Here is a 72,089-nt window from a genome sequence, read left to right on the forward strand (position 1 = left end):
GCCTCTTTTGACTTTTCAGCCACCAAAACTAAACAGATAAAGCTGGGACAAAGTGCGTCAGCTGAGGTTTGATATGATACAGTTGTGAAAATCAGACTATTCTCAAATGTCAAAGCACAAAGCTGTTATCCCAAAGAGATTTCCAGTAACGTGATTTTGATTTGGACAGGAATTTCGCTCATGTTTTGTTCATTTCCAACACATCCCCCCAAGACAGTCTTTAGTGTGTTTCATAAAATTGCTTGTCATTAGGGCACGATAACAGAGACTCAGAGGGACAGGTCTTCCTGGAATCGAGTGGTTATGTGACCCACTTGGAAAATAAAAACTTATTAATGAGAACAGAATCCCCCAAACAGAATTCACGTGTTATTCCTTTCATGTTGGATAGTCAGCAGGTTTCAACAAAAGCAAAGCTCACATTTTTGATGTAGTATAGAGGATCAGTACATGGCCCACTTCTCTACAGGCTCTGTCAACTTAACATGCAGAAATACTGTATATTCTGTAGTTATATAACTGTCAACATCCTGGGTTTGAAGTGGTTTGGGACATTTACATTCATGCACTCTATGTGCTGGTGTTTGCCTGCATGTTGCACCATCTAATGAAAGCAAACGTGAAATAACAATAACTGTGTGTCTAGATTAGTTGCAGCACAGATTTTCCTTGGCCTACTTGTTTATATAATGTACATGTGTTTTGTCATCTTAGACACATAGACACACTAGAGGCACATCATTTGTTTGGAAAAACATACTTCCTTGTCAAGACTTGGATAAGAGGATCTATCTGGTGTCGGTCTGAGACACTGGAAATGGGAGGGAACAGCTACTGTGGTACTGTCCAAAGATACCAAAATCTGCCTAACAACACCTTTAAAGCTGCCCAATTAACACAGTGTATTACGTGTTTAATCTGGGGGGGAGGGGGGTGTAAAAAGTGGTGTCACATTTTGGTTTTATAAGAAGTTGTGTTGTCACCGTGAGGCTGAAAACTAACAGAGAACTAACAGAGGCCCTATATGGGTACATGGGGGAGGCAAAAAAGACAAGTGAAAAAAATAAATGGGTAGGGAAAAATTAAACAAGTAGGTGAAAAAATTCTCTGTGTGGCTGAAATAATCCTGCCTTGAAAAAGCTGTATAAAAGAGAAGTAACACTTAGCTAATTATACAGGCACAAATGTTAGCTAGCATGCCCAATAACATTAAACTCACAAAAGTTGCAAATACATAAACAAAGAAAAAGTTAATTTAAGTTTATTTTTAAAAGTAAAATGACCAAAGCTTTAATGTTAATGTATAGCGGAATTTACAATTAGATTATTTCTGTAACGTTTTAACATAATGAATGTCCCGGTTCTTCTCCTTTAGATTTTGGCCCAGATCAGATGTTTTTCCACTCAAAACATATCTCGGGAGAGGAACTAATTTAACTCTCAAATATCAAAAAGCCAAGAAAGCAATTAAATGAGTGTCTCAGTATATTCAACCTTTCTCATAACATTGTAAAAATCATATGAATGTGTGATTTAAAAAACAATTATGGTCAGGGGAACTAGAGAGAACTATGATAGATCCACAACGTGAAAAATATGTATTTTCTTTATATTTTCCCCAAGGGCCTCTTTACAATCCTAGACTATAATGATTTATAAATGGTTTATCATTAGGTTTTTAATTAGGTTGTAAACACACATACTTATAACTCTGTTTTCATACATCAGTGGGCTCACTATTTGGCAAGATCCAGTTACTGCTTACAACTAATTAATTTTGCTAATGACTAAATTCCACATATAATTGGCAAAAACAAAGCCTTATTGTAAAGTGGAGCACGGTGAAAATGTCAAAATAAACAACATCTCCAAAGCCTTAGTATTTGAATCTGTTATTTTGTTAATATGTTAATTTGATGTCAGATGAAACTATTTGATTATTCAGATATACTGATGATCATTAAATGCTCATTAACAAAAAACTGATTAAACTGACAGACATAAATGCTGCTGGTGGAGAACACAAAGTTAGTAATGAGGTCTGAGGCCTCACAGTACAGATAAATATGAACCCATCACTTGGCAAACAACAGGTCAGTGTTACCCATCCCTATCTGATGTGTTGCAACAGGTTATTAATGATTTATAAAGTCTTTAACAACCTAAATATCCTAATTATAGACTATTTATAAATTATTCCGAAAGGTAGTCTTATTGTAAGGTGGTGCCTTTTCCCAAAGTGTCCTGATTAGTGGTCAGTCTTGATGATTTCCACCTTTACACTGACTACACTGGAAACAGTGTTAAAACGTTTTAACACATCCATATATGTATATATTGTGGATATGTTACCTTTCATTTATCTTAACATAAGATATTTATGACAAGAAAAGTATATTTCTGTGTAATCTGTAAAAATGAATGATGAGCCTCTTAGTTGTAGTGTTACAACTAACCCGGTGTTACAACACTCTCTGGTCTCCCCTACCCTTTGTTTCCACTGCACTCAGTAAAACCTTATATAGTGACTGATTTAATGTGAGCATGTACCTCTGCCAAGGTGCCACATTATTCTGAATTTGTGAGAATTTTGAAATGCATATTCTTTATTTTCAATTTGAACTGTTGCCCCTCAAATGTCTATGAGACTCCTCACTTAATGTGTAGCCAGCTCATTCATTATCAGCGTGGACATAACCTACAGTGCTGTTATCTGTCAGGTAAAGTGTAACAACTGTTAAAACCATAACCTGTCAATTAGCAACAAGCACCATATAGTTAAACGTGCTCACAGAAACGTTTGCACTTTAACAGCTGATATGGATTTGGTTAAGTAGTTGAGCTGAGCAAAGTTTTGCATAATTTACAGACCACTTTCCTGTTCCCTCATGTGGTGTCTTCACCTGACGTGACCTAAAGAACTCTTTACGGAGCAGAAAAAACAGGAAGAATACAGTTGTAATAGTACACAGGGAGAAGGACATTTGTCTGCCTTACAGCATGTCAGTGCTTATTTTTAATCAAGATATCACATATTAATGAAGATCTCCTAGAAAACATGCACACAGCTCTATGAATGTGCATTTTGCAGAGTGCACACAACATGAATAGAAGAATAATAGAGAAATGTTGTGCCTTCATCAAAAAATTAAAATAAGAGATATTATAGCAGCTTCATCTTGATAATAGTTGTATAGATAATAATAGAGTTTATGCTTTTTCACTATCAAATCCATTGTTTTTTGTTTTTTTTAAGGCTTGACTTAAGGTCTTGTTTAAGGCCAAATAGAATTAGACCACTGTGGGGCTTTCCCTCCAAATAAAACATTCTTAAATGTTCTTAAATATGTGTGGGGGTTTCCACCAGCTCAGACAAAACTGCAAGGAGATTGATGCAAAAAAAAAAATTATGTTGAATTACTTTGTTTTACAGAACTGAAATACTAAAAGTCAAAGTCAATGTCATCCACGCAGGAAACACAAAAGAGGCTGTAACTATGGACAGGGGTACGACTATGTCAACTTTAAAGGAGAAATATGTAATATATTTACTGTACTAAATTATAAAATGACCATGATTTGTCAACACAGATTAAGGAAAGATGCTGATTTTGAAACAGATGCTTCTTGATAGGTTTATAGGTAATAACAGTTTATGCTCACTGAGATGATATTAATACTTGACTAAGTCTTGTTTAAGGCCAAATAGAACTAGACCCCTTTGGGACTTTTCCGCCAAATGATACAGTCTTAAATATTCTTAAATACAAAGACAATAAAACATGGGGGTTTCCACCAACTCAGACAGGATTGCAAGGAGATTATAGCATTTATACAATAAAATTCACGTTGAGTCACTTTGTTTTACAGAATTGAAATATTAAAACTTAAAGCAAACACTCGAAATATGTAATATATTTACTGTACTAAATTATAAAATGACCATGATTTGTCACCACAAATTAAGGAAACATGCTAAATTGAAATATTTTGACACCAATGCAACAGCCAGCATGTTCTCCTTTAAAATTGACATTCTTGTGTGGAACGTCTGTTTTGGTTGTGGCCGCACTGCTTGTTTCCTGTTAATTCACTTCACATGAAGCCAAAATTAATGCAGAATTTTCACAGAATGACTGTCAATGAATGTCTGTTTAAAAGTAAGAAATCATGTTTATAACTGAGCAATATGTTAATGGAGTCTCAAACTCCAGAGTGTGTATTTTCAGAGCAGTAAGCTTATATTTTCAGGATAACAGCTTTGCATCGACCTACAATCGACAGTTATAACCAGCTGATCAATTTACAGCGTAGGACTCGCTGATGCCTGCCATTGTCAAAGTGTAATGTTACACTTGCCTTGTGCTCTCGTAAGTTCAATATAACTGCAACCTGCAGGCAACCTGCCGGAGCTTTGAGTCTGAGGAGTAGGAGCAGAGGGAAACAACTCTTGCCTTTAACGTGAAGGCAAAGCACAATTGGCAGGGGTCAATGAAAGTGATGCAATCAATGGATTTTTTCATGGGGCAAAGTAAATCTGTGCAGATTTTTGAGTTTATTTCAGCTTCGGTGAACTTTGACATGTAAATTTGTGCTATTGACCAATAGCAAGTTGTCTTGTCAGTATTGACCGTTGAGGAGAACAGAGAACCACATATAGATTGTAGATTAGCTGTTGCATCAATACAATTTGATACAAGGGTGGGTGGTGATTAGCCGCAAGTAAAACACATGAGTGAAAAGGTCATTTTTTTAATGGAATGAGTACTGTTCACGTTCCTTTTTAAAAACTACTCTTTACTTTGGTATTTTTAAAGTTATGTTTTTTGGGGGCTTTTCTTGCCTTATTAACAGGACAGCTGAAGAGTAGACAGGAAAGGGGGGTGAAGAGAGAGAGGATGACACGCAGCAAAGGGCCACAGGCAGCAGCTGAGCCAGCAACCACTGCAGAGGACTGACAGCCTCCATACATGGGGCGGGCGCTCTACCAACTGAGCTGAACACTACTTTGGTATTTTTTAGAAAGTAATCTACTTTTTACTTCTCTACATTTGCCAACTTGTCTGGTCTAAATGTTAAGATTAAATGCTGCGGGAGAGCGTGTGAAGAGCAACTCTACAAGTTGCTGCTGCCTGGAAGAAATAAATCCCTGGCCACATCAGGCCACATGTTTTATACCAAAATCAAAAAACAAAAAACATCCATGATTAGGCTAGCTTAATTATTGGCTAATTTAAAACGTTAATCTTTACTGATATTGACTTCATGTTGAAGTCAGTGGTGTTTTGGGCTTTTAAACTGGCAATCAATGATAGTGTTACTTTCATAATTGCAGTATGCCCTAAAAAATTTTCCAATAGAAAGTAATTTTTAACCTAAACTTTATTTAACTCTGCTCAGTATTAACTTTTCCTCAAATGAGGCATGGTTTATAGTGTGAGAGAGACAGGAGTCAATGGTCCTAATTTTGAGTAAACTCAGCCTCTTCCCAGCTCATCAAATACCGATGTTTTGTCTCGCACCTTTGTGACTCATACAGCAGCACACGTTACTGGCTGAAAGGGACACACCTGGCTTTTAAGTAGACTTTAGTGTAAACTGATCTGCCACTGTATGAGAAGCCCTGGGCTGTTGACACAGTGCAAAGAGCAAGAAAGTCCAACCATGAAGGAGTTGGGGTGGATGGATGGTTCAAACAAACACAGGACTTTCAGCGAGGAGACTAGGGTTCATGTCCAGTGTGAAACCGAAATGTTTAGTTTACTGAGTCGCTTCAGTTACACGTGACATTCCTTATGTGACTTTTATCTTGTCATGTCTTTGTCTTGTTTCAGTGATGTGTAGGACTCATTATCGCTTGTCATTTTCAATTAAAATATTGCGCTCGTCTTGCTCTCCCGCAGTGTTTCTGCAGCCTGTCTGAGCTTCCCTGAATTTGGGGAGGAGAGGATGGGGGAAACAACTTGCTTCAATGATATGTTGTATATTAAATAGGATTTCAACATATTTAATATACAGTCTGCTCCAACTAGCTGCCTGGAATGCTGTGCACCCGATTCTTACATATTTCTCCTTTAAACCTAATCCTATCCAAGAAGGTTTTGGTTCCAAACCTACTCAAACTGCAACTCTTTTACACAGTTATCCACATGTTAAATAGGCTTTCTGGCAGTCTGGCAGTTTGATAGTGTGCGTTGGTATGAGATGCAGAGGGGCGGTAACAAATCATCGGCACATGATGAGTTGGGACGTGAATGGGCTGGTAAACTGTGTGAACTTATTGTCCTGTGATGAAGCCAACAAGCTAACATGCTTTCACTGACAGTCTATGAGCTATTCTTCCTCTCTTAGATAACCCTTTTATGAATGAGATGATGTACTATGAACAAAGCACCCGGGGGGAGGAAACGGCACAGAAAAAACACAAGGAAGCTGTTCCTGGTAGTGCATACAGTTAGCTCTCGAGCTACAGGTTCACCAACCAGCCCTGCCAGTTGTCAGTACTTCAGCCTATAGAACCATTTCACAAAGACAAACACATTAATTTCACTGAGTCAACGGTTTCTAACTGATTTATTCCCACAGCGTGCTTGATGCTCTAACTGGGTACTGAATGAGGGGAGAGTGGGGTAAGAGGAGCCAGTGGGTAAACTGTTTCCAGGCAACTGTTCACATTAGTTGTCATGTGATCATAGATTCAGGATGTACCCATCATTTATATTTATTTACACAAAAACTTGTTTTGCTTGTCAAAGTAAAATTTCTGCATGTCAGATATACTGACTGTTATGTCAAAGCAAGTTTATTCAGGCCTAAAATGTGTGTTATACATGCTGGTGATTTGCCAAAATATTAAACCATGTGACTCATTTAAAGATTAGCCTGAATTGCTGAGCTAGGTAATTTTTTTTTTTTCCAAAATGGTGGATATGGGGCAAAGCTCATGCTGTGGGGTAAATCGCTAAATTTAGTTCTACTTACCTTATCAACAGGCACTGTTAAGACAAGTCTCTGACGAATGAGATTGTATTTCAGTTCAGTATTACACAACTGGTTTGGTTATTTTGTCATTCTAGAAAAGCTATCATGTCAAGAACCTACAAGAGAACTTACTTTAAACTTTCTTTGGTCTGTCTTATGTTGTTTAAATTAGCTTTAACAAAATAGTTTAGACTATTTGTACAGGGGAAATGTATTATTAAATCAACTTTTTGAAAGAAGTAAATTATTTTATAAATCATGTTCAAGTTTGAACTTGAGAATTCAGATGGTCAATTTTCCCCAAGATGGCTCAACTTACCTGCTGACTCTGATCAGCTTATCTGGGGGCAAGTTAAACTGCAGGAGTCATATTTTCAGGGCCCTTTGTCAGATGCATTCTTGGAATTTCAATTGATAGGAGTCATTCTGAAATGAGGACAACCGTACTTCAGTCTCATTTTTCCTTCCCGAGAGGACAACATAAGTAAAAATTGTCTCATCTTACCCGACTATCCCCTACTATGCATTATGTACATGAAGACATAGTGATGTCAGTTGTGATTTAGTGGAACAAGTGCAGGCATACTGAGTCATTTGTCTGAACCGTTGATGGTAACACGATACCAGCACATGAAAGAGAAATGAAACAACAGTCTCCACGGGTGGTTAATATTTACACACATCCGCTGAATGATTGGCATGCTTCACATACTGGACACATACAGGCAGCCATACCTGACCTGCTGGTTACATTTTGCTCTGCATCATTAAAGTATATCCCACAAACCGAAGTCCATGCAATATGTGCATCATACATGTCGTTTTGGTTGAATTAAATTACTTATTTGTGTTTTTAGATTCATTTTAATTGTGTAAGGTATCTCTAAATTGTCCTCCCCAGCAAATATGTTGCATAAGCAGCTCTAAAGCATGGATAAAATGGAAGCTCCAAAAGTGACAAGACGAGCTCCTGATTTTCTGGCTTTGCTTTGAGTCACTGAGATTCTTGATCTACAGCTTAATGGTTCTGGAAAAGAATTGTTGAAGTTTATTGCTAATGGATAAAGTCATCAGAGTACCAGTTAAGTATGTTATATTTAATGTCAGTGGTCTGTCCTTTTAACTTTAAAGAAAACTGTTCGACAGTTTCGTTCCTATATTTAGCCTAAAAGCACACAATGATCAGACATTGATTCAAATGAACTGAGAGCCTCTTATTCACCCTCCCAGGTTGTGGACATATTATCATAGCATACTGTACATTCCAAGATTAAAAGGTTTTACATGTCATGTGCTTATACAATAGGCTATGTGCTGTAAAATGCAGGGTGGTTCAAGTTCAAGTTCAGCTTCATTTGTCCCTGAGGGGCAGCTGGGTTTGAAGTGCAACATAAGAACATTAATGAGAGTAACAGACTCAGCAGCACTGCATCAGTGAACAGCATAATAATCAGATGAGCAATAAGAAAAATACAATGTTGACTAACCTGTCATCCCTCCATACAAAGTATAACTGACATAATATCAGTCAACATATGTCAACATTATCGTCCAGTGACAAGAAAATAAGCAAATGTACATGGTATGACAAGTTTTCATACTGGGGTATACCATGATACTGTACTGCGGCGACCCGTCAGCTGTGCTCAAAAGGCTAGTGTGCAATAACTATCTTAAAATTAAGAAAGATTAATTTTAAATCGCTCTAAAGACAAGGCTATTTCAAATCCATATGTAACATTTCCACATGAAAATGTCTAAAAATGCTAGACACATTAGATAATTTGAGTTGCATGCTTACATTATCCCAAATGTTTCCAACAATCTTCAAATGCAGAGAAATCTGTCATTTATTCAAGATAATGACATGTTTCCTGCTAGCCGTTGCAAGCTAGTTGCTTTAACTTCCGGGAAAATACAGGATATGCCAGATACGTCAGAGAGTGAGGAAAGAAGTTGGCAAATGAGATTTTAACATAAGGAGAATAAAACTTTAATATTATTTCATCCATGAACGTGATTTTTGTCACATTTCATTATCTATGATTATTTAAAGTAGTTTAAAGTAGTTTTTGTTTAAAGTAAAGACAGCAACTTATACATGTTCCCACACTTTGTTAAGAAATACAAAGCATCCAGTAGCTGAGACAGCATCAACAGTTTATTTATTTATACAAATCTGAGTAAGCAAGCATTTACATATTGATTAAAATATTTAATTTCAATTTACATCACTAAACTTGGATTTATTAAACGGAGACTTGCAACAGTGCTCTGCTTAATTTAAAATCTGGATTTACTCATTTTAAACCTAGTTTCTCTAAAGATCAATTAGACCTAATCTTTGTTTGTTGTAATAATCTTTGTTAGTGCAGCCCTGTTTTAAAATATCTGCACAGATGTTGTCTTTGACACAAAGTTATGATTTATGTGATAATTTTTTTAACATCTAACCTTTCCTTTCAGCCTCTCTCCTTTTGTTGTGTTCATTTTCTGGTCTGTGGGAAATTGGATTTCACCACTGTTTTCTCTTTTTAAGGGCATGTTTTAGAAGTGATGAAGGTAACGCTTCCTGGGGTTTTTTTTCCTTTTGAAGTCAGAATTGATTTCTGCACTGCAAAAAAATCATATATATATTTAATTTCTTCAAACAGTCGTCTTTGCTTTATTTATTCATCAGTTTGCTCTCATTGTGCTTCAAGGAACATACTGTACCTACATTTGCACATACTGTGCTAAAGCAAAGAGAGGGTCGCTTAAGGTACCTAATTACGTAAAACAGTGACAGCCTCTCGTTTGGATTTCATCAGAAAATCTTTGCCTGAAATATGCATGCATTTCTTATGATCATCCTGTGTTTCTGACCCTCATGGGGGATCCCTGACAGGCTGCAGCATCTTTAGATGTTCGGTGCCTTTATGAGATGAGAGGAGGAGGGCTGAATGCTGAGCAGCTTCAGTTACCACAACATGGAGCCAGAGGGTGTTTATACTGCTGTTACTATGGAGATATGCCTCTCCACGCTCTGTTATGTAATAAAGTTTGAAAATTCATTTATCTGAGATTGAAAGCACAGTAAGCCTCAACCCCTCAGAGAGAGGGAGATTCAGAGAGTGTTAGCCAAAGTGTTCTTGTAGCCATCAAGGTTGTTTATGATCAAAATAACCTTGAGGATGCTTTCAAGCTCATCATCACCATATCGTCATTGAATTTCATTGACTGGAATTTATGAATTAATTTGTTTTTTTACTGTTCATTGATGTTTCCATGAATGGAGGAAATATACACAGCTGTTTGATGTCCTTGGGCCGAAAAAACTTGAAGCATATCACTGTGGAAATAATGTAAAATACGTATGATCAGAGCTGGTTGTTATGTATGAAAGCAAAAAATCTGCAGCTGCAAACTAATTAGGACCAACAACAGAGAAGTTGGACAAATACTCTCCTAAATATTTGTCTGTTGAATAATCAGTACCCACCAGTCCTGCAGGAAAATGCCTATAGGCGGTGAGTCGGGATATTAAGGGAGGTAAGAGGGAGGGAGGATGACATGCAACAAAAGTCTTGAGCAAGATTTAAAGCAGGGATGTTGCATTTATATGTGCTATGAGTCATCTCGCTTTGTTATTGCAGCACAGCAGCCTGAATCGTTCCCTATAGTATTACAGCTAATTAAGGTGGCGAACAAGTTAGTTTAGTGTAGAAATCATTTGCATGGTGTAGAAACTGTTGCATTGTTTTGTCTGTAGTTCATCTTAATGAAACTCTGCGGACCTTCTTGTAAAGGAACGCAGCTATGTTTTTTTAATAAGTTCTGTGTGTATCCTTTCTCATAAGACATTTGCAAAGAAATTTCTTTTAATTATTTTGCTGTTGATTTTGTGTTTTAAAACCTGCATTGTTTACTTATTCTTCTTTACTGCATTCTAGCACATTGCATCGTTTTTTGGACCTGCTACACTAATTGGGATGGGACCGTAATTAGTATCATTGTTAAAACAGGTGTTTACTCCACTGTTTCGTATAATTATGGCTGCCGTGAAAATGGTCTATTGTCGATCTGTGCATCTTTGCAATGCATTCACATCATAATGTAGTTCATGTCAGCCTACCAGTAATTCAGATCAGGGGCATTTCTGGATGTAGTCTTCTGTCATTTTAATTATGAGGTTAATTTACTTGAAATAATTCATAAATATAAAACTATTTTTCATGGCGGAGTGTGGAGAATGACTTTAACAGTCCCACAGCCTGAGGATAGAGTTACAATGGAATTTCAAATGGATTTCATTTTGAGGATTTAAAGAATAAAGTATGGAAGCTTTATATTATATTTTCATGGTACCACTCAGTTGTTTTGTGATTGGTAGGACTATTTATCTTAAAGAAATTAAACTGTTTTGTTTCGTCCTCCATGCAGCTCTTAATGCCCCACCAGGAGTGGTTCAGAGACAGAATGTTTTTTGCCTGTGTGATTTTGTTGACCTGCTCAGATTTTGTTGATTTTTTTTATTACGTTTTTATTTTGTTGTGCCTCTGTCATAAGTAAGCAGGCTACTTAGTTAACTAGTGTCTAATTTGTCTGTTTTCATGATTGCTGAGTCTGCATGGGTCTTTTATTTTGAAAACTGACCAGAATCTCAATGCATTTTCTGGGTCTGACTTCCTGCCTGCTTGATCTACTCTGTTCAGCTTGATGTGGCGTCTGTAAAAAATAGACGTTGCGCGTATTTTCTGTGTAACAGAACAGAGAGCCACTTCTCTGTTGCACTTCTGGGGAAATCATAAGCTTTGTCTAGAATGACTGTGACCAGCGCCGGTGGCCAAGACACAGCCACACTGGATGCAGCCATGCCCAGTGGAATCAAACAGTAGTAGGTTAAAACCTCAGGTTTCTATCTAATTATAGTACAAATTCTGACCACATTTCAAGAAAAATCTTTAACAGAAATCAAAGAAAAGGGCACCACCAGTCAATTCTCAAATGGTGGAAAAGGTGATAAAAAACATGATGGAAATGGAAATAAATTTGTGTTTTTTCATGTATTAATTTTAGGAAGTTATCCCAGCCATTTTTCATCTCTTCAGTGGACATTGCTTCCTGTACCTTATTATACATTCGCTAAGTATGCTTCCATTGCACATTGTTGCATTCTGCTTTGATCGATATATTAACTTTTCTATCTTTTTTGCAATATTTTAGTTTTTACATTTCTATTCAGGGTTTTTAAACAACCAGTATGTAAAATTTACTAGGATCACTGGCTTTAAAGAGCCTTTTATGTTTTGCAGGGAGAGGGTGGCTACTTGCAAGCTCACTGCTAGATGCCACTAAATCCAACACATTGGTCCTTTAATGTACAAATTATAAGTGCACATAAAAAATGTGGATGGAAACAGTCTTCATATCTCCCACTTGACTGATGCCACCACAGCCTCGATAATTCTCAACCAGGAAAGAGGCAGAAAAAACACATGGAGGAAAAAACTCTTGGAGAAAAAAGAAACAGACCCTAAATCACAGAGGTGCCAATTTGCATATAAATAATAAAAACAGAACCCGGTAAAATTCCATATAAAAGCATTATAAAAGAACAGAAATTTTGTGTAACTGTATGAAACAATACTGGACAATTGTTTTGACATGCTGATTGAAATTGTACTGCCAAAAATGATACCAAGATTTCTGCAGCGAGAGATGACACTGGTAGGGAATGAAGTTATGATGTGATGTGATTACATGTCTGCGTCTTGGCCTATGATAATGACGTTGGACTTGTTTATATTCAGTCAGAGTAAGGATTTGGCAGCCATTTTTTAAAATCATTTGGGCATGCACTGAGAGTGCTTAATTGATTGTTACTGGTTGAATCAAAAGAGAAACAAAGCTGTGCGTCGTCTGCGTAAAATGTGAACCACACATCATGTTTGTGGATAATATGAGCTAGTTTTAGCTTGTACTGTAATTGGTGAAAAGCAGGGGGCCAAGGACCGATGCCTGAGGTACTCCAGAAAACAAAGAGTCTGTGGCAGGTATATAATCACCAAGAGCAACACTAAAAGTCCTATGTTGTAGATAATGAATAAATGGGACTAATTACCACATGACGGACATGGCAGATTTGCACCAGATTAAGATCAAAGACTATCTCTGCAATTATTATAAATTACTTGGTTTCACAGGTAATACTAGCGCTGTGCATAGGGCTTTTCTTGTATTTTCATCATGTAGCGTAACTAGTCAAACTAATGCAACGTCACGGCTGCAGTCTGGCAGTCTGAATTACTAACTAATTGTCACACAGTGTGATACACATTGTCACATTTCAGACAGTGGCTGTTAAGGGGACGGTGTCGTTTTAAAACCACTGAGCAGCTGCTCCGCAAGGGAAAGGGTTAAAGACGGATTAGTCATCAGTGTTCTGGGGAATTAATGATTGATTCATGTTCCTTTCAGTGAAATGAACAACTGAAAGTGAGATGAAATGAGGACGTGGCAAAAAAAAAAAATCTTTCTTCCCAGTTTCTTCTTCTCCATCTTTGTTTCCATAACGCCATCACTCTGGGTTTAAGCCTTGCTGCACTGCACTGGGAAATGTGTCCAACAGAGGTGGAGTTACCAGGAGAGAGCCTTTTTTATCTACAGTAACAGCAGGCTCTCGCTCTGATATTCGGGAGAAACAGCAGGAGGGAAGAGGCATGGAAGTAGAAATTGCCTAGAATGACTGAGGTCACATGAGGCTGAGGTGTCTCAGAGGAACACCGAGTACAAGGCGCAGACTGGATGAGTGTCATGCAAAAAAAATGATAGGGATGTGGGGAGTAAGAGGTTAATGGAGGTGAGCGGGCATGACGACGTGAGTCAAAGTATAGGCACCAGCCTGCCAACAGGCACAAAGAGAGTCATAACTTACAACCCCTGATCTTATCTGAGGTAAAGGTCCACCCATGCCTGCCAGCTGCTGTGACGTTTTTCACAGGCCTCTAGAGTGTGTGAAGCTTGGGTGTGTGAGGACTGCACACACACAGAAACACACTCCCTACGCATAGCGGGAAGCAGCAGCACAGGAACGATGCTTGAGGAGTTGTGGTTATTTATGAGCATTGATAAAAACTAGACCCACAGGACATTTGTCAAAGCGCAGATTAATTTATTTTGGCGTATTGCATGGCATTACATAATGTTGGTGTTACATTATCTTAGAGCAATGAGAGAAGATGACTTGGGATTGAATTAGCTGGATGTACAAGGAACATGAAAGAGATAGGGATAAATGGAGCACAGATGCAGTCCTTGGGCAGGGCATTGTAAGCAGCAACACCAGATATATACTGGTAAATACAGAGAGATTAATAAAGAATCAGGGTTGTGAAAAGGGAGATACTGCAGTATCTCTTGCTAGTACTCTTCTGGGCAAGCCTGTATCTTACAAGGTTTGTTTACTCACTACTAAGAGGGAAGGGCTGTTCTTTTATTAGGAGTTTTCAATGTTGCACATACTAATAAACATACTTTAGTGAGCTATAAAATCCGTCTGATAGCCTAAGGAAAGTGGGTCAAAAACAACTTTACGATATTTTTTGTGTGTCTCAGCATTAGGCCTCATATAGACGGGGGAAATTATGGCTCATGCATGAGCATGAATTTCCCCCATCTATATGAGATCTTTGGAGCTGACAGCACACCATCCTACTTTTAATGTGTGTGTAATGTTTTATAATTTATTGTGGATGTGTGGCTTGGAATAATTTATTGCTGCTGATGCAGGTGTTTTATTCATTCAAGGTAATTGAACTTAAAAATTCTAGTATTGACTTTAAGAACTCTTCAGAATTTATATACATGAGTTTTTCAGTGATGTTCATTCAGGTTCATATATATATATATATCATTCAGTCCCTACCCCCTTACATTTAAAATGTAATAAATTCAGTGGGAGCAGTTTCACATGTTCATTGTACTTGTATTTGTTTTAACATAAAAAAGAGTGTCCAGGCTGCCTTAAGTTTGAAAGGGCAAGCTGAGGTAATTTTGAAATGGTTAGAAAAATAAATAAATAAAATATAATCCTCTAGTCAAATCAACTTAAACTTAATTCAGTTGTACTTTAGAAAACACGTTTGCAGTGTTTTGATGATTGTGAAAACAAATGACCATGACTTATTGAAGACACTCTTTAATGCACTCACTTAATTCTCAAACAATGCATGCTGGGAAGTCTGCTGATATGCTGATTAAGTTTTTTTTTTAGAAACCTAATTGAACTCTGTACAGTGCATTCACTCAACTCATTATTTCAAATAAAGACTTCAAGTTAGAAGAACTCATGTTTAGAAGTCTGACAGTAAATACTGAACATTTTAAGTTTAATTACCTTGAATGAATAAAAGTTGTATATTTATGTTAATTTAATGAGAAAAGTTCAGTTGATTCCATTAAATACTTTTTCACAATGTTTTCTGTGTCACTGTTGAAACAAAGCAGCTTCAGCAGGAGTTCTTTGTGTGAAACAAAGAAGTGACTTTAAACTGCGAAAATTTTAAAGGAATTAACATGTTTTCTCAAGTACAACTGGAGTAGAATTAAGAGCCATTTTACTAGAAATGTTTGTTTTCAATCATTACAAAATTACAGTCAATAAAATTTGAATGCAACCTGGACACTTTTTAAAAAAAAAATCAAAACAAATAGCTTTTATTTATAGTGTATAATAATTCCCAGTCAGCAGGCTCCTGTGTCTTTGCCATCTTTACATTAAGGACCTCAAGAGACATAAGCTGTTTTTACATTATGATCTTTACTCGACAGGAATATAGACGAGCCATGTGATGTTTTCTGACCACATTAGCAATAACAGATCTGTCCTTCTTGTGTCAGCAGTTACATTCATGAGCAGTTAATATGTAACTGTACCCAAGAAAAGAGCACACAAGTAGGACATGAGAGGACTATCTATACAAGAAAACAAATACTACTGGACAACAGGACCAGCATGCAAAGCTTTCCAGTCATAACAAAAGCAAGGCCAGGAATAATATCTCTATCAGTTTTTGTTTCTTGATACTAGAATGTAGCTAAATACGTACTGTACAATTTGAAACTAGGCCAATATAAATAGATATTAGGAGTGGGGTTGCCACTGATTTTAATTCTCAGAACACAATGCAAACTGTTCCATGAAGCTGAGCAAAAATTACACGACTCAGTGGGGAAACCAAGCAACCAAGCGCTCCTGAAGATCATCCAGCTGAATTCTTATCGTGTTAAATCCTTCCTCAGGTAACTTAAACAGATTGGATTAAGGCAAGTGAGGTAAAGATACCTTCAAGTTTAATATAAAACCGTCAGCAACCATAAGCCTGATCGAGGCAACAGAAATAGCTGAGACAATCCTGCCGTCCTGCCTGCTCCTAGTATAAATACGTAATGCTGCCAGGATTAGAGGTTGGTGACCTAAGTGTAAAGTAACAGGTCAAAAGGTCACATTTTTAACCACTTCTCCATCTACTTAAAAATGCCCCTATATGTGAGGGGACTGACCTACTGACATCAGCTAACCTAGATACATTAGGACAAACCACCTATGTAATCCTCGTCCTCACTAGTCACCATATTAATGGAAAGGATCTCAGAGAGGCCGTGAGGAGGAGAGATATTCTCTTCTCAGAAATATCCTCTTCTCAGAAGACTGAGGTTATATATGTAACCTTTTGTTCTCTATTGTATAAGACTATCTTCCCCTAGTTACATATTTCACATGGAGTCTAGTCTGCCAGACAGAAAGCTGACTGAAAACCTTAGGTGGCCTCTCTAATCTTCAGAATCAGTTTTTTTCCCCAAGTAGGTTTTCATGTGGTATAAATATGAAAAAAATATAAACAAAAAGCAAGCACTGCATGTCAAGAAGCATAAAAAGAGAATGTAAAATTGAAAATAACAGATGAGAAAATATTATAAAAACAATAAAAAACAATATGTATAATGACTATTCAAATCAAAGAGCTGTCCAGTCTTGAGCAGGAATGTGCACAATATTGACCAGGGAATGTGCATTTCATACAGTATTAAGTTTTAAAAGAACTGTTCTTGTTGCATTACGCTTTATTCTTGATGGACCACAGCCAGAGGGTAGTGTCTCAAAAAGTTGGCGTCCGGGGTTGGAGGGGTTGGCCACAAATTTACCTGCACACCTCATGGTCCTGGAGGAGTAGATGTCCTGGATGGATGGACAATTGCAGTTGATCCTCTTCTTGACAGTGTGAATGATATGCTACTCAATATGTCTTTGTTCTTGGCAGCGCCAACAATGTCCCAGATAGTGATGGAGGAGGTGAAGATGGACTCTATGAGAAGTGCATGGAAGTACACCATCATAATCTTTGGCAGGTTGAACTTCTTCACATGTTGCAGGATGTAGATCATTGGGTGGACTTTCTTGGTGTTGGAGCTGTTCAGCTCCCACTTGAGGTCCTGGGTGATGATGGTGCCCAGGAAACAGAAAGACATCACAGGCTGATGGAGATGGGTTGGGCTGGGTTCCTTCTGTAATCCACACCCATCTCCACTGTCTTTAGATCGCTGAGCTCCAGGTTGTTCTGCCTACAGGTCACCAGATGGTCAGTTTCCCACCTGTGGGAGAACTCGTCACCAGGGATGGGTCCACTGAGGGCAGTGGAGGTGCAGCTGTTAGCTCACAGGAAAAGAGCAAAGGGGACAGGATGCAGCCTCAAAGGTATCCAGGGCTAATGGACTGAGAGTCCTCCATAGCTTCTCCTGTGCTGTCTCCTGTCAGACAGGAAGTCTGTGATATACCTGCAGGAGATGATAGTAAAAGCAGAACTGAAGTCCAGAAATAAGATCCTGGCATAGGTTCCAGTTGTTGCAGGATGAAGTAGAGGAACATCTTTACTGTATCATTTACAGATCTGTTGGCTCTGTAGGCAAACCGCAGGGTGTCCAGAAATGGGTTGGTGATGGCTTTCTGGTGAGACAGCACAAGGTGCTCAAATGACCTTATTACAACAGAGATCAAGGCAACAAGTCTATAGTCATTAAGTCCTGTGGTGCGTGGCTTTTTGGGGATAGGGATGGTGGAGGTCCTGAAGCATGGTGGTATGTTGTATGTCTCTAGAGAGATGTTAAACTTGTCTGTTAACACCAGAGACAACTGATCAGCACAGTGCTTCAATGTGGATGGAGAGACAAGAGTCTGGCCTGGCTGCTTGGCAGGGGTTCTACCTCGTAAAAAGCCTTTTAACATCCCTCTCCAGGATGGGAAGAAATGTCACTGTTGTAAAGAGGCCAGGGCCCCTGCTGAGCTGGTGGACGGAGACATGGGGATAGTGTCAGAACTGTCCATCTGTGTTTCAAAGTGACAGTAGAACTCATTTAGTTAATTGGCCAAGTGCAAGTCATTAATGGAGTAGGGCTTTGGGTTTATAGTTTGTGATCTGTCTGACATGTCTGTCTTCATCCAGACAGAAGTGGAGTCTTTGGATTACAGTTGGAGTTTCTTGGAATACATCTGTTAAGGTTCTCCGTCTGCCTTGTTAAACCAGTCCCCACTTCCTCCTTGTGCAACCTCAACTGCCTGAGTTTGGCTGTCTGCCAGGCTTTGTCAGTGCCGTGTCAGCAGTCCTCACAAAAACTGATTAATAAACATCACAGCCTCTGTATACTCATCCAGACTGTTCATAGCAGTCCGGAAACCGTACCAGTCAGTACTGTCCAAGCATGCCAGAAGATCCTCCACAGCATCACTGTTCCACTGCTTTGATGTCCTCACAGGTTTAGTTTCTGCCTGTATGAATGAATCAGGTGAACCATGACATGGTCAGAGTGTCCCACTCAAGGCATGATAGGCACTGCTGATAGTATCTGGTTGGTGAGCATGCCGGTGTGCATGCACACGTTGGCTTGTAGTGGAATGTAAACAGGATCAGAATAATTGAAACAAACTCACAGGGAGAGTAGATAGGTTTACAGCTGATGGAGACAATGCTACAGGATTACTGTTACATCAGTACACCAGCCACTGTTAGTATGGAAACAGACACCTCCACCTTTTGTTTTGCCAGCAAGTTCTGTGTCGCGATTCACTCTGGAGAGTTGGAAGCCTTTCAGATACAGAGCAGAATCTTTCTCCATGAACCATAAAACAGATGATGAAGTCTCTGTTTTTCCCATCAGTTACAGAAGTTCATCCAGTTAGTTGAACACAATGACTGTATGTTGGAAAGAAATATCCCAGGGACTGGTGTGCAGAGTCTGGCTGGGAGAGATGCACATGTGCACGGGCATGTTTACCTTGTATTTTACTGCATGGGCAAAGGTGAGGGTATCTTTGAACAGAAAGTCCGATAATTCCACTGATAAAAAGAAAAAATTGAGAAATATTTCTGCTGGTGTTGTTTCCCCGATGTTCATGAGCTTTCTCTGGTGAAAGAGCTCCAGGTGCCACAGCATAAAATGGAATTTACCAACAAAACAATGTACACCAATACACAGAGGCAGTCATCCATGGCACCAACTTGGTAGCAATGACACTCTGGCTGGACTGTCAGATTGTCTTTGATAGTGGTAGGGCAAGGTGTTCCGGCCTGAGACAGACAAACCAGTTTGTCATCTGATACACTGGATAGATTTTTTGCTTAATATTAAAAGAAAAACACCCAGGCATTTCAAATAATGAGAAGAAATGCTTTGTACCAGGTCAGGGGTGTACATATAGACAGTGCATGCAGTGTAGCTTCCCTGCTCCCATGGAGTGGGACGGAACATAGACTTTTCACTAAATATGCCCTCGAAAAGGGCATCGCCATCATGGTTTTTTTTTCCCCATTTTTTGGGGTGAAATAGCCAGTAATCTATCAAAATCTAACAAAAGTATATGCTTGGTTCTGATAGCTTTCTGTTTGACCTCTGTGGTTCCACAATATAACAGCCAAAGTAACTTTGGCTGTAAAACCCTACCTTATCCCACTGTACTAGGCCTAGGTGACAGTCTCTGCACAGGTATGAACAAGCGATGGTTTAAATCTTGTCATGCATAACTGAGTTGGCACAACACAAAAGAAAATATCAACAAACCAGAGGGTGAAGAATCTACACTACAGGCTTGCTTACTGCTCTGCAAGGCCCTGATTAGGCACAGAGCGCTAAGCAGGTATAATGTTTATCATGGTTGACCGCTTTGATTAGCAGGTTAGCATAGTGACAGTGTAAAAAAACCCTTTGACTTACTGGTGTTGCTAATCCATAATTGTTTCAGTGATTCAGTCTGGTCCAGAGTTGTGGACCAACGTTGCCAAGCAGCCATATAATGCAAAACACTTTCACATTTTAATTACACTGGTGTGCTGCACAATTTATAGTTCATTCAGATTCATTCATATACTCATATAGGTGTCAGACAGAAAGAAATTAACACAATGTAGAAACAGATGAATGTAGAGTGAGATAATACCCAGTTCATCTGAGGTGAGTCTTTATATCAAGGGCATGATAAAAGCTGTATGCCCCACAGTGCCCTGGATTTCCCTTTTTGAAAGGCTGCCAACCTATCAGGCCTTAAAGTGTGTCATGATATGCTGCACAACCTGGACTGTGTGTGAGTGTGTGTGTGTGTGTGTGTGTGTGTGTGTACGCACACACCTTTTCTAACACAAATAGCTGTTGCAAGTGTTTTGATTCATCCCAGTGTGTGAATGGTCATGAGGTTTCCTTCAATATTTCACTTTCGAGATTAGTGTGTGTACGTGTGTCTTTGTTTTTGTACGTGTTTGTGCCTGTCCTGTTTGCCCATTCTGAACATCCCCCAAATGTTTCATCATCCACAGCAAGTACATTTTGTGTTTGTTGACAAATGTTAGGTAACCTTTATCACCCGGTGATTCAAAGTCATCTGAAGTAGCTCCTTTCACTATCTTCATATCATGTCAGATGAATCTGTGGTGTCGTCACAGTACTCAGTGTTCCAAAGGTTGACGGGAAATGCTGTCTGGCAGTAAGAACAAAACTTCTGTCAAGTTTCCCAACATTTGACTCATAAGCCGTATATGGTAAGTGAGACAATCTGAGAAAAATCTGAGGCAGATGAGGCATCGCTCATAAAAACATTTTGTTGGTTTCATCCTCTCCTTCATTTGTATCTCTTTTTGTCCAAATCTCCCCGAGCCTTGAGGAGCATTTAAAATTAAATTTTTCATTCTTCTTCTAAAAACTGTGTTGGATGGCTGCCTGTGATAAAGTCTGGTTCCACTCGAGGGTCCTGCTTGTTAAAAGGAAGTTTTTCCTCAACACAGTCACCCTAGCTCTTTGTGGAAACCATTGGGTCGCTGTAAATAATATTGTAGAATACAGTCGAGACCTGTTCTATATGAAAATTAGCCCTCAGATAACTCATGTTATGATTTGGTCCTATACAAATAAACCTGACTTGACTTAATATACTGAATATATGCACAGTAGAATGAAGTGTTAAACTAAATATCTGCTGAAAAATGTTCACAGTAGAGCTCTTACAGAGGCTGTAAACTTGCAAACTGCATAAAAACTAATATAAACTAGATAAACCTGTTCTTTTTTTTAAAATGAACATTTATCCCCCGCTCCTATAATTTGCATACGAGAAACAACTTGCTCAGCAGAAACAGCAAAACTGACAAAGACAAACGACATACATAGTATGCATATAGTACGTGCAAATATTTCCCTTTTAGGTGTGTCCCGTCTGTCTCATCAGAGAGGTGATGATCTTTCCTGTCTCTTAACAGCACATTAGTGGTTCACCCCTTGAACAAAGGAGGGAGTGTCAGTCACTTATACATTTTCATTGCGTAACAAAATAGTAAAGGTTGATAAAAAAAAAAAGATTCATTATTAGTGAAACTCACATGGCATATGAATGCCATCTAGCTTGTATACTTGTTGCTATTGATGTTCATAAGCTGGATCTATATCTTTAGAAGAAGAATGACTTGATTCATACCTCTCTTAACCTTGTCTCTCACCTGTTAGCAGGCATGGCACTGGGTAGTAATGTGTCTGTCACAACCCCTGCCAGCTCTTAATTTTGTTATTAATTTTCCTGTTTTCCAATTAATTTCAGATCCTCCCACTCCCTCCTGCCTCGCTAATCAACTCATCCCCTTCACCTGGGGTTTCCCACCGCCTCACCTGCAGTTTATCCCCTCATTAGTCCGCAGTATTTTTATTTCTATGTCTTTGTTTTTCACTCTCCGTGCAAAGGGCTGCACTGTGCAGAGCAGTATTTTCCTGTCATTTGAAGGGCGCACTATTCAGATAGTTAGATGCTCCTACATAGGCGGGTTCATGACACATATGCATTCTGCATCTAAGGTACTGCACTTAATCGGCAGATCGTAGAAATTAACATTCTGGTTAATAGTAACTGGGTCGCAGTTGCATGGAATAGGATGAAGTTGTGTGTGCATCTACGCACGAGGTACAACAGCTGTAACTTTGCTGATTGTTTAAATCTGGCAGGATCAGTTAGGATCTAATGTAATGAATAAAAACTATTTATTTTCTGTTTTTTTCTGGAGAGTTCCCTCTGTTCCGTCTGTTTTGATGCTTAAGTATTGATAATATTGATGTAGTGTGTAGTGTTTTCAATTTACATTAATGATGAGAGAGGTGCTATAATGTCACAACAGTCATGCTGCTGAACGTTGTGTGTAAAAGCGCACATGGACACAGGGATATGCTTCATCCAACTTCACCCACCTGCAACCTATCTGCAGTTAATGATAATGTGAATTTTTTTGACCAGAGCCACCTTACCATCAACTGCAGTCCCTGCATCACTACAAGTGGGCCAGTCTGTCTCCGTTCGCTTCTCCAACTAGCTGACTCTGCCATTTAAATGTCATAGAGGCAGGTGCACCTGGCTCTAAAAGAGAATGGAAAATGACACTGTGATTGGCTTAATTCATGTTATGCCCAAAATACACAGATGATTAATTAAGAGACCAAATACAGCATCTTTGTGCATCAGGTCTGACTGAATGCCCAAATTATGCGCCCTTGAATAGCAGAGTAAATGGAGTTGGACCAGTCCTAAATGCATGTGCGCCATGCACTTTGGACCACGCACTATAAATTGTCTAAATAGGGCCATTAGACTTCAATTTTGATACATTTAACCTTCTGCAGAGCAGGTTTGGTGTGCAGCATAAGTTTTTGCAATATATAAGTATTATGGTTAAAGGCTTACTTTAATTGTCTTGGAAAGAGATTAGAGGTAATCTCTACATTTGTCTTGACCATGAGTCACAAAAAAGTGACATCTGAAGCTCACAAGGGGATTACCAATTTCTTAGCGAGGCATGACCCGCATAAAATATCACTGCAAATAGGGATGCTGATATGGCAGACTTTACAGGAGATGTGTATTTTTTATATGTTTACATAAACAAGTGCTTGCACAAGACCAATTTGAAGGGTAAAAGTCAAGAGATAAGGGTTCTGTCAAAGGTGGGTTCAACCAACCTTGAGCATACTCCATATATTATACCCTTTCCTGTAATCTCATCTTTGTGTGGACCTCTGACTTTATAAATCTGCCCTTGTTACTGTCTTTTCTTTCTTTTATGATTTGGAACCTGTCATAATCCCGATATCTGTTTTGCCTGTTCTGCATGTTGAGCAGGTGTACTATATGAGCTCCACGCTGATAAGATACTGGAGAGGTGTGAGGCAAAGTTGAACCTAAAAGCATGACACACAAACAATCACATGCAAGACAGTTCATTTTACTTGAGTCAGGGGTTAAATCAGTCCAATGAATGTCACAAGGAGCAGGCAGGAGAATCTGACATCCAGAGGGGTGCGCTATGAGGTGAGATTAATGAGTTAAAGGATTAGTTTGACAATTTGTAAAATACACCTATTTTCTGTCTTGCTGAGAGTTAGTTGAGAAGCTTGATAGCACACTCTCGTGTGCCTTTTCAGTATGAATCCAGTGCCAGCAGCTTGTTAGCTTAGCATAAAGACTCATTTAACACGTTGTTGTTTGTTTAAACTCTACAAATACTGAAATGTTTGTGGTTTTACAAGGGGCTGGGGAAGATTAGACTGATATTTTTGGAGGCAAAAAGACAGGCTAGCTGTTTCCTATTGTTTCCAGTCATTATGCTAAGCTAAGCTACCCTGCTGCTGGCTCCAGCTTCATATTGGATGAACAGATCCAGATGTTATTAATATCTCCATTGAAAAGCAAATAACTGATGTCCCTAATGTTGATCTACTCTGCAGGGACACAGATAATGTTAGGGCCTGTGTCCACAGGACAGAGTGCCAACATTGTTTTTCAGTTGTGTCTAAGGCCAGAGATATACTTGCTCTTTAATCACACATTTGCAATTGCATATGCATGATGTTAATGTCTGAGGATGTACTAAACCATTATTTAAAATCGACGCAGAGTACGTGAGACAGCCATGATGCACATACAAATGCAGAGCAAGTATATCCCCGGCCTAATGAGGAAAGAGTGTCTTTTTTCACAGCACACTGCCAATTTTTGTGTGGCTGCTCCAAGTGCTTCTAGTTAATAATCTCTAAACTTTTCAGAAAAACACTTGTGTCATCATGTCACTTTTTTGGGCAACCAATCATATATTAAATGGAGACTAATCACCCTGGTAAGCAAGAAAATGGTGGAGAGGTTGCTTCTCTGTTTTTTTTTCTGGTGTGTGCTGAAGATCCATGTCCATGTAGGAGAGCAGACAGACATTTTTTAAAGTCCCTGTGTGTTAATCTCTCAGCACTTTTGTAGCTTCTAACTGAATCTCTGTGGTTTAGCTTTTCTCCTGCATCGGTGTCTGTACTTTCAGGTATCTGCTTTATTGTACTGTTTCATGTTCGGTTTCAGGTGATAGGAGTTGTGTTAAGTTTTTGCTGACGAAAACCCAACATTTTCTGATTTTGCTGCTTTAATAATAAAAGCTTTTATATAACAAAATAACTGGGATTTTACAGGAAAAGATTAACTTGTGTTTTACAGCCAATCAAGACAAGTGCATATCAAAACACGTTCAAACAGGTAGCCAAGATGTAAATCCCCACCATGCTGGGTTGATGAGCCAAGTCAAATCAAGACAGCACATGTGTATGCAAAAAAGGTCATATGAGAGCAAGCATCTTCTGGTTGGTACTCATTGTGAAAAAATGTTAAATAAGTAGATATAAATAGATAATAAAAACCTAAGGGCCGATGTTAGACTGTACAATGGTTGTCATAAGAATTTTCAAGATATTGTTGTAATAGCAACAAAATGCTGACGCTTCTTCCCAGTGCTTCACAGCGCCCTGTCACTGACTTTCTATCCGAAAAAAAAATGCTCTGTGCACACATACCCCTTGGCAGACTCCTCCCTGGTCGAAACTACCAAGACGTTAAACTTTGCATATAATTCAAGTGATGCTGGATATTACATGATATGAGTCATGAGTTCACCTCCAGGGTTTTTATGTACATCAGTGTCTGGATAAGAATAATGTGTTAAATTAAGATACTGTAGGCAGTGGTGCTTTGTGATGGAAGAGGCACTGTGAGAGAAGAAAGTCCAGACTTCTACACCAGAAACTGCTGGGTCCAAAGTTTGGATTGGAAATAACTCACATATCGTATATTTATAGAAAACACGTCTTATATTTACAGTAGTATGTCCTTATTTAGAGTATGTGAGTGAACTTAACTCTAACCTGTCATGATCTTTGCTCTTCCTTGGATGTGTGCCATGACGAATTCAGGTTTCTCTGGAGGCAGAAAAGGATCCTTATGTACTCACTGAACCGTCTGTTATGTAATAATAACCATTTGAATTAGATGGAAAATGCTGCATGCTGCAAGTATAACATCCTTTCATTCGCAAAACAGTCACATATCAAACTTCTCCAGAAGTGTAAAAAAAAAGGAGTTTTGAAAATAAGGCTGTGGATGAGTCACGGCACGCATGAGACACACATTACAACACCCTCTGCCCCGGTTCTGTTGTGATGTTTATGAGAGCAGACTGTCCTGGTTTTGAGGACGTGAGGCGTGTGCTTATTCAGTATCACCACTTGACCTCGGCTCACTCCATCTGTCACCTCATTTGAACTTCATAGATCCCCTGAGCTCGGGCCCACACTGAACAACCCATCTTTTCCACTCAACTACAACTGTTAACACCCACTGTGCAATGAATCTCCATGCTGCTGGAATGAGACACGATCCAAAGTGTAGAAAAGGTGTGATTCACAAGGATAAGATAGCTGTGAAATGACTGAGGTCATTCACAGCGAGCTGAAGTCTCAATTCATTGTTGTTCAGCTACTGTAACAAACTAATCAACAACACAGTTTAGGTGCATGTGTCATTCTCTCAGATTATGTAATGGTCCTGGGGAGGCGGGAGGTGGCGGGGGTTGTTGTGCCAGGTGGCCTGCAAATGCACCGGAAAATTACTCAGCTGGAACAAGCGTGAATCCACGCAGACTCTGTGATCGTTAATGAAGCCAACGTGCCCTTTCCTTTTCTGTCCTCCTTTCTCGTCGTCTGTCCTCCTCTCAACTCTCTCCTCCTCCTCCTCCTCCTCCTCCTCCTCCTCCTTTCGTTTTGTGCTCTGTCACATCCTCTCTCGCTTTCTTTTCTTGTCTTGGCCTTGTCTCACCATCTCTCCTTCCTCTTTGTCATCAGTCCCAGAGACGGACACAAATACGTGAAAAAGTACCTCGTTACAAATAACAAATACTTGCTCATGCAATGTGTTGAAAAGAAATAAAAAAAAATATACTGGCATGTAAAATGTAAAATTAGAAATTATAAAATACATACTATATGAACTGATATTGTTATTACATTTTATGTAGCCTCAGTGTGGGTCTGATGTAACTCTGTACATTGAAAAATTAACATCACTGATTTTAGGTGGCCAATCAGGATATCTTAGAAAAAGGAGGTTGGTTTAGCATGAAATATCTTGTCATATTTTGATTATGTACTTTTATATTGGGGAAAATTTACACCAAACACCAAAGCAGCTTTCGTTATGTTATGTCACGTGATTCACTAAGACTGACGGAATGCAATTTTTTCTCTCTCTTTTCTACAATTAAAACCTGGAATAAAATTACATCTTATTCTAGAATAAAATGACATATTCAATAATGTATTTCAAGTATTTCAAAAACACAGACAAAAGCTCTTAAAGTATTTTCTTGCAAATTCTGTCTTATGTTTTTCTTTCCAGTAAAATACAAACTATAAAGTACTAAAAAGGAATTAAATGCATATTTTATATTTAATTAATTCAAATACTGTCCATCTGTGGCCTCAGACATGAAAACACTTGGTCCCATTTCATGGGAAATCTCTTATAGAAAAACACATAAAATTGAGTTGATGAATAATGGATACCATATGAAATGTCCTATATGTTCGTGCTGCAATAAAATGTTATATAGCTCCACATTCTACTGCCCACTGTTTCTGCCAGAACAATTCTCACATAAACAACAGGGTCATTAAAATAGGTGATGGTCTGTTGCGTATGAAATGAGGACATTCTCTCAAAAACATGTTTGGTCTTGCAGTGGTATCCCATCACGCCATGCCCCCTCTCTGCTGGTCTTTCCTCACTCTCCCAAATCTCGCTCACACGCCACAGTTACTGGACTCAAAAGGGACTTGTTGAGCCAGCAGTGGGGACACGACCCCAGTGTTAATTCCTTTGTTGGTGGTGATGTCCCTTATTGATGTGGCTTTCAAGCAATGTCACCGCAGCGGGCAATCAATTCACCTGAACTGACCCTGAAAAGTACACAAACAACTGCAGTGGGAAAACACTCGGGCCGCTGACGTAACAGTATTTCAGGGCAAATACACTGCTAGAAGTGATGCGTGAAGACATCACAAGTATAAAATGTTCTAATAACATATTGCAACACTCCATTTAGGGATACGGTGAACAAAACTCTGGAGCTGAGTCATGTTTTGAGTGCATTGTCACTCAACAAAGTGTGACAGATCTCAGTCATGTTTACGACAGTGTGACGTGAGAGTGGACAGTATGGCGCTCGCTGATGAGTGGTGACTGACCTCTGCTGGAAGTGAAGAAGACTGTGTGCCCCATAGCTTACGGTAATTAAAATATGTCAATATAAATGATAACAGCTCAATGTCTGCTGACATAAGGGCCTCGAGGTAATTGTTTTCTTTTCTAATCCTGAAGGCCCTGGCTTGAAGACTGAGCCTGTGCTAAACTGAAGAGTTGAGATTATTTCAGTTTTGTGCTTACATGGTGCATGAACGAGTGTGTGAAATCAACTTACCACACTGGCAGACTGGGGCATGTTAATGTTTTAATTTACTCAGAAAGTGGGAGGGAGATGAAGTTAATGGGGCCCATGAGCTTATTTCTGCCCTTGGGCCACCAAGCAGGTCAGTCTGGCAGTGCCGTTCCCTCATTTATTACTTACTTCCATACATAATAGATACTCAGTGTTTTAACCTGAGCAGTCAGTTGAGATTTCAGACTTCATCACTGACCATCGTCATATTGTGTCATCACTAAAAGAGGCAGAGCATTAGGATGAGTTGAGTGGGATTCATATGGTTGCAATCTGAAAGCTCACCACTAGATGATACTAAATCCTCCACACTGGTGGACCAGTGCAAACCCCTTGTTCAAGCCCCCCTTCCAAGTGTGTAGGAGAACCTATGGTGGCCACAAAACTCACGAAAATGACAAAGGGCTTATCTATCCAGCTAGAAATTGCATTGTCCCAGAATGTTCTAAAGACAGCCCTCTGGTGTAAAGGATGTTGGCTTATTCCCAGATGGCCACAGTGTGCTGTTCTTTAAAATGGTAGGGGGCCGTTACAAACATTCAGGACTTTTTGGGAACCTTTAGGGGAGACCATCCTAGCTATTAAATTGTATGTTCCTAGAAGGTTCTGAGAACATCCCTGCTGGTGTAAAGGACATCGCCTTGTAACATTCCCAGAATGTCCCCAGACAGTTATAATGTGGAATTCTTTAAATGGTAGGGAGATTTGGCAAACTCTCAGGGAACATTCAGAACACTGTGGGAATGTTTAAATAGTGTGAAAGGTCCTATCTATCCAGAATGTTCTGGAGCTTCTCCACTGGTGTAAAGGATGTTGCCTTGGAACGTTCCCAGAATATTCCTAGACAATCATGATGTGGAGTTCTATAAATCCAAGGTGGACGTCATTTGGCACACTTTCAGGGAACATACAGGTTTTTTTTTAATATTTAGGGCGCTATACCAGCTAGAAATTGAACATTCCAAGGTTCCGATATTTGGGAACCTCTCCACTGCCGTAAAGGACATCACCGAACCACTCCAGGATGTTCGTGACATGGAGTTTAAAGGAGGAAGTTAATTGGCAGACTTTCAGGGAACATTCAGGATTTAGTAATGGTCCTAAACTGTCTCCTCAACGTAGCTCCCAGAATGTTTAGGAGACCATTACTATTGGACATTCCCTCTAGGTGTCTACACTATGTTCCCATAACATTTGCAGAACCTTTAATGGCATTTTAGGAACCTTTAGGGGATCAACGTATAATATTCTTTTTTGTCCCTAATTAGTTCCTTCGATCACATTCATTACATTACAGTAGTACTTGTTGTAGCACTTGAGACAGGTCTTGACTTCAACAATGGCGATATCACTAAATTGCCTTTGTGTCTCATATATTTGTTAACATCATTCATGTGACTGGATGTGAAATGCCCAGTTTCATTAACTTGACTCATTTCTAGCTTGAAATTTTTGTTTCTCACCCTGCCTTTGTCTTGATCTCAGTCTTGATTTGGTCTCAACCCCTTGAAGACTTGGCCTTGTCTCGGTCTCAGTACACTCTTGTCTTGGCCTTGCTTTTGGTGGTCTCGACTACAACACTGCATTACAGGAAGTTTTGCAGGGGACGTAAAAATTGGTATCTTAAATTTTGTTCTCCACAGTTAAGCCAATTCCTGGGTCAAGGACACTGACAGGAGAATTTACTTAACATACATATTTTCAATGGCAGGGGAAACCAAACCAAACAAACTCCATCCACTGTGCTTCTTAGCATTTCAGTTCACATAAATTGTTTTACCGAGCGTGATGTTAAATGTTGCTGTGTTGTGGTAGGCACAGGCAAATATAAGCTTTCTGTTGATATTACTGGACTTGATATCCCCAAAGCATGCTAGAAGTAACATTATCTCAGTTCTTTTTTGAGCATTATTTCTGACTTCATTTTGGATTTTTATATTAATTTACCAACATGAGACTATATGGGAATTCTAACGTCCTCTTTGTAATCTTGCAATGTGACACCAACCAAAATGGAATGTCCCCCTAAAGTCATATAGGGAACTTGCCACCATTAAATCTTTGTTTTCATCTGCATAAATCCCTCATTCCTCAAACTACTGCTATAGTACTTGTTTTTCCCGTTTAATTTCCCTTGCCAAAGCATGCATAAAAATATTGACACAACTGCATCCAATATTACATGGAATAGACACATGAAGACATTCATGTTTTCGCCGTCACGCCACATAAATTTGACTCTCAGGAAATTGCCAAATACCCAGGATATAGTTTAGTGCTGGAATACCTCTCTCCACATGAGGTAAACTTTCATGGGAACCCATCGAGTAATAAAGAATTTATATTTGGCTACAGGATAAAAATTCTTCCACATACGTGATTCCATAAAATCTTGAAATATGTGAAAAGCCACACATAAATTTTAAGGTTTTATGAGAATGTAGTATATTCAGTTGGCAACAGAGATGCTTTATGTTTCTGTTCATGAGTGTAAAATATTGTTTGAGAGATAAAATGAATCTGATTTTGTCTCCATCTTTTGTGTCCAAGAAGATCAATTTGGCCACTGTCACCGTTTTCAATTTCCAATTAATTGTTGATGCAATTAGTAGTGGCTGTGTGGTTGGCAAAAACCCAAGTTTGCAGTTGCTGTCCGTCATGACCCCTCTCTCTCTCTTTCTCTCTCTCTCATGTACACCAACCATACACACACACACACACACACACACACACACACACACACACACACACACACACACACACACAGACTAGACCTAGAAAAATGTGGTTAATACGGGGCTTGTAGGATAAAATGTAAGTGACACAATAACGAAGCTGTGTGAAATGGGTATCAAATCATTAACCTACACACGGTAAAGAAAAGCAGTGGATTAGCATGGAGCTGCAGACGCCAGTTCATAGTGGTGGCCTTTGGTCTCGTCTGAGTGTGCTGACAACTGGCCGTAACTGGGCATTAATCAGCTTTGTCTGACCCGATTATTGTATAATATTCAAAGAATTTAGACCCAATCAGCATTATTTTTTGTTAAACTACTTGTGGTATAGCACATAAACACATACAGATTTTCATTTACAATAAAAATAAATATTTCTTTCATCACCACACAAATGTTGGTCTTCAGTTTGCATGGGGAAAAAAAAAGTAATTTTCATGCTTTTGCCATGATTGGTATATGTGTAAACTAAAAATGTGAGCTAAATAGTTTGGAAAACACATCTTAAGCCATTACAAGGAGTTTTTAACTGGTAGTCCAGTTTAATACTGGTGTCTCTATATGACCCACATAAGCAAACTGACCATTAGTGAGTAAGACTGGGTTTTTGTGTACATGTCAGTTCAGTTCATGGCAAAATCACATTACATTTTTCCAGGCAAAGTTTTGCAGTGAGTAGTAAATTTGCTAGCTGAAAGGAAGCAGGAGGACATTTTTCTTTTGAGAATTTTATTTTTGACATCGGTTGCAAGCAGTACCAATATGGTTCTGGTTCTTGTATGACCAGTAATGACTGAATCACCACGCTGATTATGGTACTTCATTTTGGTGCAACATGCCTGAGTTGTGGATTGAAATGGTTGCCCTCTGAAGTGGTCAACTTTATATGAGCGAGGGGACTTCGGCATCGTCAATTTGTTAAGTTCCTTGAGGAAACTGATGCTGTTCACCAGGACATGCTTTACCACTCTCATGCCTCTGGTTAACTTTGGGGAAAGTATGTCGATGAGTGTGGGACCTCAAAGGGGAGATTAGTTCATTTTTAGAGCTAATCTGGAAAGCCGACGATTTTCCTGAGCCGAGCGACACAGATTTGTTTTGTAATTTTGCTTCTGCTGTGGACATACTGACACACATTAATGAGCTGAACATGGAGCTACAAGGGAAAGATCAATTTGTGCACGAAATGTACACAAATGTGAGAGCCTTCAAAGCCAAGTTGACTTTATTCTCAAGACAAATGTCAAAAAATTCATTCGCTCATTTCCCCACACTGGAAGAGGCCCCTCGACATGTGAAGAAATACAGGAAATCACTGGAAGACCTGCACGGAGAATTCTGCTGTCGGTTCTCAGAATTTGAAAAAAAATGACAAGTCACTTCAGCTGGTGTCATGTCCCTTGTCACAAGACCCTGAAACAGCACTGCAGGAGTCGTAATTCGAACTGATCGATCTTCAATGTGACTGTGTCTTCAGCTCCCTTAACCTGGATGAGTTTTATGCTTCACTAAGCGAAGCCAAGTTTCCAAACATTCGGAAGATGGCACAGAGGATGCTGGTGTTGTTTGGCTCTACCTACGTGTGTGAGCAGACATTCACCGTGATGAACATAAACAAAACACATCACAGATCCCAGTTACCTGATGAACACCTCAGATCTGTCCTGAGAATTGCCACAGCCACACTGACACCAGGCTCTGATGCACTGGCAAAAAAGGGTGATCAACAACACAGGTAATGGCTTTTACATGTAATTTATTTTAGTTCTCACAAACACTCCGTCCATCTGATGCTGGCCCGACCCATCTGTCGAATTTTAAAACTCAATGTGGTGCCTGAGTCAAAAAGTATAGCTGTATTTTGCTTGAAAGCATTCCAACAAGTTTTAAAAGTATAATTTTAGTAGCGGTATCTGGGACAGGATCAGCAAAGAGAAATTCAAAGGATGAAGAGTCTTCATTCAAGGAGACACTACAGCTTTTGTCCAAAGGGGTCGCCAAAATCCACACAAAGTGAACGTTCCTTGTAGTTTCTTTCAGTGTTTGTACATTACATTTACATTTATGCATTTAGCAGACGCCTTTATCCAAAGCGACTTACAAAAGAGGATTAACAATCAAGCTACATAGAAGAGGCCCTAGAAGAGTATCGCTAGATCAAGACAGGAGATGCTCTCTGAAGAGCTGGGTCTTCAGGAGCTTTTTGAAGGCAGAGAGGGACGCCCCTGCTCTGGTAGCGCTTGGTAGGTCATTCCACCAGTGTGGCACAACGCATGAAAAGAGTCTGGATTGTCTTGTGCAAGGTGCTGGGACAGCCAGGCGGCTTTCCTTTGATGACTGGAGTTACAGAGGGGTAAACATGAGCTTTTGTGAGAGCATTTAAGCAGGTAGGTGCAGAACCACTGAGTACTTTGCAGGCTAGCATTAGTGATTTGAATTTGATGCGGGCAGCCAGGGGTAGCCAATGTAGCTCAACGAACAGAGGGGTGACATGTGCCTTTTTGGGATGATTGTAGACCAGACGCACCGCCGCATTCTGGATCATCTGTAGCGGTTTCACAGCACAGGCTGGGAGGCTTGTTAGAAGTGCATTGCAGTAGTCGAGGCGAGAGATAACCATGGTTTGTATTAGCAGCTGGGCAGCTTGTTGGGTTAGGTATGGTCTGACCTTCCTGATATTGAACAAAGCAAAGTGGCAGGACCGGGTGACAGAGGCAACATGATCCTTAAAGGTCAGCTGGTCATCAATCATGACACCTAGGTTTCTTGCTACTTTGGTAGGAGCAAGGGATAGGGAGTCAATTTTGATGCAGATGTTATGATGTATGGTTGGCTTGGCAGGGAAAACCAGCAATTCGGTTTTTGAGAGGTTAAGCTGCAGATCATGGGCTCTCATCCATGCAGATATGTCAGAGAGACAATCTGAAATTCGTGCCGAATTTGTAACATCCTACAAAGTAACTGGTTTGAGTACTCAGATTACTTTTTTTAGTAAAATAATGCATTAGTTTTAACAATTCAAGTAACCAGCTATTTTATTACATTTTCAAATAAGCAACCCATTACTGTTACAGTTTTAAAATATTTCCACCACTGCACGAACACTCAGCAGAACAGCACACACCCACTGAGCTGGAGGACAAATGAGAGGACAACAGCCTGTAGAGCCAGACTGTTTTCACATCTAATGTGAAGAACTGAGGATTTATTTCAACCAAACCAGAGTTGATGATGTCGGTGCAAGACTGGAGAAGATGGTGTTGGTGAGTTTTATTTTCTTTCTGTCTGTCAAATTTAAATTAAATGTATTTTGGCAGTAATTTTTTCATGTAACTTAAAAGTATCTCATACCAACCTCACCTGTCCTAATAAACCTTCCCATAGTTCACATTTTTTGGGATTTGTGATACATGTGTTTGAATGCTTGTTGGAGGGGAGACTTATTCTTATTGTATTCGAACAGATTATAGCTCCATTAAATTGTCAGAAAAAACTAACAATGTTGGGCCAGATTAAGATTTATCACATCTGACCTGCAGACATTGAGCTGACAGTGAGTTTATAGATTTAATTTTGAATATGCTTACTGAACTGTGTGTTTATCTGATAAAAGTTGGTAATCCTAAAAGAGACTTACAAAGGATTTGGAGTTTATTATGAGATGTTTATTCAGCTGTTAGATTAGCTATAAATATATAAATCCTTGTGGGTGAAATGAGGAAGTCAATAAATCCAAAGCTCAGTATTTTTCCAGAAAACAGATATGTAAAGGTAGAGTTTAACCCATATCCTCCCCTTTTGCTGTTACACTGATGTTTTTTTCCCTTTTTGTCCAAAGTTGTCCACAAACATTTCAGGGTGCTGCCTGGATATTGCACCGTGTCCTCCTTTTGTCATGACTTTGTGCAGCACTTCAAAAGCCTTTCAGTCTGTTTTTCTGCCTCTGATGTTTATATGGGTGCCAGCTCTTTTCTTTTCTGATTTTCTGTCTTTACATTTGCTTTGATGTAAAATATTCAGTTTGGCAAATCAGAATTATGAGAGGTTTCATTTTGCAAAGGTCCACTCATGTCCTGGTTTAACTGTCAGAGCCTGTTTTCTGGTATGAAAGAGGTCTGACGACTCTAATAACAAAAGAGAATACTTCTTTTATATCAAGTGAGAAATTGATTGAAGTTGAAGACAAAATACACTTTTAGTCAATTTTTTTTATGACTTCACAAGATAGAAATGTTCTTAACAATGAACATACTTAAAGGGTTCAATCTAGACTATTTTCCAGTTTTTTGTGCCTAAAGCCCCTTTTGCACTGGACAAAAAATCCACTTAACACCTACTGACATCTAGCTTTTATCCTTCAATGTAAAAGGGTAATTGACATTCATTCATGGGTATTTATCAGCTCCAGCTCCCAGGTTGACACCCTCATTTTCATCCCTTTTCCAGCTGTTGCTTCGGTCGGCAATTGCAGCTCTTTTGCTTCTTATACATCCCCTGCTTGGTTTGACTCAGTGACTCAGTGCGTCAGTCCAGCAAGGAGATTCAGTTAGGAACTACAAAAGTACTGAGAGCTGAGCACATGGAGACTCATAAAAATGCTTTTCTCTCGGCTCTCCTGCATATACACTCAAAATATGTCCACTGAAAGCGGTATTATGAGTGTTTATTAAGTGTTTATTATTGCTATTATAAGTGTGAGAACATTATGGAAAAAGGAGATCCATTTTGTTTAAACAGCTGCTATATTGCTCCCTTGACAGAAACATTTTATTTCTGTACTCTACCAGTGCCTCAGTGTTTTTGTTTGTTTGTGTTATTGTGTGACTTTTGGTGTTTTCGAGGGTGAAAAAGATTTTATCTGGAGATTATTCTAGCTGACCCATTAATCAGGCTTGTTGAGCATACATACATAGTGCTGCCCACTGTATCACTCTCTGACTCACCGGTTTGCTGCACCATTAGAGTGTGAAGGCTGGGCAAATAGAATAACGGTAATGTGCTCTAACACAATGAACACAGTCTAGTCCTTTTTGACTCACTTAGCCATTTTTCTAGCCTCTGCAGGCTCAGAAAGTGAGGAGAGAAGATAACTGCCCTTTTACAGGGACAGCTCCTGTAAGATCTATGTTTCATCTGTACTGGACAAACATATAGATATCATGTTGCAGTGGGACTTCACATATATGAGTCACAGTAAATGGCTTCACCACTGATAACAAAACAAGTCTCACAATAGTTTGCAAACTGTAAACATGTTAAAGGAATAGTTCACTCAAAAATGAAAATTCAGTCATTATCTACTCACCCTCATGCTGACTGAAGGTTGGGTTTGGTTTTTTTAATCCACAAAACACTGCATGTGTTTCACAGGAAAAAGGCATTGCAGAATCTTCCAAACAGTTTAAGTGAAGAGATGAGCAGAATGCAGGCTTTTTATGTTTTTTTGGGGGTGGGTGGGGGAGTGGGTGTTTCAGTTTAAAAACTGGTCACCGTTCACTGAAATTGTTCGGGAGGTTCTGCAATGCTGTGTTTGTTTCTGTTTTTGTGGACTAAAAAACTAAACCTGACCTTCATTCAGCATGAGAAGATAATGACTGAAGTTTCAGTTTTGAGTGAACTATCCCTTTAATTATGTTGATTTTTTTTGGACAAAAGGAGCACTGCAAGATTTTCTGAGGAAAAAACAAATGTTTCAAAACTTAAAATGAAATAAATAGAATAATTACCACTGAATGATGTTCCGTCATCCGTCTTCCTGTGTGTCCTGCTTTGAGTTTTTTTTCTGCACGGGTGTACGTGGTAATTTAGTGCAGCTCCAGCTCCCTGCAATTTATGGGTTCTGTGTGTTTCCCTACTAATGAGGCTTGGGTTGGTGGTCTCCTAATGAAAAAATGTAGACGGCCTGTTGCTGGCAGAGATCTATTTACAAAATAAAGCCCTGTACGTTCAAATGCAGCAGTTAGACAAACAGGCAAATTGAGCAATGCAGTAGAGGTTGAATCAGGTCAGCGAGATGAAGGTTCACTGAGCGAGTCTAATGCAAGTGGGACTAAACCTCCCAAAACAAATTAATTTAGTCAAAGTCAATCAGCGTTGCTCTTTGTGTTTGGTTGTGCCAAAACAGAATGACGGTGACAATTAGGAATAATAAGGCCCCTCTATTTGTTCTCACGTCCCTATACAAGATAAAACTGAAAGATACTGCTGGCTGCGTCTCCCAAACTCAACCGACCATTTCACAGAGGTAAGAGGTTAAAGTGTTAAGTGGGGCAGAGAAGGTTTTGGAGCATTTACTACCTGTTTGCTGACATGCGAATAACAACAGCATCTGTTTTATGATGCAAGTGTGCTGTGTCAAGCCTTTGAATAAGTGAAATGTCTGGCCGTCTGACCTCTTTATTCCCTGGTATGTTAACTCCATGGGCCTCGAAGGCTAGCCCAGTCCCAGACATCTGTGGCCTTACTTCAACTCTGCCACGTGGAAACAGAAAGAACATGGTGTACATTATTAGTGTAGAGTTCCCCCTAGGGTGACTGCTTTGGGCCTCACTAGCTGGCTTACTTTGGCTCGACTAGTTTGGGGTCGACGTGTGTCCATCTTTGGTTTTAGGATGATTTCATAAATAAATTACTCTTGTTTGGTAGCTTTTATTGCACTTATAGTAATGTAGCGAGTTATTGTCATCTCAAGTAAAATCATCTTTAACTTGGTGAAACACAGAGAGCAAAAGCAAGGAAAGACAGAAACATGACTGACTGCAAATGACAGAAAAACACAGTAAAGACTCACACTGAGCTCAATGAAACAAGGGCACATAAAGTCATTGTACTTTGAAATTTTCCATGCAGTATTTGTGGTCTGTTAATAGAAAGAGCTCATTTAACCGGCTACACATTTGAAAAAACAGCACATTCCCTGCTCCTTCTTCACTTCAGTAAAAATACCAATGTTTTTTTTTGTCAGAAGCATGTGCTAAGTTCCACACATCATGCACCAGCTTGGCTTTGTGCACCGCAATGTGCATAGCTTGGGGTCAGGAAGAAAGGAATGTACTGTCGCTCTTATGAGACCACGGACCGTATTACAGGAACCTCCTGCCTTAAGCCTTAAGCTAAAATAGGAAACATCCAATCTTATCTCAGGTTGTGATATCCAAAATACTCAGTCAAACATCGCTTATCAGATTTTTTGTCTGTTACCAAGCAGCCGACTCTACTATTGTCGTCTCACAGAGCTAAACAACTGTTTATTGTGTCTTTATCATTGAAACACACTGAAACACAAAAAAGCAGAAACAACGATGGGCACTTTAAGACAAATGGGTTAAAGGTTTTGGTGACATCTGTCGAGAAATCCAAAGATGTTCTTTTTTTGGGAATTTTAAAACACTAACTCGGAACATAAAAGAAAGGGAGTCAGCTAAGATAGCTGACAGTCTCCACCATATCATTGTTTAAAGCAATAAAACAGCAGACATGCAGATTAAACAAGTTAGCTAACACTGCCATTTGCTACTGTTAGCTAAAACTAACATTAGCTACTGTTAGCGAACACTACCATTAGCCTAACTGCTGTTAACACACGATACCTCTAGCTAGTTAGTAAGATAACTGAAAAATGTTTATCCTAAAGAGTTTATTTAAGATTTTGGGAAGTTTGGATGTTTGTGTAATACACTTTTCCCATCTTAATTCTGGATAGGACCATGAGCTTTTTTTCCTAAATCAGGTCCTATCCCTAATTACCATGGTTACCAACCCCTTAAGATAGGGTCTGCAAGATGGGAAGTTTATGTAATACAGATGCAGAGCTGCATCTTTTTGTCTGTTTTCATCTTCTCTCTTTGTCCTGCCTGAGTCAGTCAAGCTGCAGCCTCTACCTCTCTTTTGCTTTCCGTTGCAAAATAGAATTATCCACATCCGAAGGCAAATTCTTAAGAGATGTGTAACAACCAGTTGGATTCCAAAGAGCCACTAGTCCAGCGTAAAATGATCAGAAAAATCAGGGTTTCCTGCGGATGGATGTCTTTAATAATGATGGGTTTGAGCTCCTCCTCTGTTGCGCACACCTTCTTCATCCTCACAACTCCTCTAGAAGTTTCCTTTCCTCAGCTAACACTCATTTCCGTTCTGAACTTTTCTTCCAGAGCATCACATTTTCTTTGCCGCTTGCTCTTGTTTAGCTCAGCCTGTTTGTGGCTGGGGCTCTACGTCTGTCTTCACTGTGTTGGGAACATCGGCCTTTTCCTTGAGCTGCTCTTTCAGCTCGTTCACCTTCTTCTCACATGTCTTGCTTCCTTCAGCTCAGTGCTCCTCCAGCTGTCACAGTGCCCCGACCTCTTTCTCAAACACAGCTGTAATCCTGTCTGTGTCCGCTACCAGACACCTACCTTTCATTCTTAGTAAATACATCACTGAGTTGAGCTGGTTTGCTCAGGGCTGGGCACTGTCAACACTTGCAGTTGTTCAGGGCCACACGATCAGCGTGACATTCTGTGTTGCCTGCTATATCAAGTGAAACGCTACGCACATAATCAGTGGTGTGTTGTCACAATTCATGTCACAAAAAACTTATTCCAAGAAGTAGGAAGATAATGACTTTTCATACTGTCATACTGGAATATACATCTGAATATACATAATTGGGATTTGCTCCCGATGAATATAAAACTCATAAAGTTAGAATAAAAGTCCTGGCAGATTCAGCTGGGATAGCATTAGGGTCTGTTGTTAACAAATTTAAAGTGTGTAAAGATCTTGGATATTCCACTACAATGTAAAATAGCAGACTTCTTTGGTGGAAATTGCACAATTCTCCATGGGATAAAGAGATTCATTATATTTTCGAAGAAGTGGAGTTACAATATATGTATAGAATAATTTATCAAGCAGCACAAACACAATTAGAAGAAGGTTACTTGTTAGATTTGAGGCAAAATGGTTGAATGAAATTTTGTTAAAACCAAAATTATAAATATATATTCAAATCAAGCAAAATTACGTCCCTGAATCTTATGTTGTAGCAAACAAGGGGTCAAAGATCTTAAGTTGCACAGCTGAGAACAGGAATCCTTCCTCTGAACCTTGAAGTTGGCAGATTTGAAAATGTCCGAGAGGATGACAGTTTAGGTCAATTCTGTGAGAGGAGAAGAGAAGTTGAGGGCGAATCACATTTTCTTCCATATTGTCCTTTTTAAGAGGAGTTACCGATATTATGATTACTGATATTTGATGAAATGTCTGTTCAAAATCCATAAATGTGGTGGTCTGATGATGACAGAATGGAATGGTTGTTCAAAAGCTTGGAAGAAGCATCAGTGGACATATGTACACATGGATAGATAACCTTAAAACATAATGCCCCTAGCCACCACTGTCGCTGGTGCAACATAATCAAATGGGCACAAAGAAGTGAAGGTACGCATGACCATAAGTTACCCTCTCATTAACAGATTCCTCTTTGTTTAACAAAAATGTACCAACTTATGCCTAATAATCACGCCCTTTGTTGTCTTCTCTGATTCACATCAGATCCCTCCATGTAGCCAGAAATAATACTGTGGATAAGAACAGATAAATGTTTTTTTTCTCCAACACCATTAGCTTTTGAAATTCTGTTTACTAAAATTATGTACATGCCTATGAACCACAATTTAGCCCTACACATTAGAAGTAATGGGGCAGGCAGTGAGACAAACAGGAAATGTACATGACACCTGGTAAGTAGTGTACGACACACACTGAGAAAGGCAGCAGAAATGGCAGCATAAAATTCAACAGCACCCATTAAGTCTAAAACACTATGAGGCAATACTCACTACAGTCTGATAATGGAAATATCTCATCCCTGATGGTCAGAGCGAGAGCTGACCCGGGCTGGGTGTTGAAATAATTTCATTATACACAATATTAAATGATTTAATTATTGTTCAATTCTCTTTTAAAGGATAACAGAAACAAAAGGACAAAGAGTTCAGTCTGCGTGCCACGGCTGATGTTCTGATGCCAGTTTTTATCTGTCTGACAGAAGAAAAGAGTCTTTCTATCTGTTGCTGTAACAAGACTGGACAGTGTCAGGATGACTGCGGTGAAACAAGGTCAAAACATTTATGCATGCATGTATACCAGTGGTGGGAAATGACAAATCCTTTGTTACTGTGCTTTTACTTTTACTTGTTACACTTTATCACAAATGTCTGTACTTTCTACTCCTCACATTTTCAAAACAGGCTTGTTACTCTGATGGGAATTATCGGTTACTTTCATTTTCTTTTTGAATAATTGCACAAGACAAAAACAATGTAATGACAAAAACAACATACAAAACATAACAAGATGAAAATTACATACCATGATGAAAATGATGTAAAAGACACAACAAGAAAAAAGTAATGTAGAAGAAATAACAAGATGAAAGTGACATAACAAGACAAAATGATACAATAATTTAAAAGTAATGTAAAAGATGAAAATAACCTAATAATGACCTAAAAAGACTTAAAAAGATGAAAACAACTTGAAAGACGTAAAGAGACGAAAACAACGTTAACGACATAAGACAAAAACAAGATAAAATATGTAACGAGATGAAAACAAAGAGAAAAGATGAAAATGATGTAAAGGACGTAAAAAGACAGAAACACACAGACTCAGCTGGGAGGTTTGTTTACGTTTGCACAGACACAGCCTGTAGAAATGTCCTTCAGAGAGCTACTTTTTACTTCTATGCTTTGAGAACTCTTCAGAGCCTTTACTGTTCACTTACTAAAATTGAAACAGTACTTCTGCTTTTTTTTTTTTTACACAAATATCTGTACTTCTACTTAAGTAAAGAATGTGTGTACTTTTGGTGTTTGCACAAAATACGAGTGTAGAGTTGCTGTAAACGAACACAGTTCTTCTGAAATGTTTGTGCTTTGTCTTTCTGAGAGCCAGATAAACAATTTGTTTGAAACCTGTGCACACCTCTGTTTTTAGATGTTCTGTTTCAGCTTATCGATGACCTCAGTTAAACTTGAAATGATTCACTTTCGGCCTTTTTGTTATTGTCTTGCTCCATTGTTTGCTTTTTTTTGCAGCTGCTTCACATTTTCTCCACTCCAGGCTGCATGTAACTGGATATAATGATTTTGTGTTCAAGACGATTTCATTACAATGACTGAGATAATGAAGCATCTTGTACCTTTATCTAGTATCTTGTACCTGTAATTACTCACATCAAGTTCTCACAGCAATGTCACTTATCTCTGCAGGCCCACGCCAGGGAAAGGCAAAGTGGATGGGCCAGCAGCTGCATTTCGATGTTTTCTTCCCCAGCTGTTACGTCGCTTCTCAGAAAAATGTAGGGTACATACCTTGGTTGGCTTCCAATTCCCATGTTTTATGTTGTCGATCCACTGAGGCTTTGTGGAATTGAAGACTGTAAATATATTTGCATCAGTGGTTTAATTGTACAATAGAACATCTCTCATCTTGAACAAAAGAAGTTACAGTGTGACCCACAAGCAACCACACTTTCCATATATTTGTATTCTCTTTTAATTCCACTCCTAAAACAACTTTAACAAACTTAAACTTAAAGATTATGAAATACAATAGAGTTGTTAAAGTCTACTTCTGCTTATAAATGTGTTTTGCTTTTTGTTCCTGTACTTGGATGTCTGTGCAGAATAATGTATGTGTTTTCACATTAATTTGAAGGAGTAATGTTTTTGTGTTCACTTTAAATCTTAGTTTAAAACAAATAGCAGATACGAGCAGACTTTGCTAAATCAACTTGTTTGGAACTATCCTTAAAAAACATATCAGACAGAGCCATTCAATCACAGATCATGGTATATGTCTCAAAACACAGGCCTTTCTTTTCAAATATTGTCACCAAATTCATTAATTTTCATTAATAATAAGTCACATATCCAAAACACATTAGTAAGCTGGAGATTAAAGAGCTCCTGTTATCTGTTACCAACACAAAACCAATGGCTCACGCCTGAGGTGAACGGTCGTCAGTCGCTCCTCCAGCTGCTCCCACACTCCCTACAAATCAGCCTCAGTCATCCAATCACACCCACATACAGGTGTGTCACTGAAATACACAGAACAGAGCAAATCACAGAGCAGCTACTGCAACTGTGTGTCATGAGACAATCATCAACACTACAAATACAACATCTGATTTTACCAGCATTATAGATTTATAGGAATGTCTGCTGGTCAGCATTACTCTATAAATTGAACAACTGGTAACACTTTATTTGAAGGGGTGTGCATAAGACTGTCATTACACTGTAATAACCATATCAGAAAATCATTAACATGAAGGAGCCTTTATGAATGTTTATGACTGTCATTAAGTATCATTCGGTCAATTATATTAGAGAATTCAGAGACTCCTTCGTGTTAATAACATGTGTCATGACATGGTTATGACAGTCTTATGCACATCCCTTCAAATAAAGAGTTACTAACTAATTGACTACATTTTTTAAAAGTTGAACAACAGTTAATCACACTGATGTTCCATGGATAAATAAATTATGCTACTGTCTGAAGGAAATATATAACGTTCATTTTATTTTCATACTTTCACTTGCAGGTTTCCTTGGGTCAGCAACTTTTTTTTTAGCCTGTTTAAAGGGACTTTGAAACCAGAAAAGACGGCACAAAAAGCTTGTTCCTTTTTTTTTAAAACATATCTCTCTTCTATGAAGTTGTTTTCGCTCTACTTCATTTGCCTCTCTTCTTCTTTTTCCTGCTTTACTCTGTGAGTAGGTCAACTGGACCACAAGACACAAAGAGAGCAAAGGTCTGATTTATAATCAGGGCGCCATTATCTGATAATGATCTCCGGAGGAATGTCACCCATTAACCTTGCCAATTTACATACTCCATATGTCCAATTCAATGCTTCATGAGCCATGAGTACTCCATTGTGTATTTTTGGGGGAATCCAAATTTGGCTTTTCTTCAATTAATTATAAAATGCTTTGTGAGAAATGATTTGAGGGCTTTGGGGATGAACATGATGTAGTTGTGTTGTACTTGCCCCCTCATAAGAATAGAAGCAGGGTCAACTCCATTTTGGCATTCCTTTGTATGCATGCATAGATCATTTTATGTCATTGTTTGAGGACAGAACATCCATTTAATTCTTAAAAAATTACTATAACTAAAGAAAGTCAGAACCTGTATATTTTTTTTTAAATCAAAAAGAAATCAGCTATCATATAATAAAGGTTTTAGTCCAGAAAAGATTATTATGACAAGACTTATCACACAGCTCAGTCTAAAAAGAAAAAGAAAACTATTCACCATTACAAGGTAACAAAAAAGGCATGGGAATGTACAAACCCATAATGACCACATAATAACAGGAAGCTCAACCAACACTGCCAGTGCCAACAATGTATAATTGTGCATCACAACGAAATGGAAGCTATTGCAGAGGATCTGATATGTTCTGTAATTAATTGGGTCCAGACTTTTATTTTGACGTTGTGCGGAGGTCTGCTTCAAACAGAAGTTTGAAGCTATGCCGAGGGAAACAAAAGGTTGTGGCCTCATGCGTTCTTCCAACAGGATACAAGGCTTCTTTGTCAAGAAGCCCAATGTCCTCCTGAGCTCTGGTGGAACTACAGGGTTCATGTGAGTACAGCAAACAGTCAGCGAAAGAACAAGGTCATAGTTGAAAGAAACCAACTTTGACTGTTTTTGTCGAGGAGCCCAGTGTCCTCCTGAACTCTGCCGGAACTACCCCACTGTCCCCTCACACCTCCAGGGCTTCCAGCGGGTCTTGTCCTTCATTTACTGTGATTATAACTTGCATTGAAGAAGTTTTCTATAAATCGGCCTTGGGTGAACTGTGGGATATGAATTGCACAGTCGCCACAGTAATACAGCGTGTGCTGTGAATGTAAACAGCGATGAGTGAATGTGAACTGGATTGAACTTTAATCTACTAAAAAGACTTAATTTAATACCATTATAAAAGCACCACCTTATGAGCTGCTATGCTATGCCATGGGTTGTAATCTGCTAATGTGTCCAAAATTATACACAAACCAGTGATGTACAGAAATACAATAGGACCAATACAGTTCAGAGCTTCTAGTTTACTCCTGGTTTTATGTAAATTTATCATTCATTTGGCAAGTACAGGAAAGTACATTATGTACAACTGCTAATCCAGTGTAGACTTGCAGGGCGGGCTGAGTCTTAAAGGGATAGACTTGATTTGAAGTGAGGTTGTATGAGGTACTTATTAATAATCACTATATTACCTACAGTAGAGAGCGGCTGGTGTTTTACAAGATTAGTTCAGATGCACCAAACCCAGACAATAACACAAACAAACTAACAGACTTTGGCAGCGGTACACCAGCAGCTATCATGCCCTGCGAGTTAAAATGACAAATTTCATCTGCAGAGTTTGGTTGGTTTGGAGAGAGCAATATTTGGCATATCTAACAATGGTTTCCTATGGAAAAAGGTTGCCTGATGGCTTAGTAAAGTGGCAAAAATATTTAGATTGTCTTTTATAAATGGCTGCAAACTGGGGGCGTGTCAACCGCCATCTACTGTTGATAAGTGCCTCATAAAAGCCCACTTCAAATAATCCAAACTATCCCTTTTAAAAAACAGTGTAGAATATGTTGGATAACACTTGTGTCCAGCTGATGATTATCAAATTTACTCAAACCCAGCTGTGACTGACTGAGTTGTTTGGCTCCACTGACTTCAAAATTGTTTTCATTTTTCCCAGACTTTGTGACGATCTGCAATCATTTACCCAATTAACTGAATCAGACACATCTTGACGCATCTTGTCTTTTAATCAGTTTAGATACAAAGTAATGACGTAAAGAGTCAGCTCACTTAAATTTGTGGCCTTTACTATGTGAATTTATGCCTCTACTCATTTCATAAAAATGTCATAACTTCTTATAAAGTTAATTTGAAGCACAGCAGGATGCTTTGGCAGATTGCAGTTCATACTTATTACATGAACTTCTACTACAAGCAGGGAGACGTATTAAACATGCTGATTTTAGCTCCACTTCCTACATTATTTTATGCTGTTAATGAGGTTGATTATGTCATCTCAGTTTACAGGAATTATTCACGTCGTGGTACTCTCTGCTCCATTCTAAAAGCAGGTGTTTTAGGTAAGGGGGGGGGGGCATATTTATGTGTACATTATTGTAAAAGTGGAGTTGGCTTCAATAATGTAATTTATCACAAAATTGATTGAAAAACTTAAGGCTGGGCGGACAAATCCCCTCCATCCCCCACGGATCTTCTTCCACAGAAGTTGCCATGTTGCACCACCATGTTTCTACAGCAGGCTTGAGATACATTTATTTGCATTTTGCACAATTTTCACACCCACCAAAGGCTCTACACACTGGGCAGCCGGGAAGTGACACAAGGGGTCTGGAATCCGCTTCGCTAACCACGTCGTCTGCCTGCTCCCTTCTGGTACCGTCACCTGCTATTGAACTGAACTGTTTGGGTTTGTGGGCACACGTCCTCCACTCACGATCCCACTTCCAGTTTCGGCTCTGTTCATCTTTTGAACTGAAACCACAAAGGCTTTGTATTAACTGTCAGCCTGTGTGACGAACATTATACTGTGCTGCATTATCTGCTCAATCTCCTGTTTTGTAAGACATTAAAGGTCTTACCAACTGTTTCTGACGTCCACTGTGCTGCAATTGGGTTCAGTCTTTATCTGTTGCATCTCTCAAGTCACCTGAAGATGTCACTTTGGACACTTGGATACTTGTGACTTTTTTTTAGACTAAATGATTAAACAATTATTCAAGGAAATAAACTACAGACCAATAAATAATATTCAAGACTTGCAGCCCTAAATTGTATTTATTTAATGTATGCTGGTCAGAGCAGTTCATGTATAGACAGGTCTCTGTGTCTGGCACCTGATCATAAATGTGCCAGACATTCCTGTTTTCTTGCCTTGTTCCCAGACAAACTGTGCTCCCAACTCTCAATTCTGTTTGTTAAACCGGAGCCTTACGTACAGCATAGTTAACATTTTATCAGTATGAACATTTACCAAGGAATGATTAGCATCTGTCCTAATAAGGCATTTGTAATTACTGCCCGGGGCACCTGTCTGAGCTCCTGTCTCCATGTCAACAAAATGTGGTATGTACGTTTTCTGTGCACTTTGCACAGCCTCACCTTAAAGTATGAGTCAGACAATACAGTACACGAGCCAGGACAACCTGAAGGCTCAATCCAGAGAAACATAAACGAGGGTTTGTGTAATAGCCAGCACATATTGATATATGTGATATGTTGTTATGGCCATGTGACAGGGTATCATTTACCATGAAGATAATATCACATCATGGCTGGTGTCCAGTGTTCCTCCATCAAATAAAAGCACTTTTACTGTCCAGACCAAACGTATAAAATATATAAATCTGCTTAGTGAGAGGATTGAAAATATGAAGAAGACGTCTCTGATATATTATCCAAATATAAAATAGTCACATTCTTTTGGTAAAATACTACTGATTTCTACTTGATTCTGTGGGAACAAAAAGAACAAAGAAATCTGTTTTGCAAATGTTTTCATGGTGCATGCAGGCGGTTTTCCATTCCTCTTATATAAGGTGTTTTAAAATTCAGTTGCATCCAGAGGTCAGAATTTCTTAGACAGCACCCTTCTCTGTGTTTCTAAAAAAACAAAGCTCACTGAGAACTACAGACAAGACAAAAGAATAAAGGAGTTTTTAGTCTCTGGTAAATGTCACATTACAAAATATTAAACATGTTCATTTCCCTTTTTTCATTTTGCAAGTGCAGGTATGCCTGAGGTCACATATTCAAAGTGGTGCTGAATCATTTTTATGATGCAGATGTTACAGCACTTATCCAGCTGACAAATGCAATTGATATACATTTCAATGATACATGTAAAGGAATGTCATAACCAACAAAACTGCAACATAAAGAGTAAACTTGTTGCAGAGTGTGGGGGTTGATAAGACCTGTGAGTCCTCCCTGAACATTTTTATAAGCCTCTATATGTTTTTTCCTGTTACTGTAATGCACACTGAAGAAAAAAACAAATGCTCAACTTGAATGTTGACTGAGGCGTCTCCAACTGATGATTCAAATCTTTGGCTTTCACGGGGCAGCCCAAACACAAATGAAAACAAAACATACTAATGAATATTATACTCCGTTTTTGTCATATGCTGCTAATAAATCCCTGTAGAGGGCTTTCACATCAGCAACCCAGGCCCAGATCTGAGTACACTTGACCCCAAAGCCCAGTTCATTTGATTAGTGGGAACACTGTGTACTGTTCTCACAGTTCAGGCACACTTCTTTGATGCATTCCCACATCCACTTGAAAAGGTGATACGGTCTGCATCAGGTGTGGAAACCGTGCCAAAACAGGGAAGTGGACTGCTACTGGGATCTTGCGATTGGCAGGCTTTTCTACACCATAGCAACAACATAAACAAATGTTGTGTAGGTTATGATACAAGTGTACTCGGGAACAGAACAACATTTCTAATGTCGAAGCTGACCAGCACGTGAGGAAGAAGAATAACTTGTTTAAGGTTAGGGAAAGACTGAGGTCAAAGCTGAAAGAAACCACCACTGGCTGAGCTCTGTTGGAACTGTAAGGGGTTCATGTGAGTACAGCAAAGCGCCCTTATCCCCTCACACCTCCAGGGCTGCCACCAGATCTCGTCCAGGTTTTTGGGAACTAGAAACAAGCAACAGTCTCATGCTTTGTTACCTACATCAATATTCTTTCCAAGAGGTTTTGTAGTACTAATAACAATGTCACGCTACCATCTTTGTTTTTGATAGAAAAGAATCATATTTTACACAGCTTAAGGCCCTTGTCAGATAGATGGGAACATATAGATCATTTTTATGTGAACAAAGTCTCAAGAAACACAGTTCAACCATAAATAGTGGGAATTACTTTTGCTTTGATTTTCAGTTTTAAGTTACTGTACCCCTGACATTACAGTGTCCCTTCAGACGCTTTACCGCAGTTGTTTCCTCTCTGAGCAACACATTCATGGTAAAATACAGTGAAGCTTGCAGCTAATGATCTTTGTGTTCTATTAATTAGCTTGGCGAGAAATGCAAAAAAGAAAACAAAACCTCTTTATTCTTATTTTTATGTTGCCAATTATGCATAATGTTTCTGTTATCCTGCAATGTTGCTGAGCTTGGTTTATGATGTAAATCTACAGTCTGAGTTTTCACTGCGGAGAAGATGTAATCATTTCATCATCTTATAAAGTTTTAGCACACTTTAAATCATTATGTTGCAAACAATGCCCTAACTAATAGGAGAAATGTGGAATTTATCTACAGCAAATATCGATCTCAACACATGGTTTGAATATTTCCGGTTTCCTTCCCCTCGGTTCTGCCAAAGCGTCGTCACGTTAGAGTCAAGAAGAATCTCTGCGCGTCTGCGCGTTTGTGTGCGACTGACCTGGTTTGAACCCTCCACCGTTGCACCAGGCTGTCAGAGTGAGTGGGCGATCAGAGATGCCAACATCAAGGCTGCTGAAAGGCTCGCTCCCAGCGCTGCGTGACGACGGTTCCCTCCATTCACCTCTGTCCTATTCTTATATCTATCTTTCTGTTTTTCCTCCTCTTTATTTCCCCTCTCTCCCTGTTATGTTTGTCCTTTGCTTGCTGCTGTGCTCCTCTGTTCCTGCTTTCTCCGTACTCTCTATAGCCCGCTCATTATTTTTTCTCGCAAAGTGTTCTTCTTTCTCACTAATTTTCTCCGTGTTTCTTCGTGCACTCTACAGACTCTTGCTTGGTTCAGCTCAGTTCACTTTCTCAAGCACTTCCTGCGGCCTGTTTTTGCTGCCTTAAACAAGGACTGGTAGATAATGATGGTGTAGCAGCTTCTACTGAAGCACTTCTCAGTCAACATTACCGATACTGACTCAGGCTTGGGGAGTAATGGATTACATGTAACAGCATTACATAATTAGGATATGAAAAAAAGGTAGCTGGATTTCAGTTACAGACAAAAAAAGACATAATCAGTTTACAGATACATTTAAAAAAAATTGGGATTAATAGTAGGATTATAATTAAAAAAGACAGTTTAAAATAAAGAACAATATACTACCATACAGTGTGCACACATCACAACAGTATCAGCTTGAGTCTGGTTCAGAGTGTTCAGCTCTCAGAACTTTTGTAGCTTCTAACTGAATCTCTGTGGTTTTAAGTTTAGTTTCTCTCCTGCGGCACTGTTTTACATTTACATTTTACATTCACCACATTCTTTGCTTTTTTTTACTGTTCCATGTTCGCTTTCAGCTGGATAACAAAAGCTTTTGAATAACAAAATGACAAGCCTTTTATTGTGACAGAATTTATAGGAAATTAGGTGTTTGTTCACCATTTTACAGCCACTTGACTCAAGCTAAGCTTGTCTGCAGTTAAAGACACCTTTTGTCATGGTTTTGGTTTTTTGTTGGTGATTTCCTGTTTTATTTTGGTAGTCTTGGCTCTCCCTCATGTGTCTAGTCTTTACTTCCTTTTGATCACTGATTATTTTCACCTGTCCTTCACTGCCCTCACTTTTATCTTGTTCTTACTCACTTGTTGGTTTGGCTTTGTCCTAGTGTGCTCCTGGTTTTCTGTTTGCTTGTGTTTTTTGGTCTCCCCTTGTATGGATTTTTGGTTTTTTTCCCCCCTGCCTGGATTGAAGACTCTCCTGTGTTATTCGTGTAAGCTTTTGTTGATCTTTTTGTTTATTAAATATCTTTTGAACCGCTCCCCTCTGTCTGTGTTGTCTGCATTTGGGTCCAACCCTGACGATTCCTGAACTCTTAACACCTTTAAGCAGGTAGCCCTGTTGTAATGGAAATGGAAATCGCTGCTATGCTGAATGATGTGCCAAGTCAAATGTCGTCAAAACCAAGCCAATCTCATTCACAACATAACTCTGGTGTTGAGTGAAACCACAGCTAATCTTACAGCTGACAATGACATGCTTTCATTGGGTTGAAATATCGTTATTTAGTCTTTAAATCAGAAAAAGGGGAACAACATCACAGAACAAGTTCTGTTTTCCAGCTGTGAAAATACTGTAGAGTAGAGAAGAGAAAACTTTTTTGTCCCTGAGGGGAAATTAGTCTTGGGTACAGTGCTACAGCTGCTGCTTCACATAAAAACATTATACTAAGTATTCAATACAATGCTAGACAGTGACATCATATGAAAGCATCATAAAACATAAAGAGACATTTGATTTACATTTGTTCTTAGAGCAGCTCTAAGAACAATACGATGAGAATAAAAATGCAGAAGTTCTTGTGTACTTTTCTCACCGTCCAGTGACTAATTTAAAGAAACATTTATAGTCTGTGCAAATGAAATTCATAAATTTGTTTTATATATGAAATAATGGCTTGATGATGCATTGGAGAACACATATCCTAACACTATATAAACTAGAGTGCATTAATGTTTAGCATTAGCAGTCTGAGTGATGACAAGACCAGTTCTTAAGTAATGTGGTTTGTTTTGTCCACCCACCACGAGTGAACCGTCCCACGAGTGAACCTAGTTTGATATAAGTAACATAAATTGTGAGAGCGCCGGTGGATCTTTCTGTTGGTCATATACACGTGCTCTTTGGATACTGTTTTGTGCTCATTCTTGTAGTGAAGGGCTCGCTGCATGGGTGAAACATTCTCAGTGAAAAATAAAAAAAATGCAGGTCTCCTTCAACAGTCCACAGCAAACTGTAAGATTTGTAAAGAATTAAAATGTCTTTATTTTACACTGCAAAAAGCGACCAACATCAGGGTAAGTCAGGAGTAATCTGATGCACTTCGTAATTTTTTTAATCATTCTGATTTGACTCGATTGTTAATAATACATTTTTCCAGGGTGTGATTAACTGAGAACACATATTTATTATTGCTTTAAACAGACTTTAATGTTGACATCTGCCGACGTTAGTCAGTGAGTTAGCTAGCTAACCTATAAATACTACTATTGTAGGTGTTGATGCTGGTCACCAGGATAGTGTGGGTGTAAAAACACAAACCCCTGACCTGAATAGCATAGGTTACTTAACAAAGTATATTTAAAGCATTATAATTTATGCTATTAATCTAAGGAAGGAGAAAAACCTACTAACAAACATAAAACATTATAATAGGTTATGGCAGGTTGATTTCACCATATTTGGTATTGAGGTAATCTAAAAGTAATGGAAAATAACTTCCTACTTCCTTCCTCACCTTTAACAGATAATTAGTAGAGATAATAAAAGATTAATCAGTGATTGATTAAGTGAAATATAATCCATCTACTATCAAATAAATATCTGAAATACAAAGATTATAGCTAGAGATTATTTCTATGAGTGTACTGCACATGTAATCTGATATTCAGGTATACGTGTTTAATATGTAGGCCTTTATGTCTTTGTGTTTCATAGGCTGTCAGAGAATATGCAATATGTTGTAGGAATAAAACTTTAATTGAGAGTGAAAACTGCATTGTTTGGTGTTAGAAAACTTTTTATGTACTTAAAAAATGCTAGTAATCAGTAATTGTATTGGAATACATACAATTTAAACCCAGGTGAAGGTCTCTCTTTCTATGCTCTTAGGGTGGTGTGGCGTCCTGGTTTAGAAGTCTATGCAATATGTGGAATTGGGAAAAGTGACAGAAAACGTTCTTCACATGGTCAGTGTGGGCATCAGCCCAGTATGAGGGACTTTACTACTAAACTCACTCTCTTTACTTCTTACCAGGCATCCACTGACCTCATTAACCCAGATTAACATACTGCATTATTTTAGCTTAAGTTATTATTTTAGCTTAACAGCAAGGATTTTGAATCTTTGAATCATTTTGGCCTTGTTGCATATGTGACCTGTCTTTTTTGTCACATACTTGGTTCCTGATAAATATTCTTATTTTGCATATTTCTGCATGCAGTTACCTTTTGCGTGCAGTCAGAAGTTATTTTATTTTATTTCTCTCTGTTAACTGAAGCCTAACCTATCTGGTTTGCATTTGGGAGCATTTTCCATTCATTTCATTCAAAAAGCTGCTTGTTAGCCGTCCTGCTTCCCTGCCTGCCTCCAAACTGCTCTGTGGTTTTCTCTGCTGCCCCATCCCTCTTGTAGGCTTCCTGTTATCTTCTCTGCCAGATCAAATGACATTAGACTACAACAATTGCAAAAACTAAAAATATCCCTGTTACAGAAACATAAAAAGTCAAAACTGCACTAACATACCTTGGGTCGGCATTATGTGGCACTTTGCCACATCTTGCCCCTGTAGATCTATATGGCAGAAACTAACATGAAACATAAAACTTACTGGCTTATCCATTAAAGCTGCTTCCAAGTGACAGTTGGGGGAGTCAACTCCACTCAAATGACTCCCAACTTGCCATTCATATTGTTCACTGCATTGTACAGCTGTCCTGGCATATCTACAAGTATTTAACTCACCACATACTTTTTGAGGGAAACTGTCTTCTGCATTATGTGCAGTGGCGATGTGTTCCAGAAAATCTAATGATCAGTTCTTGTACTGCCTGGTCAGGGCATTTTTTAAATAAACTGGTTCCTATAACATCTGAAACCATGTCTGAAAGCAAACATGTTCATAGTTGTTCTTAATGCCTACAACCAAAGGTGAGTGAAGCCTGCAGTGATAGTGCGGGGTAAGACTCTTTTGGAAGTAATTATGTCAAGATATCAAAAATTTGATTTTGAGATAAGTTGAGTTCTGGCCTTACTTAATCTCCACACACCTGGCCGATCAGGTGGGTTGGGTTTGAATGTTGGATTGGTGGACTGTTACAAAAATTGTTGGACGCAGTGGTCCTTGTGTGGGTGAGGGCTTTTCAGTGACCCAAAAGCTTTTTTTGAGTACTACATGCTGACCCGTTTAGGTTTGGGAGAGATTCTAGCTGCAATTTAAAGCTACTACAAGGAACTGTCATATTGTGTTGATTTTGGAGGCCCCTGTGGACAAAAGCAGCATAACCACAAAAAATAACATAAAACATAAAATGATCTAAACGATCCTTCTCCTTTTTAACTGGCCAATGTACAGCTCATTATAATATTGCCTGGAGAAATGTAAACATAAGCTTGTTTCATTTGATTTCAAGGAGTGTCTTACCTTACACCCATTAAAAACAACTATACAGAAAGAGCCAATCATCTCACTGATGGCCACTTTTGTGTATGTAGGTCATATAGAGGCATATGTAGGTCATCTCAGATGCAGTGCGGCACAATAAAAGCGGCAATGGAAATACAAATCAGTGTAGCATGGTTTGACTTAGCATGGCCAAAAATGTTGGTGTAACTGCCCATTGCATTTGTGTGTCAGCACTGACAGTATTCACCAGAGAAGTCACTTCTTTCCTTCACATACCTCCTCTCTTTACTCTCAAAATGTGACTTTCAAGTACATTTCTCCTCTGGTCAGCAGTCAACATGGACAGTGTGGTCGGCTCCTCCTTGGTACACAGGTTTACAAGCGAACATTAAGATAAAATCCATTTTTTCATGCCAGAAGATTTAAAAACAAATGCAGAGATCTCATCAGGCCCATCTACAGGTCTTCAGTTTCTCTGTGGATCACTGCTACAGAGGTTGACAAGTGGAAGTAAGAATAAATTTGCTTTTTAATCCCAAAGGTTTTAAAAACAAACACTGAGCTTTCATCTGGCCAGTCCATGGGTTCACTATTTCTTTGTGGGTCACTGCTGCAGAGTTGAGACACAAGAGTGAAAAATATCTGCTTTTTAACCCCAAAAGTTAAAAACATACACTCTGAGCTCCCTTCTTACCAAAAAAGGCGTTAGCATAACTGACTCTGGTGTTTCTTCCTCCAGAAGCTCCAGTCTGCCACCGACCCTCTCAGGATTCATAGGAATGCCCAGTCTGAGCTGACCTGTGACTGGTTAAAGTGTACTGTCACAGGCCAGATTCTCTAAAGGCTGAAAACAGAGCCAAGAGGAACTGCAGAAGTCTAGTTCTGTCTCAGACCATTTGATTTACAGTATTCTGAAAGGTTATTATAAAATCATTTCTCAGTCATACCAAAACAATGTTGCCTACCCTAGCTTTAAATTGGGACTGTTTCACAATTAGTTAAAAACTCCTTGCACAAGCTTTGAATTTATAATGCTTAAAAAATCACATATCATTATCAATAAAATGTGAAGAAGTAACAGTTATGAGATTATGTCATATCTATTGTTTTGCAGAGTATCTACTGAAGCTAGCATGCTAACTAGAAAGCCCCAACTCAGCTTGTCTAGTTATACTTCTTTGTACCTCAAGAGACAATATTCCTCTCATAGGTTCTCTCATAAAAATAAACCCATAAAATTTCAACAAATGAAATATTTTTTACATCTCTTGCATGTAATAAACCACACACCCTCTGAATCCAGGTTTCTCTCTTTTACCAAGTTAAAGTCAAGCTTGCTGCTGACCCTGGGTCTGTTGTCCCCACTGCAAACATAAAAACTCCTCTGGTGCTCTGAACTGCAGGTCATAATATATGACCTTTAGCTGCACGGCTAATTGAACTAATGGCAGCTAGTCGACTAGCTGTAGACAAAGATAGGTACATCAGAGAGCATAATGAGCAGCATTTAGCAGTGTTTGGAGTTACCTTTAGGAAAACAAATGAAAAATTATGCCAGTCAGCATTTTGCAGGTACGTGCAGTGTTCACGTGTACGTACGTGCATAACTCCCAGGAGGCAAAGTTGGAATCTCATACTTAACACTACTCCTCTTCCTCTAACACATCTATAAGATTCACTCCTCTCTTGAGTGAGGCTGACAGGAGGTTGGGCTTTGTATGTTGTATCATTAAGTGAAACTGTATTGGATGTTATCCTGACAGAAACTGGGCTCAATGCCAGCGGGGACATAACTTGCTGTGTTTAGATGTGACAGTAAAGAGAAAGGAGGCGTTGTATTGATTTATGCAAACTTCACTAGTATGTCAACTTCACTCCGCTTCTGCGCCTGAAAAATTTGAATAGGTTACTGGGGACATTTGTGGTGCAGGGAATGCTCCCATCACTGTTCTGGGTGTTTACCGCCCCACCTCTGCAATTAGTGAAGCTCTGGAGAAGATTAGGAATTTATGGTCAACTCATAGATCCTCTGAGCTGCCTATTATGGGTGACCTTAACCTCAACTGGTTTTCCAGCAGCCCAGACAAGTTGAAAGACCTCTGTTTTGAATTAAATCTGTCTGAGCTGATATCCAAACCAAGCAGCCCAATGAAATGAAGAATCTCACTAAATCAGTCTTAACAGAGCTTATTCTGAGAAAGACTCCACTCGCTGCTTCTGGTGTTTTTGTCTTGTAATTGTTCAGAAGTTTGTATCAGTAAAACTACAAAAAAAGTGAAAGCCACACTCCCAGCAATGATTGATTGTGAATACGGAGCAACTATTATCTGTACACAATGAGAAATCTAACACTTCAACATCTCAGGACTTTGTTTTGTCTACTACTTAGCTGTCATTTTTGCTGCAGAATATTCAATATATGTGTTAGATGCTCATATAATACAAAAACATAAAGGGGGGGAAAAAGCATAAAACTGTCAGCTGGAGAAAACAAATTTGAATTTGGCCTTGTAGGTTTGGGGGCCAAATTATTGTTTGATAATAATCTTTCACAGGTTTTTTTTTTCTTTTTTTGTAACATGAAAGCAATCCGACATATTAATGACAAAGTTAAATCGTCCTATCATTAAAGAAGGCAAAATACAAAAACTTGTGAACCCACTAAATCACTGTGTGGCACCTAATGACAGGTTAACTACATACTATTGAAACTTACTGGCAAATTAGCTGTATTATTATCACTATTATCACACTCTTGTAAACCACAAAGTAAGAGACCATTCTTCCTACACAAGTCAGTGAAGCATAAAAATAATTTTGAGGGTGTTTACGGTAAAATTGTAAGATAATGTTTCTTGCTAAAGCGGTCATTTCTGACGGTTAATTATGTGAACTGATCACAGCAGTCGGGATTCAGACCATACATAACAGCATTTTCATGTAACAATTTACCTTTTTTTCAATCAATGTTTAAATTGATGCTGAGAAAGGTGTTCCGCAAGGATCCCTATTGAGCCTCATGCCATTCACTCTATAGATTAAGCCACGATGGTTAGATTTATTTATATCCCATCCGACTGATGAAGGTTAGAAAGATAATTCAAATGGTTTGCACTTTTAAGACACTAGTCTAAAATTGCTTTGGAGAAAACATTACCAGTTTTGACCTTCTACACAGGATGAGTGATGCTTTGCAGTTACTTACCCAGCTTTAGTTACCAAACCTAATTTTACAATTTAATTAGACAGATTTAATTTTATGGTTAGTAACGATGAAAACAGATAATAACATACTAACTCTCAGTTGGTCTCTACTGGAACAAGTTGCACTGGAAATCAAAAACTCATTTGCAATGGAATGCACTTAAAACTCATCAAAGAATAAGGGGGTTTTTCATTTTTAATATATGTGATTCAGGAATATGTGATGGCTAATACAGATCTCAACAAATAAACTTTAGCAAAAAAGGAATTACTTTATGCACAGTGAAAGACAATGATGAATTCTTTGTGATATTTTTTTCAATACTGAAAACATTTCCATTTAAAAGCACTTTTGCTTGTCATTAGGGAGTCTTCCATGCAAGTAACAAAACAAGTGCAACACAAACACATTACCAAGCACATCATTTAAGGCAGAATTTGCAGTGAATATCAAAAAGATTTATTCAGTATGTCCTTTCTGCCTTCCCTTTGCCACAGTTAGTTCCAGTTAAGTATGAAGTACAATAGCGCCCCCACTCCTCCACCTCCATCATCACCGGCACCATCACTCATCCCTACATTTGTTAGTCATCAGTAAGAATAAGAGTTCTTTTTTTTTCTCATGAGTTGTTTTTCAACTAATGCAAACAGATTTTCTTCTTCAGATTCACTCAAAATGGCCCTTATCCTCCTGACTATTTTTCTATTATTTTGAGTAGTTTCTATTTTCCCCATTCTGAGCATCATGTCCTCTCATTCAAACCCCATTCATGTCCTCCAATCAGTGGTTGTATCTTTAATGTTTTCTGTCCAGATCCTCCCCCCTCTGTTCTCCTCCTTCTAGCATCTTCGCTGGTACCCTTCTTTCTAATCCCTCCCACCCTTCCATGTTCTCCCGATTGATGCCATCTGAGGTTGCAGGCCCAGGCCGCCAGAGCTGCAAATTTACCCAGCAGCACACGTCACTAACAGGGGAGCGCAGAGATCCCAAAATAGCCCAAACAGCAATTGGTGAAAGGGGGCCCAAGTGGTAGTTACCAAGGACCAATTCTGACAACAAAATGAAGCTTTTGCGAAGATCATGTTAACACCCATCATTTCATGAATCACCCACGCAAAACCCTGCTGGTTGATTTATCGTGTGTTTCAGCCCTTCTTTGGACAGCCATTGAAAGTTTTTTTTTATTTTCAAACAATTAATCTCAATGAATCTTGTTGTTTGACTGCCCATAGCCTGTGTCTCTTAAGGACTTGTGAATGAGGGAGGTCCTATATAACACAGAGCAACACAGAAACATACAGTATAGTGCAATACAGCTGAAAGACATGAAAGGCTCTTCTGATGTGAGTCATGTGCTAGAACTCATCCCACCGATTTGCCTATTTAAATGCCACCAACACAATATTCACGAGTGGTTTAATAATATCCATAAAATCTGTTGCATGATCTGTTTTGTGTAACTGAAGTGATACCATCTTGTTGTACGTATAAACTGTCTGAAGATCATCCAGAAGTGAAATAATCCAGGTCACAAAACAGATCTTTTTTTTTTTTTGCCAAATACCATAAACAGGCCATGTCTCTTGTGTAGCTGTTCCGTTATCCCCAGGAACATGTTATATGAGCAACACTGAAGCATTGCAAACATGTTGGAAATGAATTAAAGATATCTATAGATAAGGTGTCGCTAAATTCTAGCGCTTTCCCCACCAACCAGCCAGTGACTCTTCAATGAGATCTTTAGATGCTTGCATAATTGTGCACTGTTGTTGCATAAGGGGGAAAAGACATGACGGGTTTAATTAAAAGCAGCTAACAAAGGCAACATTCAGGGGGTTTCTTGTTTCACAGTACGGACTGCAATTCCTAGAACTTCAGCAAGTATCCCATTGTGGAAAAGCCTGGTTTATGAAGCTCATCACTGCACTCTTAGAAATTAAGATACGTACCAGAACTACACAGGGTTTGTTGGCTTGTCCCTGCAGGATCCCTTCTGGTTTCCTAATAGAACCTTTTATCAAGGTTCCACTTAGAAACATTTAAGACGGTTCTAAAGAGAACTAAACATAAAGGGTTTCACACCCTATGAAAGGTTCTACAGAAAACCCTTTTATGGTGTAGTGGTTTCACCCAGAACCCTCTCTGGGGGTTCCATTCAGAACCTCTCCACCTTCTGAAACCACTATATTCCAAGGGTGTTATCTAGATCACACTCATAACCTTTTTTTTTTTTATGTTCCAAGCATTTTATGTAGAACATACTCGGGGGTTGTACTGCAAACCTGTTTATATTCCACGGGATTTATCTAAACCCACCCAGTGGGTTCTGCTGAGAACCCTTTTATATCATGATACAAAGAGCCCTTAACTAACCTTTGATTGAAGAGTTGAAAGAACCCTTTTCCAAAAAAGGGTTCTGTGGATGGTAAGGGTTCTTAATTGAACCTTTATTTTACAAAGAACCTTTGACAAACTTTTCTTCAAAACAGATTCTTCAGAAGCAAATTGTTCTGGGTAGAACTTCAGCCCTTCCTGAAGAACCTGTTTGGAGCCTTTATTTCTAAGAGTGTGGTTCGGACCTCACATAAAGGCATAGAGATTCAGCACCCTTTTATGTATGGCCAAACCATTAACCGTTGTGACTCAAAGGCCGTGAACTACACAGAACTTCTCATAATTGTTCTGTTAGGTCGCTATAAACCAATTAACTCCAACTAATGTCTCTTCAAGTCTCTTCAAAATGACTTATTTTGCAGTTAGTAGAAAAAGTTGTCTCTGAGTAAGCTGTGGCTCTGTGGAGTGGATTTGCAGATGCGCAAAAACAAAATCTAAATTATGCGAAGAGATGCTGATTTAGTGTTCAGTTTGTTCTTGTTTACTGCCTGTAATCTGTAGGTCTGCCGCAGAACTGACTGAAAACAGATCTCGTGGGGTCTCACCCAACATGACCCCACTTCATCCACCGAGTAAATCTGTTATTCGTAAGGCAATTAAATCATTACAGTTGAGTTATTTATAATAGCTCTTTATTGCACCCATGGTGGGATAAGCATGAGCCAATTACACATGTAAAAAACATTAATCTCACACATATCTCACGTGGAATTCACAATGATCGTCAATTCACACAAATAAAACCCAAAGAGACAGAGACAGAGACGGAGTTATTGCTGTAATAATGTCTGTGGGCTTGTTGGAGCGCTGGCGGTTGTCTCAATCAGCTCTTAAAAATGTTTCCTGGATTCCACTTGATATTGCTTGTGGGATAATCTGATTCTGTTCATTATTTCATTAAACAATAGGCTTGTTTGTCCCTCTTACTTAGAATTTGGAAGAGAATACAAGAAGTGGCTGTAATAGTCCATTCAAGAAGCTTTTACAAGGGATGTGACCCTGGGACATTTCAGGCAAATCGTGACTCATCTCAATACACAACTTACAACTAAAACTTCAAACTAAAACTCAAGCACATATGACCTGTGCAGTTACGGCATGGTATGTTGAGTTCACATTATGGGTTTAGAGGCTAAAATTAACACACAGAATCAGTTATAATAATCAAAGTTTCACCCGTGGTTTCTTGTCTGTGTTTGGTTTTAGGCTACAAGACAGTACCACAAATTGTTCCTGCATGGCCCACCTCAAGTCAGACGAAACTTTTCTGACTAGAGTTTGCAGCTGTGCGAATATCAGCATAATCCTAGTAAGTATAAAACAAGGTTTTGTACACTGGACCAATGGAAGAATTAATTTGCAATCTTTAATGTGCTGGAGATCCAATTTGTCCAGATTTTAAGGAGCAACAGGCTTCAATAAACCTCACCTTACAGTAATCTGATCATAACTGAAACTGTAACCCCTGTAATTACTATAATACAAGCATTCCTTCAAACTCACAGAGAAAATCTATTGATGAACTCTTCACTCTTAACTGACCCTTCCTAAGTATCAAAGTTCTGTATTCTTTGTTTTATTCCTTAAAAATCTAACCAGGAACAAGGACAGCAAATTAGCTATTGCTAGAAGTCCAATGTACATTGCATGAGTTGCATTTTTATTTAAATCTACCTGGTTCGTCTCTGTCAAATAACTAAAAAAAAAAAAAAACCCATCCAGAACATTTTAAGGATTTTAGGTATCTGTTGAAGTGTTTAAAGGTATACTGTCCATTTTTTCATAGTTTTAAAATAATATCTAACAAAAGATGCACATTTTCACACTTCACACTAATTCAAAATCTATAGAACAGATTAAGTTCTGCAAAACTAAACCTTTACAACACACATTACACTGCATACATTCAATTATGAATAAATAGATTTCCTAGTTATGGGTTACAGAGGACAAAAATCATATTTTCATATTTTTAAGTAAACAGATATAGATATAATTTTAAAAAATATCAAAGATTTACTTAACTACAGTAAATATTACAATATTATTCCCAGTATCTTGAACTATTTGCAGAGACTGATATGGATAACTTTACCAAGATGGTGTTCTACTCATACACTAGATGGCGGTAAAACTCCACAGAGCAGCACTAAACACATAGCAACATTTGTTTTTTCAGCACATTTCAGTGGCTGCTTTGCCCAGAAACAGGGAGTCTGGGGGCTTTGTTGTGAAGACGTTAATTCTTTTATGTTTATTTAAAGCTGTCACAATGAACTTGATTTTGGAGGACCCCGTGGACAAAAGCAGCAGTGTTTTCACTGTAATAACCACAAAATATAATGCCTAAAATGAAATCATCTCAATAAAAAATCTCCTCCTGCTTCTTTTTAACTGGCTAATGTACTACTCACTGTAACTTTACCAAGGAAAATGTAAACAATTCTGACATATACATGTTTCCTAAATCTGGACAGCCACATAGATCTTTCATCATACCTTGAGCACGTTGAGTTCTTGAATAAAACTGAATGGTTCATTCAGATTTTCGCCCACCACGTTCATTAAAATTTAAACTGTGCAGCTACAGCACTTCACTAGCACAGTATAGCCACTTTATTCACTTGAATACTTCATGACTATGTATGTGTGTATACCTGTGTGGCCCATGTACCCTCAACTGGCACTTTATCATTATGATTGCCATCATGCTGCATATTCAGTATAGTACACATTTCATATTCATATATACATTAACTTGGTTTTGTGTCCCTAGGGCTTCAGGCGTGGGTGCTGAGGAAACTGCCACTTGTAGTCAGTTGCTTATACTCCCTCCCTTACTCGTGCATTTAATTCCATTTACAGGTTATCATGTGTCTTTATAATATAGTCATACAAAGATACTAGAATTAAATATCACAGGGTTTCTGTAGGTTACACTTCTTAAGATAACTTTTTATGAATGCAATTAAAGATCTATTTCACATCCAAAAAAATGAAGCATGAAGGATATGGAGGAAAACGTAAGTCCATGTTGGGTTCATTTTGTATATGTTACAGCATGATCAATAAATTTTATTTTCTCCAAAAACAAAATTAAGTCAGACTGAAATTAATGCAACTTTATAAAAGAAATTTAACAACCTGCCAGATTTGCATCTAAAACATTTTATGACATTATAGGGCCTAAAAGTCAGATTATTTGATTAGACTTTTTAAGACTATATAATAACCCAATGAAATCCAATGTTAATCAAATCTGAGGGGTCAAAAATGAATATTCCAATGTTCTATGTATTTTAAGTCTAAATCAGTAGTATAAGTCAGGTTAGTGTCATTTGTGCAGTAATAATAAACAGAGATTAATACAGCATTTAATAATTTAGTAGAACTACCTTTATTATGGAAGACACATTAAGCATGTTTATTATAATTACTAAAACAAATTACAAGAAACATGATTCACATTTTTGTCTCCTGGTTGTTTGAAAAATACTGAGTCCCCCAGTCTGAAACCAAACCCTTGCCCTTAAAATGTCAGTTAAATGTCAGTAGCAGTACTTAAAATGTGCGTTTGTATGTTGGGAAAGAACAATTCAATAAATATTCAAGTGGATGGAATAAAATAAATGAGTTCCTACATGTTATTGATTACAGACGGCTTTTCAAAACCATCCTGAGTCAACTCTTTCCTACCAAAATTCTATTTATACATGCTCTCATAATTCCAGTTCATTAAGGTTTAGAATATTTTTCCCTGGTTGTCCAGCTTTGCTATTTTGCTACTAAGCTGGAAAGAAGCTGCCATGGAGGTTGATATACGTACATACGGCGTGGGCATGGACGGCTATCATGCTTGTAAATTGTGCGTGCTGCAGCTCAATCATCAATTTTAAATCCAAGGCCTTAAAAGGTCTTGAATATGGTCACTGAAAGCTTAAGCTTAAACATTCTAATACAACAGTAAAAACTGTTTCTTTGTGCACTGTTCTTCTTGTTTTGTTGTTATAAATATGGAGCGAAAAGAAAAAAGTAAAACACTGACCAGGTACGCCATCTAGTGGTAAGATGGTTGCTGATCCCATCAATGGTACCAACAGTACCCATTACTGGAATATTACTCCTGAGCATATTAGGATACATTACCCTACCTAACTGAATATTCTACCTGTAACAGACAGATGAGATGATGGTGGTGAAAGAAACCATTCTTTAAACATATTGCATTGTAACAGACATTTTCTTACCAAATGTCTTTGCCACAATCTGTGTAAAAACAATCATTAGCATTAAAGGGGTAGTTCAGATTGGTTGATGTTGGGTGGTACAAGGTACTTATCAGTACTGTATTACCTTAAGTAGATGCTGGTCGTCACGCCCCAGTTTGGAGAAACAGAGAGGAGCACCAGAACGGAAGCTAAGCAATCAATTGCTGTGAACAGGGTCAACAACAAAAGGTATTTTAGCCACTTAAAAAAAGGTCCACCTAATAAAAACATCAATATCAGTGACCACTACACCACAAGAAGCCAAATATCACTCTCTCCAAACCAACCAAATGCTGTAGATAAAATTAGCTTGCAGAACACAGGAGCTGCTACAGCCACCCTAATTTGTTGGTTTGTTTGTGTCATTGTGTGACTATGGTAAACCCAAACCATCCTTTACAACACAAAAAGCACCCAATAACACAAACAAACTAACAGATTGAGGTTAACAGCAGACCAGCATGTTCTGTGAGGTAAAATTACTGATTTTTGTTGATTTGAACAGAGCCATGTTTGTCTTCAATAACAGAGGTTTCTTGTTTGAAGAGTCTGTCTCTTGTATATTATTTTAAATATAACGTACACTTAAACTGATATTGATTTTTTATAAGTAGACCTTTCCTTAAAAAATGAAAACAGCTTTTGTTGCTTACCCACTCCACAGCAGTACACTGCTTAGCTTCTGTGCTGGAGTGCCCTTCTGCTTCTCTAAACTGGGGGCATGCTGACTGGCAGCTACTAAAGCTAATATACTGACTATTGATAAGTACCTCACACAAACCTACATCAAATAATCTGAACTATCACTCTAAATACAGACTCAACTGAACATGAGACCTTAAGACTTGACGTAGTCAATACTATTCAAACCCTAAACGAGGAGGGTCAACACTGTTAGAGCCGGCTCGGAGGAAACCAGTGAGAACCTCGTATGTAACAAACACCACCATGTTGACAGGGAATGCTCGCAGCCAGTTGATGCCTAAGCTCTTGAAGAATACTCCGACTCCCTCCACCCTCACTGTCTCAGTGATGCAGTGATAAAACCCCTTGTATCGCTTCGTCTCCCGAGCTCCGTCCATCTGCAGACGGGCTTTGATCACATCCATGGGTGTTCCCACGGTCCAACCTGCCATTCCTGCTATTCCTCCAGCCAGCATCACACCGCTCCAATCTGGAGGAAAAGACAAGACACTGACATTAACGGGACGCACTGACATTTACATTTTTATTTGCATTTTAATCTTCGAGGTCTTTGTGGCATAATGGGGGAGGTGTTCTGCCATCTGTCCTTCAAGGGATGGTTAGGATTATTTGTTTCTGAAATGGGGTTGAATGGTTTATTACCTACAGTACATGAGAGTCAACTGCTGTGGACAGGGTGAGCAACAAAACATATTTTACTCACTCCAAAAAAAGGCCCCTAAGAGTTACATTTAGAATATTTCTATCACTTTACCCTGCCATCAGATAGCCTTTTCCTATGTAAAAACTGCCGTCACATAAGCTGATCTACTGCTGCCTTGATCAGTTAGTTTGTTTGTTTGATTGTGTGACTTCAGTGTTTGAAACAGTTGGTTCAGATTCACTGATGTCACACAGTAACACTAACATATCAAGGCAGCAGTTGAGTGTGAGAGAGCAATATCTGGCTTATATAGTGATGGTTACTCAGAAAAGTCTGTCTCAGACAAAGGTAGAGTGGTGAAAATATTCTAAATATAAGATTAGTGGCTAAAATACCCTTTGTTGCTACCCCTGTCCACAGCAGTATATTGCTTTGCTGCCTACACTATTATGCTTACTGCTTCTCCAAATGACATGCATTGACAGCATTTCTCATTGAGAAGCAATAGATGCACAGTTTACTTAACTCACCCGGTCTTTTCTTGCCACTGTCTGTCAGCCACTCACAGATGGTCGCGTAAGTCAAAAAATATATGGCGAATGATGGCCCGTCTCTAAGCATGAGTGGGAGCGCTCCTCTGTAGAGCCCCGTGATCCCTTCCTCTTTGATAATACTCAGCAAACAGTGAACAGGTCCACGGTACTTGGGTTGTGGCACGTTGGTTCCTCCTCGCCTGGACTCTGTCTGACACTGCAGGCGCACTTTGACTATGTCACCTGGAGCCATCACTGATATCTGTTGGAGGCAGGCAGAAATGTCAAAAGCAAGTGTTGAACATTTACTTTTTGTGTGTTTAGGTGAAGCAGGCTTTAAAGGGATGGTTAGAATTATAGAGTAGATACCAGTCAGCACACCCCCAGTTTATGTGTATGCCATATTTCCAATGTTTTCACAGTTTTACTTTGCTGTTAGACAGCCTTTTTGGACAGAAAACCACTGTTCTACAGACCAAACACCGCTCTCTCTAAACCAACCAAATCCACAGCCAAAATCATTCATTTTACCTCTCAGAACACAGGAGTTGCTCGGCTGCCACTGCCTCAATCTGTTAGTTTGTTTGTATTATTGTGCGACTTCGGTGTTTCAAAAGGATAGTCTGGATTCACCAAAGTCATAGTTCACTTTCACCAAAGTCACACAATAACACAATCAACCAAACAGATCCAGGCAGTGGCAGACCAGCAATTCCCTTATTCTGTGAAGTAAAATTACTATTTTCGCTTATGGAGTTTGGTTGGTTTGTAGAGGGTAATATTTGGTTTATACAATAGCAGTTTCCTGTCAGAAAAGGCTGTGTGATGGCAAGGTAAAGCTGTGAAAATATTCAAAAGATAACATATGCTAAAAAAGGTCCACCTGAAACAACCAATATCAGTTTAAGTGGCTAAAATACTTATAATTTGTAATTTTTTGCCGACCTCCTCCACAGTAGTACATTGCTTAGCTTCCATGCTGCTTCTCCTGTGTACCGACCAGCATCTACTAAACTGACTCTGAGCTGACTATCGTTAAGTAACACACACAAACGCACTTCAGACAATCCAAACTATCCCTTTAATTTCACATGACAAATATACACCTGCTTGTGATTTATGCATTGCATTACTCTTTACAGTCTAAACTGCAGGTGAAATGAAGCACATGTTTCAATAGTTTTCAGAGGGTTTGTAAACCTGAATCTGTTACCTGAGTTATACCCCCTGCCAGCCCAGACAGGAAGACTTCTAGTTTGGTGTTTGGACCACCAGCAGCTCCTCGTGCCTGGCTTAGACACTGCAGGCAGTTCCTGTATGTGCCAAAAACCACTGAGGACGTCATGGATATAGTGGTGATGGGTAAGGACATGCCTTTGAAGAAGCCGTGCACCTGATGACACAAGTGAGAGCAGCCAAACTTTAACCAATCTATCACGTTTTTCAGCAAATAAATTGTCTTCATATTCTGATTCCGATGGCCAACTGATGATGTGCAGATACTGAATATTTTTTATCTAAGACAGTTGTTGAAAATGTGTAGTTCTCATATTGTTACACCTCTGATAATATTATCGAACCAATAATAACATGTTTACCACACATGGGCTCCATTGCAAACTTTAATCTTGCCCAACTGGTCTTCCAGACTCCCTGGACAGTGTCACATTAGGACATACTAACATACTTTCCAAGTACACTTAAAAACATGTCTCATGACAACTACACTAGTTCCCTAGCTGGGCAGTATAGAGATATGATATTGATACTGTGATGCGAAACTAGAGATCGTCTGAGATTTTAGATATTGTCATACCATGATATGTTGTAAGTGTTGTCTTTTCCTGGCTTTCAAAAGCTGTTATAAAGTGATATTTTCTGAACCTACCAGGCTGCTCTAGGTGTTTTATCATTTGTCTTTTCACACTTTTTCATTATATCCACATTACTGATGATAACTTAACAAAAAAGCACCAACAGTCATCCTTACATTATTGTCATAATATCTATATTCAGGTATTTGGTCAAAAATATTGTGATACTGGATTTATCCATATCACCCAGTCTTACTTTAAACACTTCTGGGTGCATCATATACAAGAAAACCATCACCATTTGAGAATTTATGGTGTGTTTTTTAAAGACAAAGTGTAAATTGAGATATATATTGTATCTTGTGCCATAGCCAAAAAATATCACTATATTAATTATAAGCCATGTCGCCCAGTCCAACCAGTTCCACTTACTCCTTCCTTTGAAAACGTTGCCGCTGCACACTGCCATATTCCAGTGAACTGTTTCTGCGTTTGGATCCGGACCTAGAAAGACACAGGACATGATGTAAACTGAAACACTGCACATTATTAAAAGTTTCATTATTTAAATTATGTTCTTTTTTAATAGAGCCATCATAAATGTTTCAATTTAACTTCCTGTACCTTCACAGTGTCCAGAGGGTAGCCCACTGCAACTCCACATGCCCCTGTGTGTTTTACAGAAAAGAGAGCATCAAGGACATAAGAGAGGCACAGCGATGCTCAAGGTTATGGACTTTAACTGCAGCACTTTTAATAATGTGCAGTGTTTCAGTTTATTTAATGCCACCATTGTCATGGATTTTATCTTTCTGTCCATATATCAAAAGGAGGAAGTACACAGGAGTCCAATATGTCTTATGCTGAAACTGGTTTGATAATACTTGGCCAAGGAGAATGAAGAAATAATGACATTAATGTTTCAGTCCTCCGGGATAGTCTTTAAACATTCACAAGGTCAGAGCCAACACACTGAATTAGCCTATTGGTCTGCAAATCCAAACACATGAATTATGAATACACAAGGTCTGAGACCACAGTTCAACACCCTTGGCTCCATAGGGTCAGTGTTATCCAAACCAGATTACAGTTACATCTTCTCTGTTCAAAGAGACAAGACAAACACCTCTCTGACCTCAGCCACCATAGAAACACTATTGGGTTGTCCCCTTGTTTATCTGAAAGGAGAAGACAGCTGCATCTGCTGTCTTGAAGAGAGACAGCATATCTGTTAAAAGTTAGTGTAGGCCTCTCAGTGGCTCCAAGGCCTTAGCATATTGCCTAAAAATTGGAAAATTACCCAACAACCATGTTTTTTTTCCAATTTTGTGAAATATAGCAGGCTACCTTAAGATGTAATTGAAACTCCTGTGGGAGTTTTTTTTTCTCAGCTCTTAGTAAGATTATTAAACTGGTTTAGAGTAGAGATGACAGATAAACAGATGTATTATTTTAAAACACACTGCATTTTATATATATATGTATATGTTTCCTCTGAGCTGCCTATGAAACCTTACTGTCTCTGATGAATGATCACTGACTCGACTGTAATTTGTAACTTGTTAAGTTACATTGTAATTTCCCAATTTTCTCAGGAGATTCCTGTTTTTCAGTGCCCTCTCTCTATTTCCCCCCAGAATTCCCAGTGTTCCTCCTGATTTATGACTAGATTGCAAAACTTTTTTCTTTTTCATTATCACAACCAGTTTATTACACTGTACATTGTCTCAAAGTTGGCAAGTATGGGTCTGTACGTCAGTTTACGTCCACTACTAGTACCACTTAATTCTTCAAGTTAGCTAAGTTAGCTTTAGGATATATGTTTACAGATACAACATGTAAAACAGGACAAGCAAAAACAATTTGACAAGATACTTACAGTTCATGTTTAACAACAGGGTTTATCTACTCCTCTCATATGCTGTCATGTTGTAATCTCAACATGCACGCTTACAGTAACAGTTAGCTACGAGGCTATGTGTCAAACACTCCAGCCAACTCAGGCTAACGTTAGGTGACAAACTAGCTACTTTAGCGTTAGCTGTTACCTGCAATTGATCCAGACACAAAGTCAACGATATGCATCTTGTCAGGTGGTCACTGACGGGCAGATACTTGTCAAATGAGTCCCCATTCTTCTTCTAGCGTGTGGTGCAGAACCATAACCTTGAATTGTTGCTGTTACATCACGTGTAGCAAAGGCGTGTCTTACTGCTAGCCAAACAGCGTCGACTGGGAGCATCGGCCCCGACTGGTCCCGACTATACCCGAAAATAGCCGAATGTTCAGTATTCGCAAACAGGTGGTTAACAAAGACAAAAAGCATGGAAGACAAACATTTTGAAGTTTTAAGTGTTTCAAATCATGCTTTACCATAAAAACGTATGATGTCACATATCATCTTGCAGCTGTACATTCAATTCAGTTCATTCAATTCAACATTACTGTCAGTTCACTTATGCTATAGGTATACAACGTAATGGAAAACTTTCATGCCGGTCTAACCGTAACTCTAACATCAGTGGTTCAAAAACATGGGTTCCATCCCAAGGATACCATGGCACTCTGCCAGGGCGTCTGTGAAAAGCTTTCAGATTCATTCAGTTGAAATGATCATAACATATATATAAATATTTATTTATTTATCTATTTTACAAAAGCCTTCCTCGTAGCCTGCATAATTTAGTGATTAGTCTTTTAGCAATAATTGTTTACTACTATTTCCTTTCCACGATTTTATAGGCCTTTTATAGAAGTTTTTTAAAAAAGGCTATGTGTAATCCCTTCTACCTTGTAAGGGGTCCTTGGCTGAGGAATAAATTAAGAACCTCTGCCTAACATGACAAACAAAATGCCTATGTACAATAACGAAGAGATCATAACACAGCGCAGCAGAACAAAACAGCAGTCGATGAAAACAGAGAATAATTGTAGAGTTGTTTTGTACAGTAAGGTATAATGACTATTAATGGCATTAGCGGTCAAAAACAATAAATTTGTTCATAACGAAACCGCCTCCCTCCGCTGACGGTAGCCCTCATGGATAGCCCATTAAAAAGCAAAACATCACACGGCACAAATGACGCACTTCAACATTGGGAGCCCTTGCCGTTTGCAGCCAATGAATGACGAGGATTACGTCCGAAGCGGGGTGTCGGCGTCATTTCTCCGTTCTGATTGGCTAGAAACTCTACCCGACGCCGGTAATACCCACCCCCTGCTCGTTACTTCCTGCGAAGCTAGCTTGCCTGCTACAGAAATAAACCTCCTTGATGCAGGCGGCAGCGGGCAGGGTGTCCGCATTGACTATAAGCGCCACGCCGGTTTATGGAGGTCGTGTAGGTCAGCCGGAGAATTTTGTTGTACTAAATAGAGAAGAAGCTTAATAACGGGTCAGGGAAAGCAAAATAGAGAGCATTTGTAGACTGTCGGTTGTTTTAGGGGGACTCGTAACTAGCTAACTAGCTAGCTAAGAGACGCTAACTGAAAGTGTCAATTAGACCGTTAGCTAGATTAGACAGATAAGAACAGTGACAGGTGTGGAACGGAGTAAACGGGTTGAAAAAACGTTTCATACAATCACTGAAAGCCTGTTTGATTAGCATTGGGTGACATTTAACGGTAGTCTTAGCTAACCTGCAGGCGCGGTGATGGACTTCGTTGCAGGATGCATCGGAGGTAAGTCAGTGGCAGCTGCACTTTATCTTATTATTTGCCAGGTGAGTGGGGTACAATTTCCAACAAGTCGCCTTTATTTGAAACATCATAGCTTTACCTAGCTCGGGTTGAATGCCCCTCTATTTTTCTTTAGCAGTAGCAAACCACAAACATACCCACCACCCTTCCTAATCTGATGTAACTCCATCACAAGATTTCAAGTGTATTTTCGAAATACCACCGCCGGTCGGCACACTAAAGCCAATACTGTAAATTGTCTAAATACCGCTGATTGCTTTTGACCTGGTGCCAGACTTTGACTTTGAATGACTGTTAAGTTGTGAGAGGCTTATTCTGCCTTAGCTGCAGGGTCAACTAGGAAATGATAATGCGAAGTTCATTATTGCTGAAGGCTTTCCTTTTCTATGTCCATACAGTAGTTTAGTGGTAGTTAAAAAAAAAGTCATACAGAAAGTTTAATTGAATATGTTGACCATCAAAGACAAAAGTTGTATTTAATTGAATCAACCAGGCCTCTGGTATGTCCATTGTACATTAGGGCTGGGCAATAGATCAATATTGTATCACGATCACTATCGTGTTATGAGACGAGATATCATTTT

The 72,089-nt window shown here is 38.8% G+C and overlaps 2 protein-coding genes and 1 long non-coding RNA gene across 3 annotated transcripts in view; 2 read left to right on the forward strand and 1 right to left on the reverse strand.

Annotated features, from left to right (window-relative positions):
- Positions 1-23,774: 23,774 nt before the first annotated feature.
- LOC146314186 (uncharacterized) lies at positions 23,775-42,469 on the forward strand. The gene is made up of 3 exons (XR_014771966.1): positions 23,775-23,845; positions 41,022-41,172; positions 42,328-42,469. It is a non-coding gene; the product is annotated as an uncharacterized LOC146314186 (long non-coding RNA).
- Positions 42,470-64,822: 22,353 nt separating this feature from the next.
- Positions 64,823-70,364, reverse strand: slc25a47a (solute carrier family 25 member 47a). Its single transcript, XM_084738072.1, has 6 exons — positions 69,858-70,364; positions 68,434-68,477; positions 68,242-68,313; positions 67,209-67,388; positions 65,993-66,257; positions 64,823-65,288 (listed from the first exon to the last, which is right to left on the reverse strand). Exons 1-6 carry the CDS (start codon positions 69,892-69,894, stop codon positions 64,975-64,977), a joined length of 912 nt encoding a protein of 303 aa, XP_084594198.1. The 5' UTR covers positions 69,895-70,364; the 3' UTR covers positions 64,823-64,974.
- A 687-nt stretch (positions 70,365-71,051) lies between these two features.
- Positions 71,052-72,089, forward strand: part of LOC146314188 (mitochondrial basic amino acids transporter-like) — a 9,766-nt gene continuing 8,728 nt past the window's right edge. Inside the window, exon 1 of the mRNA XM_084737733.1 lies at positions 71,052-71,487. Within this exon, the coding sequence (XP_084593859.1) occupies positions 71,460-71,487 (28 nt within the window). The 5' untranslated portion in view covers positions 71,052-71,459. The remainder of the gene's footprint in view (positions 71,488-72,089) is intronic.

Source organism: Lutjanus erythropterus, chromosome 15 (genome assembly GCF_056507025.1).
Source record: "Lutjanus erythropterus isolate fLutEry1 chromosome 15, fLutEry1.hap2, whole genome shotgun sequence".
NCBI classification, from domain to species: domain Eukaryota; kingdom Metazoa; phylum Chordata; class Actinopteri; order Lutjaniformes; family Lutjanidae; genus Lutjanus; species Lutjanus erythropterus.

Excerpts from the sequence above, each read along its gene's own strand:
- slc25a47a (XM_084738072.1), bottom strand. The coding sequence starts at position 69,894 with ATGCATATCGTTGACTTTGTGTCTGGATCAATTGCAG. Across the intron at positions 68,478-69,857 it reads TGTGTCTGGATCAATTGCAG|GGGCATGTGGAGTTGCAGTG; the intron begins GTAACAGCTAAC and ends TAAAACACACAG. Across the intron at positions 68,314-68,433 it reads ACCCTCTGGACACTGTGAAG|GTCCGGATCCAAACGCAGAA; the intron begins GTACAGGAAGTT and ends GTGTCTTTCTAG.